The following is a 72,089-nucleotide window of genomic DNA, read 5'->3' on the forward strand; positions in this document are numbered from 1 at the left end:
CAATATTGGTTCCCAGAGAAAATGGCAATATGAGCAGCTCATGTCATCATTATTAGCAGAGTCTTTTTATTCTTTCCTTAAATTTTGCCATTAAATTGAGCTCTATAATCGGCCCATTTTCTTTTCTTTTCTTTTCTTTTTCTTTTTTTTTTTTTTTTTTAAGACAGAGTCTTGTTCTGTTGCCCAGGCTGGAGTGCAGTGAGACAATCTCAGCTCATGGCAAGCTCTGCCTCCTGGGTTCACGCCATTCTCCTGCCTCAGCCTCCTGAGTAGCTGGAACTACAGGCGTCCGCCACCATGCCTGGCTAATTTTTTGTATTTTTAGTAGAGACGGGGTTTCACCGTGTTAGCCAGGATGGTCTCGATCTCCTGACCCCGTGATCCTCCCCCCTCGGCCTCCCAAAGTGCTGGGATTACAGGCGTGAGCCACTCCACCACGCCTATAGGCCCATTTTCTGCTTTTAATGCTACCAATACATGAAATTCCAGAGCTGCTTCTGTAAAAAAAGTTTCATTTTCATTATTTTATTATTCATTACATTAATTCTATTCTTTTATTCTCTTTGTTTTTTTTAGAAGAACTTCAGCGAGAGAGGGGCTATCCCTGCTGCCTTGTGGCTGCAGAAGGAGAGAGAAGGAGCCTCTCCAAAAAAGGGTTTCATGAAAGCCCTGAGGCGAGATACTCACTTCAGAGGGTTCAGGACAAGGACACTCACTTTGTTCTGTGCGGTGTGGAGACACGGGTGAGCGTTCCTCAGTGGCACCAACTGGTTCCCTCTCGTCCTCAGCTGCCAGTGCCCTGGGGCATGTCATTTGGACAGAACACTTTTCCATGTCCTGCCATCCATTCCACGGAGGCCGGAGAAAAGGGTCTGGAGGCAGGAACATAAGGCTGATTCACCCTGACTTCGGAGAACCAAATCAAATGGAAACTCTTGGGCTATGACAGGAAATATCCTCTCCATTTACACAGGACATACACCGAGTACATGTCATTGTAATTGTACTTCCTCCTCTTCATTTACATAGGGTGCACACCAAGTAACCAATGGAAACCTCTAGAGGGGATTCCAACCCCAGAGACTTCAGTAACGGGCTCCCTGTGCTCAGGTGCTCCCACCCTGTGGAGTGTGCTTTCCTTTTCCGTCAATCTCTGCTTTGCTGCTTCATTCTTTCCTTGCTCCATTTTTACGTTGTGTCCAAGTCTTTGTTCAAGGCAGCAAGAACCTGGACACCTTCAACCAGTAACATTATCTTAATATCTTGTTTGAAAACTGAATTCTGTTTTTCATCTGTTCACCTAGTTTTCAGAAAATGACAGTGAAATACAACTTGGAACTTACCACAGCTTAATACGAGGGTCATTATGAGCTATACAACAGGTTTGATGTTTAAAAGTTTGCAACATTTTTGTTGCTCTTTCATTTACAAACTACAGTAAATATATTATTTTTTATGTTTAATTATGAAATATATGACACGTAAGAGTCTATAAAATTTGGGTGGGCACGGTGGCTCATGCCTGTAATGGCAGCACTTTCGGAGGCTGAGGCAGGTGGATCATTTGAGGTCAAGTGTTCAAGACCAGCCTGGCCAACACGGTGAAACCCGTCTCTACTAAAAAAATACAAAAAGTTGGCTGAGCATCATGGCAGACACCTGTGATCTCAGCTACTCGGGAGGCTGAGGTGGGAGAGTTGTTTGAACCCAGGAGAGAGGAGTTGCAGTGAGCTGAGATCATGCCATTACACTCTAGCCTGGGCTACATGAGCAAAACTCTGCCTCAAAAACCAACCAACAAACAAAACTGAATGCATAATACCAAAGATTAATAATTGCACTGATGTCATCATCCATTGGTATCAACTGTCTTGAAAGGCTACAATATGCCCTTCCTTGATCACCTGGGTCTCCCTTCTTCACTCAGACATAGGACTAATGTGTTAATGTTTGTCTTGCTTTTCATAAGGTTTATCATTTCTGTGTATATTATTAAGCAATGTCATATGTTATGGTTTGTGAACTGTATATGGAATAGCAGTGTATTTTTCAGTAATTTCCTTTGTTTACTCTAATTTTTCATTGTTGATGCTTCTAACTGCAGTTCATTTTCACAGCTGTATCATATTCCACAATATGACTATGCCAGCTTTTTTCCTTGATAGAGGTGTGTTTGGATGGCTTTCAGGTGTTTTCTATTTCTACAATCACAGCCTAAATATTCTTGCCCCGTACGTGTCTCTTGGAGAAGACAGTGCAAGGGCATTTCTGGGGCAGACATGCCTGAGAAGGCAAGTGTGAGGCCACAGAGGGGCGTGTTTACTTTTTTATGAAATACAGTCTCTTAGCAGGAGCAACAGCAGTGGATCCTTTGCCAGCAGTTGATCTTTTCCACCTTTTGGATTTTTGCGGCTCTGCTGAATTTGTTTCTTGAATTATTGGATGTATCCACAGTACTTTGTTTACTTAAGTTTTGTAACTTTTTGCACACGGACTTATCTTCCTTGGAATTTTATGTGGGGAGATGTTTTGAGGACAGGGTTGCATTGTTTCAGCAAAGATGTTCACTCACATGGGGTAGAGGTGAAGTGAGCAGCCGCCTGGTGCCACGTCGATTTGACCCATGCTCTCCAGGTCTTCCAGCATGAACTCCTGGAGGACTGTTTCTCGTCGGTTCTCAGGGTCAGGGTTTTCCCTCCACCCAGCAGCAATGCAGGGACAGCTGCTCTCCTCGCTGCTCCTGCTCTGAGGTGGGCTTTCATTTTAAGTCTAAGATGTCAGATTTCTGACCTGATTTTGGAGAGACATACAGTTTTGTTTCTGATGCCTCATCCTCTGTGCAACTGTCTAAAGGGAAAAAAAAATTCCACTTTAGTTCCTGCCAATTCTTTATTGACTGCTGTGGATTCTATCCCTCATTGCCAGCTCAGTAATGCACTTACAAAGATGCATTTTGGTAGGTTTTATCCAACATCTCAGTTGTTTTTGTTGGGAAAGCTATTTAGTGTCCCTTATGCTGAAAGTTTAAGTGCCTGGCCACACCACAGGAGAGAGAACTGCTCTTACCCCTTTTCATCGTCTTCGTGCTGGGTCTGGGCCTTCTTTTCCTCTGTGATTAAGCTGCCACAATGGGCCGGGTACTGTGGCTCATGCCTGTAATCTTAGCACTTTAGGAGGGCAATGTGGGTGAATCACTCGAGGCCAGAAGTTCAAGACTAACCTTGCCAGCATGGTGAAACTCCATCTCTACTAAAAGTACACAAAATTAGCCCGGGATGGTGGTGCATGTCTGTAATCTCAGCTATTCGGGAGGCTGAGGGAGGAGAATTGCTTGAACCAGGACCCGGCAAGTGGAGGTTGCAGTGAGCCAAGATCATGCAACTGCCCTCCAGCGTGGGCTACAGAGTGAGACTCTATCTAAAAAATATATATATATCTATATATACACACACACACACACACACGTATATGTATATTTGTATACATATGTATATGTATATTTATATATATATACGTATATGTATATATATACACACACACATATATTTGAAGTATTATCCAATGAGAGCACGTGTTCTGGAAGACCTCATCTAAATACAGAATCTGAATGGGGGCCCATGTCACACATGCCAATTTTTTATCTTTGCAGCTGGGCTCTTCTCCTCTTCTCTGCTGGACTCTGCTGTTTCTCACAAGGTGTTCAGAGAGTCTGCCCTGAATCCTACAACCAGGAGATGAGAAGCACAGAGTGACACCAGCAGGAGAACATCAAGATGTGGTGACAGTTGTCCTCCTCCTGCAGAGTCCAGAGCAGTGCACTCCTACTGCTGGTGACCTAGCTAAGCCTGGGGGCCAACATGCCCGATGATAGTCTGAGAGTGCTGCAGTCAGGGTCCACAAAATGGGCACCCAGCCTGTGCCCTTGCACTCTGCATGAGCGTGACCATTGTCACCTCAGAGCCCCAGTGTACAGATCAATGCATCCTACCAGAGCTGCATGTGAGGAAGGACCACGTGAGTCCTGGGAGAGAGCTGAGGCCGTGCAGGGGGAGGTGGCCAGGACCGAGACCTGATGCCTGTCTGCAGAATCGTCTGTGGATGTGAGTGGTACTGTGGGGTCAGTGCCCGGGTTCTGCTGCTCCCCCTCCTCAAAGATCAGGACCCAAGCAGGGGCTGGCGTGTGTGTGGCACCTGGAACTGCAGGGCCACCACCGATGTATGAAGCCGTCACGGGGACCTGAACACGGTGTCGCGTGCAGACCCCACCCATCCACTGGCCCCAATTCCTGGCCAGCTTCTGCCAAGGTGAGAGGGTGGAATTTGGAAGGTGGGTGCAAGCTGAAGCCTGTCCCCCGGTGGCTGACATACAGTGGTGACACTCTCTGTGTGGGGGAAAGAAAGAGAGATCAGACTGTTATTGTGTCTATAGAGAAAGACAAAGACATAAGAAAGTCCATTTTGATCTGTACTGAGAAAAATTCTTCTGCCTTGAGATGCTGTTAATCTGTAACCCTAGCCCCAACCCTGTGCTCACAGAAGCATGTGCTGTATTGACTCAAGGTTGAATGGATTTAGGGCTGTGCAGGACGTGCCTTAGTGAAAATGTGTTTGCACCTCCTGGGCTCCAGGCTGCCAGCTGTCTGCCCAGGGTCTGAATGTCCTACGGTGACCTGTTTCCTCACCTGGCCCAAAGGACAGATAGGGAAGGCTTGTTTTGAGGATTAGGCAGGGTAATCCCAGTCAGTCCTCATTAGCTTGCCTATCCTCCAGGTCTTTTTGATTTCTTTTTTCTCTTCTTTGTTAGGAAACTCTGGAGAACAGTCCGGCAGCCTGTCTTCAGCTGGGGAGGTGGAAAGACTGGACCATGCCCTTGACTTCAGGGCCCCTTCTAGGTGCCCCCTCCTCCTAGGGCTTTTAAAAACATATACTTAGCAACATACGCTATACCTGAGAGAGTTACAGAGAACCTCCTGCGTGTCCAAACCAGAACACTTTGTTCCCTGACCCCAGGCCCTCATCACACCCCAAAGCCCAAATACTTTCAGGTGGCCAACTTCAGACAAGAGTCTGAATTCAATGCTTGTTTTCTGGGGTCTACACAGGCCTGTATGATGGGGCTACCTCCATTCTACCCCTGTGCTTCCCCCAATCCATTAGGGACCTCAACTCCAGTGATCCCTAACTGGGAGCAAGGTTCCCCAGGCAACGAATGCAGCCCTCCCCAGGATGCTGGCCTGGCCATGTCCCAATGGACATCAGTCCTGGAGCAAGAGGTCCAAGACAGGGAGTTTCACCGCCCATTTCACCAGGTGTGGTGACCTTTCTGGGTTCCTAGTCTTCAAGATGGGATTTTTACATTGTGCCACAGTGGGGGAAACCGAGACACAGGGCCGGTGAGCGATAAAGAAAGAAAACCTCTGTGACTAGGAAATGTGTCCCTTGCCCAGCACAGCCACTCTAGGATAGCACCCTTTGGGATGTACCGCTGAGCTGTTCCTGGCACGTGGCATGGCACTGTGGTGGAGGTCAGCAGCTTGTGGAGTTGGGGGTGGGGGTGCTGGCAGGAACAGGTAATTTTGGACCCACCATGGGAAGGAAGGGGACATTGCCCCTTTCCCCACACCTTGGGCACAGCAGCAATTTCATTCTCTGATGTGTGTGGGCACCAATGCCTATGTGGATGTGGGCGCGTCCTCTCCTTTTGTTGATGAAGAACCTTCCTGCAGCCATTGGGGTGGGTATGGGCACCACACATGCCTGGGAGCAGGGTGGTGCCTGTGGAGGCTTGGCTACTCTTTGTCTCACTGCCACCTCCCCAGGGGAAGCAGACCCTGTGCCCTAGTGCCCCTCATACCCAGTCCCTCACTTTCTTCACTTGGCATCTCCCTGCCTGATTCTCCCAACTCAGCCCCTGCCAGGTTTCTCCAGGCCCTGTGGGCCCTGGGATGGGATCAAAGGAGGCAGCAACTGTGCTGTCTGCCTCTGCCTGAAGTCAGGGATCCCTGGCCGCTACTGACATCTGGTGGGCAGGGTAGGTGGGGAGGTCAGGGGTCAGCTTTTCCACTCCCCAGCCTGCACTGGCTAAGTCACCAGGTGTAACTGGTCTGGAGGCTGATCTGTGTCCTCCACAGTCGCTTGATGCATTATATTGAAGCCAATCCTTGTGTGAATGACTTCACCTGTTGTTACCGCCCAGATCAAACCAGAACCGGAAGACTGTTGCACTTGGGCCCAGAGCCTGGGGCTGAGGCTGCCATGGCCACCCTGTTGTCTTCCTTCTGGGGTCCCCAGGAAGCTCCCAGGACTGAATGATTCCCATAAAACACAGTGGCCAGGATGGGAGGGCTGGAGGTCAACACCCCCCCAACCCTGCCACCACAACCAAGAAAACCCCATGGAGGTTGGCCCCGAGATGTGGGTCCCTGTGGGATGCAGGTTCCCACAGATACTTCAGTAGATGAGCACGGGTCCTCCTGGCTGACAGGAGCCTGGTGGGCACTGGGTGTGTGGGACCTGTTTAGGTGGGTTGGACAGCACTGGGTCTAACCAGGGAGCCAGGGACTGGTGTGGCCAAAGAGGGCAGCAATATGTTGCCAGAACCAAAACTACAGTGCCGCCAGCCCAGCTGGTAGGGAGAAGGAGGCCTGGCTAGCAGGACCACCCACCCCTATCCTGGCCCCAAGCTCAGACTGCCTGCCTGTACTGGACATTGCCTGGTCCAGGAGGCCTGGGCATAAGGGTCAGGTGGTGTGTCCCTGGGTTCCAGGCCTTGGTGGTCCCTTGGGAGCTGAGCATCCTCTGGGCAGGAGGAGGGCCCACGGTCCACTGTTTGCATCGGCCCCTGGGGGTGTGCCCCCACCCCAGCTTCTCAGCGCACAGGGGGACGTAGCCAGGGCTCCTCCCCTGCTCTGTGGCTCCAGCTCTGAGCAGCTCACTGGGTGACTCTGACAGCTTCCTCCCCAAAGCTTGGGTCCTCATCTGTGGGAATGGGGTGTCCCAGGCCCCCTGCAGGCAGGAACCCACCCCCAGCGCCTCTGGTGGGCCCTCCTGGGCTTTCTTACCTACTGGCTTGTGAGACGCGGTTGGCCAAACTTGGTGTCCTATTTTTATTTTGGGCTTTTTCTTAGTGTGTGTTTTCTGGAACTACTGCTGTGTAGATCTTCTATTTGACTTTTAGGTAGAGAATCTTGCCCACCCAGAGGTCCCCCACCAGAGAGCCTCCACTTCGGTCCCCCGGGCTGGTCCTGCCTGTGCTCCGCTTGGTGTGAATGTTGAGTGTGATGGATCCACACGGCTGCTTGACCCTGCATCTCCTTCCTTCTTGTTGCTGAGGCCGGTTCTGTTCTCTTTCTCCACCTGAACTGCACTTGAAGCCAAGACGAAGGATGAGAAGTGGTTGCTACGAAGGACCCTCCTGCAGCGAATCCCCTGTGAGTAGGCTGCGCTGGCCCAGCCTGTCCGTACCTTCTCTAAGCTCATTCCAGAGGTCGGCAAGGGGCAGCCTGTCCCTGCCTGTTCTTGTGGCCCGTGAATCAAGAACAGATTTTACATTTCCAAATGGTTGAACAAATAAAAACCTAACACTTCATGACACTGAGAAATTTCCATGTCCATAAGTAAAGTTTGATGGGGGTGCAGTCATGCCCATCTCTTCACAGGCCACCTGCAGAAGGCAGCTGTCGTGCAGCCATGGCAGAGTTGCATCCTGGAGGCAAAGATCAGTTGGCAAAGCTGAAAATACTGACTCCTGGCTCTTTAGGGAAACAGTTTCCAGTCCCTGGTTTAAGGGCTGTGTGGCAGGACCCCAGGATCTTGGTCAGATTGTTCCTCTCTCAGGGCCTGCTGTGGCTTTTGCTAGTATGTCTGCAAAGTCTGCGTGCTATGGTGACTCTCATGGGGCGTTGAGCTCTGTCGTGCTAGATTTCAGGGTGTCTGCCTCATGGTCATCTGTCTCACCAACAGAGACCCTGTATCCAGATTCAAACTAGCAGGAGCAGTTGGTCTTTGGCAGCAAGGATACCTTAGAGCTGAGCTGCCACCCACCCTGAGGTGGTCCCATGACACCCACTGTCTGGGTCAAGTTTGGGGCAGGGCTGGTGTCCTGAATTGCCCTGCGATGTGGATCGTAAGAGCCAGTGGGGAGAGGGGGTTGATATTACTCCGCATATAGTGGGGAGTTCCTCACCCCTTGCGATGTGGATCGTAATAGCCAATTACTCCCCCCCTGCAATGTGTGTCCATTACTAGCAGTTTCTTTTGTTCAGGATATTAGGAAGAATTTCACAGGTTGTGTGTACACAGCCTGCGACAGGAGAACGAATACCATCCTCTACACCTCCGGATATTAGCAACCATATCACACAATGGGTGTACGCTTTTTGGGAGATTTGGGGTAATGTCCTCCTGTGTTTCCCTGAATATTCGGAGACATATCACAGGGCGCCTGTACACCCACTACTCTCTTGGCAGGAACATTGTACTTTACCTACTGGAAATTAGGAGCAATATCACAGACTGGGTGTCAAGCCACTGTCATACTGGAAGTAATATCATGCTCTCCCCCACAGGTTATGAGGAACAATATTACAGGGGGGTATGTACCTCCTCCGGTAGTGGGAGTAGTATCATCATCTCTTCCTTTAGATAACAGGAACAATATCACAAGGTGGGTGTACACCCCGTGAGTTTTTGGAAGCAATGTCATTCTGTCTTCTTCTAGGTTTTACGATTCACATCACAGGCGGGGTGTACACCCCTTGTTACATTGGATGGAATCTCATCCTCCTTCAACCTGTATCTTTAGAACAATATCCCATGGGGGCTGTCCATCCCTTCAATATTGGTAGTAATACCATCTTCTCCTCTCCTGGATATAAAAAACAATATCACAGGAGGGGTGTACACCCCTTGCAATGTTGGTAGTAATATCACCTCTCCCCTGTGCTTATTAAGGACAAAATCCCAGGGTGGCTGTACGGTTCCTACTTTTTTGAGAGTAATATCCATTCACCCCCTGGATATCAGGAACCATATCACGGAAGAAGTGTCCACCCCCTTCGATATTGTCAGCCATGTCATCTTCTTCAAGCTTGGATATTAGGAATGATACCCCGGGGTTGGGGGTGGTGTACACCCACTGCGATATCGAAAGTAAAATCAGCCTCTTTCCCGCTGGATATTAGGAACTCTATTACAGGTGTGTGTGCACCTTCTGGGATATTGGGAGTACTATCAGCCTCTACCCCGCTGCATATGAGGAACAACATACAGGGGGCAGGGTGGTTACACCCCCTGTGATATTGACAGCAATATTCTTCTCTTTCCCCTGTACATTAGGAACTACATCACAGGGGTCTGTACACCTTCAGTGATATTGGGATTCAGGTTATCCTCTCCCCAACTGAATGTCAAAAACGATATCACAGAAGGGTGTTCACCCCCTGCAATATGGCCAGTAACATCATCGTCTCTACCTTTGGATACTAAGAACAACATCACAGAGGGTGTGACACTGCCCCGCGGTATTGGGCATAATGTTATCCTCTCTTCCTCTGGATATTAGGAACGATATACCTGGTGGTGGGAGGTGGAGTACATTAAGAACAATATCACTGGGTGGGTGTACTCCCCCTGCAATATTGGGTGTAGTATCATCCTCTCGTCCCTAGCATATTAAGAACAGTATCACAGGAGGGGTGTACAGCCACAGTCTCTGTGCTATTGGGAGCAATAGCATCTTCTCCCCCTCTCTATATAAGGGACAATATCCCAGTGTGGGTGTACATCCCCTGAGATATTGGGCATAGTGCCATCGTCTCCCAAAGTGGATATTAGGCATAGTGTCCTGGGGGGTGTATGCCTTCTTCGATATTGGGAGCAATATCATCCCCTCCCCTCAGGATTACAGGCAAAATATCAAAGGGGTTTTGAGCGGTATGGGCAGTAATATCATCCTCTCCCCACCCAGATGTTAGGAACTATATCACAGGTGGCTGTACACTTCTTGCGATATTGGGAGTCATATCATCCTCTCCCATCGTGGATATTAAGAACAATATTACAAAGTAGGTGTACACCCCCTACGATGTTGAGAGAAATATTATGCTCTCCCCTTCGGGATATTAGGAACAATATCGCAGGAGGTGTGTGCAACCCCTGCCATATTGGCAGTCATATCATCCTCTCCCCCTGAATATAAGAAACAATATCACAGGAAGATGTACACCCCCTGTGATATTGGGAGGCATATCATTTTCTTTCCCTCTGGATATTCGGAACAATATCACAGTGGGTGTGCACACCCCCTGCGATATTGCCACTGGCATCATCGTCTCCCTCCCAGGATATAGGAAACAATATCACAAGGTGGTGTACACTCCCTACAATATTGGGAGTAATGTCTTCCTCTCCCCTGCTGGTTATCAGGAACAATGTCACAGAAGGAGTGAACACCCCCTGCTCTATAGGGGGTGATATCCTCTCCATCACTGAATATTACGAACAATATCACCCGGCAGTGTACACCTCCTGTAATATTGAGACTATTTCTCTCGCGGGATGTTAGGAATCATATCACAGGGGTGGTGTACAGCCACTGCGAAATGGGAAGAAATATCATCCTCTCCACCTTTGGATGTTAGGGAGAATATCACTGGGGAGGTCTACACCCACTGCGATATTGGGAGTCATATCATCCTTTCCCACCCAGAATATAAGAAACAAGACCACTGAGGGGATAGACACCCACTGTGATACTTTCAAAAATGTTATCCTATACCTCCTGGCTATTGGGAATAACATCATAGAGAGATGTACACTTTCTTCGATGTTGGGAGTAATATCTCCTTCCAGCCGGATATCAGGAACAAGCCTATTAATTATTAATATTAATAAATATAAAAATTAATAATAATTATGGATATTATTAATCATAATAAAGATAGTAAATATTAATACTCGTTACAAACTTTAATTAATAATATTAATAATTAATATCATTATTAATAAAATAATGATATCAGCAATTAATGTCGCTGAAATAATTACTAAGAGATGTTGCTAATAAAATAATGATTCTTATTAAGAATTAATAATATTGTTAAATGACATTAATATTAATAATTAATTTTAAGCGTGCATAATCATATATATAAAATAGTTATCCAAAATTAATAATGGTATCGTATTAATTAATAGTGTCATTGATAATTATTAAAATCGATCATTGATGTTTAATAATTAACCATATTATTACTGCCAATACTGCAAGGGGTGTACACCTACCTGTGATATCGTTCCTAATATCAAGGGACGGAGATTGTGATATTAGTTTTAATATCGCAGTAGGTGTACACTAACGCTGTGATAATAATCCAAATACCTATGGGGAAAGAGTATGACATGACACCCAACATGACAACGAACGGACAGGCACCTGGTGATATTCATCCTAATATTCACGGAAGAAGCGTATGATATTACTCGCAATAGCCCAAGGAGGGTACAACTCTTCTGTGATATGGTTCCTAGTATCCGGAGGGGGAGAGGAAGATAATAATTCCAGTATCACAGGCTGTGTTCACACAAACTGTGATACTGTTATTAATACCCTGGAAGGGAGAGGATGATATGACTCCCGATAGAGCAGGAGGCGTACACCCAGCCTGGGATAGTGTTCCTAATATTCATGGAGAGAAGAGGCTGACATTACTCCGAGTATGGCAGGGGGGTGAGCCACCCCCCGCGAGGTGGGGACCGATGATAGCCACCCCCTCTCCCCCCCTTGGCTATTGGGAGCCACCTCGCAGGGGGGTGAGCCACCCCCCGCGAGGTGGGGACCGATGATAGCCACCCCCTCTCCCCCCCTTGGCTATTGGGAGCCACCTCGCAGGGGGGTGAGCCACCCCCCGCGAGGTGGGGACCGATGATAGCCACCCCCTCTCCCCCCCTTGGCTATTGGGAGCCACCTCGCAGGGGGGTGAGCCACCCCCCGCGAGGTGGGGACCGATGATAGCCACCCCCTCTCCCCCCCTTGGCTATTGGGAGCCACCTCGCAGGGGGGTGAGCCACCCCCCGCGAGGTGGGGACCGATGATAGCCACCCCCTCTCCCCCCCTTGGCTATTGGGAGCCACCTCGCAGGGGGGTGAGCCACCCCCCGCGAGGTGGGGACCGATGATAGCCACCCCCTCTCCCCCCCTTGGCTATTGGGAGCCACCTCGCAGGGGGGTGAGCCACCCCCCGCGAGGTGGGGACCGATGATAGCCACCCCCTCTCCCCCCCTTGGCTATTGGGAGCCACCTCGCAGGGGGGTGAGCCACCCCCCGCGAGGTGGGGACCGATGATAGCCACCCCCTCTCCCCCCCTTGGCTATTGGGAGCCACCTCGCAGGGGGGTGAGCCACCCCCCGCGAGGTGGGGACCGATGATAGCCACCCCCTCTCCCCCCCTTGGCTATTGGGAGCCACCTCGCAGGGGGGTGAGCCACCCCCCGCGAGGTGGGGACCGATGATAGCCACCCCCTCTCCCCCCCTTGGCTATTGGGAGCCACCTCGCAGGGGGGTGAGCCACCCCCCGCGAGGTGGGGACCGATGATAGCCACCCCCTCTCCCCCCCTTGGCTATTGGGAGCCACCTCGCAGGGGGGTGAGCCACCCCCCGCGAGGTGGGGACCGATGATAGCCACCCCCTCTCCCCCCCTTGGCTATTGGGAGCCACCTCGCAGGGGGGTGAGCCACCCCCCGCGAGGTGGGGACCGATGATAGCCACCCCCTCTCCCCCCCTTGGCTATTGGGAGCCACCTCGCAGGGGGGTGAGCCACCCCCCGCGAGGTGGGGACCAATAGCCACCCCCTCTCCCCCCCTTGGCTATTGGGAGCCACCTCGCAGGGGGGTGAGCCACCCCCCGCGAGGTGGGGACCAATAGCCACCCCCTCTCCCCCCCTTGGCTATTGGGAGCCACCTCGCAGGGGGGTGAGCCACCCCCCGCGAGGTGGGGACCAATAGCCACCCCCTCTCCCCCCCTTGGCTATTGGGAGCCACCTCGCAGGGGGGTGAGCCACCCCCCGCGAGGTGGGGACCAATAGCCACCCCCTCTCCCCCCCTTGGCTATTGGGAGCCACCTCGCAGGGGGGTGAGCCACCCCCCGCGAGGTGGGGACCAATAGCCACCCCCTCTCCCCCCCTTGGCTATTGGGAGCCACCTCGCAGGGGGGTGAGCCACCCCCCGCGAGGTGGGGACCAATAGCCACCCCCTCTCCCCCCCTTGGCTATTGGGAGCCACCTCGCAGGGGGGTGAGCCACCCCCCGCGAGGTGGGGACCAATAGCCACCCCCTCTCCCCCCCTTGGCTATTGGGAGTCATTGTGGTCTCAGAGCCTGTTTTGCATAATGTGAGTAGTATCGTCTCCTCCTGTGGAAATAGTAAACTCTTTCGCAGATGGGTTTGCACCTTCATTGTATTGCTCAGGTAACAATGATATAATTAATTATTAAACATCTAGAGTCGATGGTAAAAATTATCAATAATACTATCAATTAATATTTTCCCATAATATTGATAATTAGTTTAAGTAGATTATGATGTATGGCAAAAATTAATTTTTAATAATTATGTCATTTATTAATATTAATTTTTAATATTAATGATTTCTTTTCTGCCAGCATCAGTTAGTATTGTTTTAAGTAACATTAATTGTTGATATCATTGTTTTATTATTAATAGTGTTATTATTATTAATACTAATCATTAACTTTTTTAAGCAGTGTTAATGTTTAGTATCTTTATTGTCATTGTTAATGTCGATTATTAATATTAATTATTATTATATATATTAATATTAATAATTAATAGACTCATTCCTGATATCCCGTGTGGAGAAAATGATATTCCTCCCAATATAGCAGAAAGTATACGTTCCTCTGTGATGTTATTCCTAATAACCAGGCGGTAGAGGACGACATAATGGAAACTACCGCAGTGTGTGTACATCCTTTCGGTCATCTTGTTCCTTCCATCCAAAGTGCGAGAGGATGATATTACTCCCAATATCGCAAGGGGCGTGGACCTCCACTGTGATATTTTCCCTCACATCCAGCCGGGAAGAGGAAGATATTATCCCCAAGATCACAGGGTTGTACATCCCCTTGTGATACTGTTCCTTATATCCTGGGATGGGGAAGATAATACTAGTGGCAACATCGCTGGGGTTTTACACACCCACTGTGCTATTGTTCCAAATAACACGATATGACGCCCAGTATCACAAGGTTGGTACATCCTCCTGTGATATTGTTTCTTATATTCAAGGAGAGAGAATGCTATTACTCCCATTATTTCAGGGGTTGTACACACGTCCTGTGATATTGTTCCTAATATCCCGAAGAGGAGAGCATATTACTCTCAATATCTCAGCGGGTGTACACCTCGTTTCTAATATTTGTCATAATATCCAAGATGGGAGAGGATGATAAGACTCCCAATATGCCAAGATGTGTACAGCCGCCTGTGATATAGTTCCTAACATCCAGGTGGGGATAGGATGATATTACTGCCCATATCGATATTTAGCCTACGATCCTGAGGGGAGTGAATGATATTACTCCAAATATCGAAGAAGGTGTACACCCCCCTGAGACACTACACCCAGTATCCACGTTAGTACTCCCAATATCCCAGAAGGTGCACACACACCTGTGATAGAGTTCCTAATATCCAGCGGGAAAGAGGCTGATTTTACTTTCGATATCGCAGTGGGTGTACACCGCCCCCAACCCTGGGGTATCGTTCCTAATATCCAGGCGGGAAGAAGATGACATGGATGACAATATCGAAGGGGGTGGACAACTCTTCTGTGATATGGTTCCTGATATCCAGGGGGTGAATGGATGTTATTACTCCCAATAACGTAGGAACCGTACAGCCACCCTGGGATTTTGTCCTTAATAACCACAGGGGAGAGGTGAGATTAATACCAACATTGCAAGGGGTGTACACCCTCCTGTGATATTGTTTCTTATATCCAGGAAAGGAGAAGATGGTATTCCTACCAATATTGAAGAGATATACAACCCCCATGGGATATTGTTGTAAAGATACAGGTTGAAAGAGGATGAGACTCCATCCAATATAACAAGGAGTGTACATCCCACCTGTGATGTGAATCGTAAAACCTAGAAGAGAGAATGACATTGCTTCCAAAAACTCACGGGGTGTACACCCACCCTGTGACATCGTTTCTGTCATCTAAAGGTAGAGATGGTGATACTACTCCCACCACCAGAGAAGGTACACACCCCCCTGTGATATTGTTTCTCATAACTTGGGGGAGAGCATGATATTACTTCCAGTATGACAGTGGCTTGACACCCAGTCTGTGATATTGGTTCTGCACATCAACTCTGTGCCCCTCATTTCCCATGCGTCCTCCCCACACTTTTGGAACCTCGGGGAAGGCTTTGTCTTTGGGTACAGATGAAGAGACGAAGGGTCTGAGAGGTGAAGCAAGTTTGTTACTGGAAAGTGGTTCTGATCGAGACCCCAAGAGAGGTTTCTTGGATCTCACAGAAGAAAGAATTCGGGGCGAGTCCATAAAGTGAAAGCAAGTTTATTAGGAAAGAAAAGGAATAAAAGCATGGCTACTCTGGCTGGGCGCAGCGGCTCACTCCTGCAATCCTATAACTTTGGGATGCCGAGGCAGGTGGATCACCTGACGTGGTAAGTTCGAGACCAGCCTGGTCCAACATGGCAAAACCGTGTCGCCACTAAAATACAAAAGATTAACTGGGCGTGGTGGCAGGTGTCTGTAATCCCAGCTACTAGGAAGGCTGAGGCAGGAGAATCGCTTGAACCCAGGAGGTGGAGGTTGTAGTGAGCCAAGATCACGCCACTGCATTCCAGTTCGGCCAACAGAGCAAGACTCCATCTCAAAAAAAAAAAAAAAAAAAAAAAAAAAAAAAAAAAAGAAAAGAAAAGAAAGAATGGCTGCTCCATAGGCAGAAAGGCACCAAAGGTCGCTGGTTGCCCATTTTCATGGTTATTTCTTGATCATACGCTAAACAAGGGTTGGACTATTCATGAGTGTTCTAGGAAAGGGATGGGCAATTCCCAGAAATGAGAGTTTCCGCCCTCCCTTCTTCTGAGACCATGTAGGGAAACCTCCAGATGTTGCCATGGCATCTGTAAACTGTCGCGGTGCTGGTGGGAGTGTCTTGTAGTAGCTAATTCGTTATAATTAGCACATAATGAGCCGTGAGGACAATCAGAGGTCACTCTCATGGCCATCTTGGGTTTGGTGGGCTTTGGCTGACTTTACTGCAACCCGCTTTATCAGTAAGGTCTTTAGGACCTGTATCTTGTACCGACCTCCTATCTCATCCTGTGACTAAGAATGCCCAGCCTCCTGGGAATGCGGCCCAGCAGGTCTCAGCCTCCCTTTACCCAGCCCCCATTCAAGATGGAGTCGCTCTGGTTCTCGTGCCTCTGACAAGTTGGCCTGGGTTGAGTGTTCCCTAGTGTGTGGTGGTTGGAGCTCTTCCTAGGAGTAAGAGGTATTGTCAGTAGGAAACAGGCCTCTGTTAGCCCGGGGGCTGGCACTCTGCCCCATTATATCGGCCTCATTTTAGTGGTGACAAAACTGGGGCTCAGAGACATCAACTCCCTCATCCCGAACCCCCAGACTGTCAGTGGTGGGCTGGGGTTTGAATGTGGGGCTTGAAGACCCATCATCTCCTCTGGTCCCCCAGACTCTGCTGCCCAAGAGGAACAGGATCCCAGGATCCAGGCCCCTCATGGCACCAGCCAGGGTGGGCGTAGATGGGGAGGCAGAGGTCCAAAGCCCCCCGGACTCTGAAGCAGGTCAGGGACCAAGAGCAACCCGGACCTACGGGCCCCACCCCGAGAAGAATGGCTGCAGGCCCGGCCCAGCGGACAGGAGGTCTGTGTCCTCAGTCAACGTGACGGCGCTTCCGGCTGCTCCAGCCAGGCCGTGCTGTCTTCACGTTTCCAATCATGCGGCCTCCTCTCCAATTCCCAAGCCCAACCCACAGAGACAGCGATCTGGGGTCCACGTGAGGTTTGTCAGCAGCTCTGACCCGCTGCTTCCCGCCAGCCGCGCGGCCAGTTCTGGAAAGCTCTCTGCTGCCCCCTGGTAGGGAGGCTTAGGGTAGGGCTCTGGCTGCAAGCATGGGGTCCCAGAACCTCCTGGCTCTGTCACCTCTCCTGAGTGGAAAACCAACCCAGGACTGAACCAGTGACACCTGTGGCGCTCCCTGAACCTCCTGGCTCTGTCACCTCTGCTGGGTGGAAAACCAACCCAGGATTGAACCAGCAGGTGGGTGCCTGATTCCTTATTATCAGAGCTCCGTCCACTGGCAAGTCTCTCTCTGGGCCTCAGCTTCCCCTTCCATTAAACGAGGGGCTTGGGGGATACCAAGGAGGGGTAACTGCTTAGTGAGGATGGGAGGTTTCTTCTGGGGAGATGAATACATTTTGAAACTAGATGGCGTGGGTGGTTGCACAGGACTGTGAATGTACAAATGCCATCACATTATTTGCGTTGAAATAGTTAATTGCATGCGATGTGAAAATCACCTCATTTAAAGTGTTTAAAAGAGGGGTCTGGGAGAGTGCAGTGTATGTGAGAATCACGTGGGACACCCACAGTCTCTGAACGTCAGTTTCCTTGCGTAAACTGGCAAAGAGACAGTGTGAACTGTATTCCCTGGGGCCAAGAGATTCCAAGAAGGAAAACCTGGGATTCCTGGGACTGGAATGACGGCCGGAGGCCGGAAGGGGAGGGGGTTGGTGGGGACAGCTTGGGGGCAGCCCAGATAAGGCTTTCAATACTGGGTAGCAGCGTCTACACAGGCGGAGATCCCTGCATATCCCTTCCCGCAGGGCTGACCAGTGGCCAGAGGTGGGACTGGCCAGGCTCGGCCCAACCAAGTCTGGGAGCAAAGGACACTGAGTGAGGGATCCCCGGGGCCACCCTCACTGGCCTTCGGCTCTCCTGACACCACGAGAGAGCTCCAGGAGCTGACCTTGGGTCCTAATGGGGGACACCTTCCTGGCTCCAGGCTGGCAGGGTAGTGTGGTGGTCAGTGTACTGGGCTCTGCGTGTCCGCCCCTACCTGCTGTGTGACGGTGGGCCAGACACCTAACCTCTCTGTGCCTCTATTTCTTCAATGGCGAACAGGGACACTAGCAGCCCCCACATCCGGGCACAGTGGCCTGAAGGTTAAAGGCAAAGGCGGCACGAGACCTACAGCAAGAACTCTGAGCAGGGAGAGCAGGGAGCTGCCCAGAGTTCAATCACCATCTCCCCTTTGGCCGCCAAGAAAACCGAGGCTCATGGTGACCTGGCCCAGGTCTGTTGGACTCACGGTCCTTCTCATCCCCAAGATCAGAGGGCTGCCACCAGGGAAGGAGCTGTCCCCTAGACACAGCCCAGGAAGCACACAGGGAAAAATGCCATGGGGACTTCGGTATGTTTTTGCAAAAAAAAAAACATTTATTGCTATTTGAACCCTGCTTTTATGCTTCCATTACCCAGAAAACGAGCTACGGGAGACACCAGGAGAGGCAGGAGATCATCCTCCTTGCACAAAACCCACTCCCTCGGATACTGTCCTCAGCGAGGGTGGCTGGAGGCCAACCAGGGGGCCCACCCGCAGAGTGGCAGAGGAGGTAGGTTGACCCTGTGGACGCTGAGCTCTGTGGCGAAGGTCCTGGCCTTCTGGTAGAAGAAGAGCCACTTCTCGCAGTCCAGGAGGAAGTGGTGGGAGATGGTGGCCGGCCGCGTGTAGATCTTCAGCTGTGCCTTCTTGTTGCCCAGGTCCACGGCGGCTGCCAGTGCCAGCTGGTAGTACCCGGCTGCATCAAACGGGTCCTGAAGGGGACAGGTCATGGTCAGCAAAAGGGGGACTCGGAGCCCGTCTTCCCAGAGGCCGTTCCTGTCTCCAGGTCATTCCACATGTCCATCCGATGCTGGCTCACCCCATGAGCCCCGAAGCCTGTGACACTGCTGTGGTCTCAGCTGCAGGAGGTGGGGACGACCCTGACACCCCTGGAAGCCTTCCTGACTGTCCCTACGCCCCACTCACCCCAAGCCTCCTGCCCCAGTGCCACCCTCTCTGCAGGCAGTGGCTGCTTTCCCCATGGGCTGAGGCCAGGGCAGATCCTGCCTGCTCTGAGAGTTCCATGCAGGACCCGTGGCTCCAAGCCACAGCAGGGCCACTGCGTTGAGTGACCCAGGCTCCCCTCTGGCCCCTGTCCATGCTGACCATTTCCAGGCCCTCCACGGGCCAGGCCAGGTACAAAACCATGTCACAGGTGTCCTCTCTGGCAATGTTCCCTGAAATATTGACGGAGTGTGACTCCCCAGACATCCACTCCCATTTTCAATGCGTCTTTGGCTCAAACTCACCATCCCTGGGTTGGGATGCCGCCTCCCAGACCTCCTCCTTGACCCTCCCATCCCCCACCCGGCTTCTCCCCAGGCACCTCCTCCACATGGCGGTCACCCAAGGGACCTCTCTTAGACCCATGCCTGGCCTGTCCCTCTTTACCATCTCAAGATGGCTCCCAGGGCCAATGACAAAGCCCAAGATGCAGCAGTCCATTCCCTCACTGCCCCAGCCCACACACGGAGCAGGGGCATGAGAAGGCCCCGAGTCACCGCCACCGCTCATCCAATGCCCCCCGGCCCAGCCGAACACTGGACTCTGTGCTGGGTGCATGGTTGAGCCTAACGTCCTTGCTTCCAGTCTGAGGGACCTGGGAGTGAACACTGACCACACAGGGTGGCCCGGGCTGTGGCAGAGGGAAGCCCAGGAGGCCCCAGACTCAGCCGGGTGTGGAAGGCAAAGGCTTCCTGAAGGGGTGGGGGCTTCCCAACTAAACAGGAAGGAGCCAGCCAATGCATATGTCTCTGCGTGTGCCTGTGCATGTGAATGTGCGTGTTTGTGTTCCTGTGCGTGCATGTCCCTGTGTGTGTGCCTGTGTGCATGCCTCTGTGTGCACGTCTGTGTGTGCGCGCCTGTGTGTGCGTGTGCCTGTGCCTGTGCGCATTTGCGTGTGCGTTTCCATGTGCCTGTAGTGAGTGACAGCCTGAGCCAGTAAACACCTAATCCACTCTATTCAGGGCTCACTCTCATGTGTAGACTAAAGGGGACCCCATTTTAGAGGCAATTGGCAAAGATGCCCATTTACTCCTGCTTCTCTGCCAGCCTTCCAGGTCCCATCCAGCCCGGCTTCTTCTCCCACTCCTCTGGGCCCTGGGTCCAGAGCCTCCTATACATGGAGGAGGGTGTAGCCTTGGAAAGACAGCTGCCCTTGGGGAATTCCAAGGGGGCCTCCCTGTGGGAAGCTGGCCTGTGCTGACAGCATAGTCACGATGAGGCCCAGAGGGCTGTGCATGGGAAGGAGGACTGTGCATGGGAAGGAGGACTGTGCACGGGAAGGAGGACTGTGCACGGGAAGGAGGACTGTGCACGGGAAGGAGGACTGTGCACGGGAAGGAGGACTGTGCACGGGAAGGAGGACTGTGCATGGGAAGCAGGGCTGTGCACGGGAAGGAGGGCTGTGCACGGGAAGGAGGGCTGTGCACGGGAAGGAGGGCTGTGCACGGGAAGGAGGACTGTGCATGGGAAGGAGGACAGTGCATGGGAAGCAGGGCTGTGCATGGGAAGGAGGGCTGTGCATGGGAAGGAGGGCTGTGCATGGGAAGGAGGACTGTGCATGGGAAGGAGGGCTGTGCATGGGAAGCAGGGCTGTGCACGGGAAGGAGGGCTGTGCATGGGAAGGAGGGCTGTGCATGGGAAGGACTGTGCATGGGAAGGAGGACTGTGCACGGGAAGGAGGACTGTGCATGGGAAGCAGGGCTGTGCACGGGAAGGAGGGCTGTGCATGGGAAGGAGGGGTGTGCATGGGAAGGAGGACTGTGCATGGGAAGGAGGGCTGTGCATGGGAAGGAGGACTGTGCATGGGAAGGAGGTGAAGGAGGCCTCTGCCCCTCGACCCCAACCATGGACTTTGGCCTCTCGGGTACTATTTGGCGCTTTCCTTTCTCCTGGACAGGCGGAGTGGGCGGCAGGCTTGACCAAGAGAGATAAAGGCCTCTTCTGGGAGGCCCGTATCCCTGGGTCCCAGGCGTGCCCCTGAGCGGTGAGCAGCGTCCCCCTGGGCCTGACATTTGGCACCTCCCTGTCTGGCTGGGACTTGGGAGGCCACAGAAACCAAGTCTGACCACCAGGTGTCGCCAGTACTGGGCGGGGGCCTCCCGGGCAGCCCCAGGCCTGCGGTGGGGTATCCGGGGCAGGGTCTTAGGGCTGCCCCAACTCCTCATGTTGTTCTAAGGCCCCCAAGATCTCGGCCCCTGGACTGGAGTGCCCTGGCCCCTCAGCCCGTAAGGAGCACTGACACGAGGCTGGTGTGATGCTAAGGAGGGACGGTGCCCGCTGGGCAGATGGGTGGAGACACCACAGGTCTCAGTCTGCCAATCCCAGCTCTCCACCCCTGCAGGGCTGGGGGCAGAGGGAGCACAGCACCTCCCCTCGAGACACACCCGACCTAACAAGGCCTCAGCCTGGCTGGCTGGGGCCCCGCCCCACTGCACCTGCCCTGAGCTGGGGTTTCCCTGTCTGTGAACCCAGTGGTAAGACACTGGTCCCACCCCACGCTTCCTGGGTGATGTGAAGATTCAAGGTGTCTTGGGACTCCAGGAAGGAGTTGCTCAGTGCAGGCTGGCACCCTGGGCAGGCTTCCTAGAGGAGGCGCCAAGATTTGGGTTGGATCTTGCAACGTGGATTCAATGTGAGGATGATGGCGTCCTCTGAAATGTCACTCTCCCGACCCTGTTTTCTTTGTTAAATGCACCTTGACACTTGACTGTCAAGACTCAGCTTTGGTGTCACCTCCTCCAGGAGGGCCCCCTGACTACAATCCCCCTTCTTTACCCAGAGGCCACCATTGCCCACTCATGTGTCAGCCTCCCTGGCTGAGACTGAGTTCTTGAGGGTGGGGCCTGGCCATCTGGGGAGCTGGGTTTTACCTGCTAACCTTGCCGGCTCCTCCAGCTGGGTGTAGAGCTCCAGGGAGGCCGCTGGGCCATTCCTAAGAAAGGCTGGAACCCAGGCCTCTGGGGTCCGGGTGGAGATCCCACTCCAAGGGGGCCAGGAACACCCCGAGCCCTGACCCTCCCCACCCACCTTCAGGTCGTAGATGATGATGTCACCGAGCACCAGGTACACCTTCACGTAGTAGAGGGTGTCCTCGTCGAACTCCAGCGGCGAGTTGCAGAGCTAAACGGCCTTGAGGTAGAAGTGCTCCCCCAGCTTGCCATGGCCCAGCCGGTGGTGCAGGGCGGCCAGCCGGTGGTAGGCCACGCGCTCGTTCAGCCGGTCCCCTGGGGTGCAGGCCAAAGGGGCAGGTGTGAGGATGTGGCTCCCTGGGGCAGGGAGGGAACATGCCCCTCAGGAGCAGGTATACAGACCCCAGACAGCACACCTGGCTTGTCTCCAGGCACCTGTGGTCACCTGGGCAGCTCTGGCCATTCCCTTCCAGGTTCCCAGACTCACTTTCCCATCTGCAAAGCAGAACTAATAAGGCCTGCTCCTGTCTACTGAGAGGCTTTGGCAAAGTCGGACTTGGATGGCCCAGTTCTGTGCCTACACATAGCCACCTGCCTTTGCTCACTGGTTTTAACCAGGGGAGCCCAAAAGCCATGCAGTGCAGGTGCTCCCGGGCTCCCCGGCTCCAGGCAACCCACAGATGTGACATCCGACTCCTCCTGGGTGTGTCATGATCAGAGCCCCCTACCTTGGGGAGTCAGCTGCACACCTACTGTGTACTGGGCTACGGGGCACAAGGCGCTGGGACATGTGGCCTGCCTAGGGTTCCCTGTCTCTGGAGGGGGACAGACGACCCTGGCACAGCACCAGGGGATGCACGGCCTTAAGGGGCAGACTGCTGGAAGGGGAACTGGGATTTTATCAGCCAGAGAGCCATGTGGTTGATGAGGGTGGGAAGGGCATAAGAGAAAGGGAATGTGCCACTCAGCCTGGCACATACAGGGACCAACGAGATGCCTGGCATGTCTGGAAGGCAGAGGGCACACTGGGTGGCCCTTGTGGTCAGCAGCGGGAACAGGCAGAGGAAGCAGAGCTCAGTCAGGCAGGGAGCTCTGCACTGCGTGAGAGACCCCGGGCTGTGCCCCACAGCCGGACGGGGAAGCCAGTTGGGCAGAGCTGCCTGCCTGGACAGGAGACCAGGAAAATCCAGTAGCTGTTTCAGCTCCTGGCCTGCAGACCTGGAGGCTGGGCTCTGGTAAAGTGTGGGTCCTGGCAGGGCGGAGGCTCAGGGGACTTACCCAGAGTGATGCTGAGTGCTAGGACCATGTGGGCAACCTCCAAGTCCTCCTGAGGCTCCTCCAGTGTGGCCAGCAGTGACACCAGCTTGTTGCACAGCTGTAGCTGCAGCTCCACCTTGCGGTTGCCTGTAGTCACTGCCAGGGGCAGGGCCCGGTCCTACCACACAGGCAGGTGGGGTCAGGTTTCCCGCAGCACCCACCTTGCCCAGCGCCCTCCTCAGAGCTCAAACACGTGCTTGGAGCTTCCCACACCCCAGCTACCCCTGCACCTCGACACAGCTCTGTGCTCTGGGATAACACACAGTTCAGACACCCAAGTTGGGGGCTGAAGAGTCACCTGAGGCCCATTCAGCTACACCCGACAGCCTCAGACCAGCCTCTCCCACCTGGGCACCGGGGGTCTGACTGGGGGGAGCCAGCACTCCTCTCTGCTCTAAAAACCCCACATTGATCTGTGCCCGGGGCTGAGCCACACCGTGAGCTCAGAGGAAGGGAGAAGCCATCCCACTTCGGTGTGCATGCAGACCTGGGCCTCCCACTGATACGCTGTGTGTCCTTTGACATGTCCCTGTGCCTCTCTGAGCCTCAGTTTCCTCATCTGGAAGATGGGGACAGGACTTCCCACTCATGGTTGCTTGAGGTTATCAGGTACAAGGGTAGAGCCATTGTCACGTCCAGGCCCCGAGCGTTTGTCCCAGGCAGGGGCATGGTCAATATCATTCCCGGTGAGACCACTTGGAAACTAATCATGTGCATGGGTGGCCCTGCCTCCATCTGGGAGGCCTCTACCCTGCCACACCTGTGCCTCAGCCCTCCAGGTGCCCCACTGAGGCCCACCCACATCAGCCCACAGGCCAGCTCACCCGGTAGAAGGACATGCCTTCCTCCCGCTCCCAGGCCCCATTGAAGAAGATGTCTCCAGCTGCCTCAAACAGCTCCAGCCCCAGGTTGGGGTCGCCTGTGTACAGGGCCACATTCTGTGCCTCCTGAAAGGAGACAGAAGTTCCCTCAAGACCCACACCTAGCGAGGTGGCTACGCGCACCTTTGCCAGGCTCCTTCCTCTCACACAGTACAGGTACACTTGAGCATTTTTCAGACCCTGTGCATTAGGGCTGCCCCCACCACTGGCATGAGGACAATGAACTGATGCTCCTGAGTGCCAGGAGGTGACTGAGCAGCTGCAGCCCAGAAGCCCGACACCTGTGAATCCTACCAACAGGGCTAGCCCTAGCCCACTCCCCCTTCACTCAAACCAGTCTCCGTGGCCCCCAGATTGCTGGGAGCCCAGCCCCTGGCTCTTTTCTGCGTTGCCACATCCCTGCCACATCAGCAGTGTTTGTGGGTGGGCCTGGTCCCCTCTTGGCCATGAGCTCTTCATCCCTCTCCTCAGCTCAAGGAAGTATATAGCAGGTGCTCAATAATGAAAGCTTCATCAGGCTCATGGGCTTCTCAATTTGTTCCAGATCACACTGTGTTTGGGAGAGCCTCTGAAAACAGCCACTATGATAGATTCATTTTATAAGGAGATGTGCCACATGTCGCTTGGAGCAAGTTCTTCTGTGTGTTAATTGAGTGGTCACATTATTTGAGCATGTGCTGTATACCAGCAGGTGCTGTGCACTGTGAGGGGCCGCGCCTCTGCCCTCAGGGAGAAGATGCTGGCCACCGGCGGAGGATGTGAGGGAACCAGTTGGAGGGAGGGAAAAGGCACACAACAGGTGCTCAGCAGTGGCTTAGGAATGAGTGGATGGATGGATGAATGGATGAGGAGATGTAGACACATGGATGGATGGAAGGGTGTGTGGATAGATGAATGCTTGGATGGATGGATGGATGGATGGATGGATGGATGGATGGATGGATGGGTGTGTGGATAGATGAATACTTGGATGGATGGATGGATGGATGGATGGATGGATGGATGGATGGATGGATGGGTGGGTGGGTGGAATGATGTGTGTATGTCTGTATGTATGTATGCGTGGGTAGATAATGTATGGATGGGTGGAGGGTAGATGATGTATGTACATGTGGATGGATAGATGGTGGATAGACGAATGTATGGATAAACAAATGGACAGATAGATGTATGGAGGGATGGATTAATAGGTAGATTGGTGGGTAGACGGATGAATGATGGATGGATGAATGGACGAACAGGTGAATGGATGGATGGGTGAAAGGATGGATGATGGATGGATGCATGATGGATGGATGGATGGATGAATGGATGGGTGAATGGATGGGTGGATGGATGATGGATGGGTGGATGAATGGATGGGTGGATGAATGGATGGATGATGGATGGATGGAAGGATGAAAAGGTGAATGGATGGATGATGGAAGTATGGATGGATGATGGATGGATGGATAAATGGATGGATGATGGATGATAGATGATGATTGATGGATGGAAGGATGAACAGGTGAATGGACGGATGATGGAAGGATCAATGAACGGATGGATGGATGAACAGATGAATGGATGGATAGACCGGTGAATGGGTGGATGATAAAAGGATGGATGAATGATGGATGGATGAATGGATAGATGGATGAATGATGGATGGATGGAAGGATGAACAGGAGGTGAGCGGATGGATGATGGAAGGAGGGATGGATGATGGATGAATGGATATATGGATGAATGGACAGATGGATGGATGGAAGGATGAACAGGAGGCAAGTGGATGGATGATGAAGTATGGATGATAGATGCATTCATAATGGATGAATGGATGGATGGATGGATGGATGGAAGGATGGATGGATGATGGAAGGATGCATAGATGATGGAAGGATGAATGGATGGATGGATGTACAGATGAAAAAGTGAATGGATGGATACACGGGTGAATGGATGGATGATAAAAGGATGGATGAACGATGGATGGAAGAATGGACACGAATGGATGATGGATGCATGGATGGATAAATGGATGGATGGATAAATGGATGGATGGATAAATGGAAAGATGGATTGATGGAAGGATGAACAGATGAATGCATGGATGATGGAAGAATAGATGGATGGATGGATGGATGAAAAGTGAATGGATGGATACATGGGTGAATGGATGGATGATAAAAAGATGAATGATGAATGAATAGATGGACAGGTGAATGGATGGATCATGGATGGATGGAAGATGGTTGGATGGATAGAAGGATGAACAGCTGAATGGATGGATAATGGAAAGATGGATGGAAACATGGATGAAAGGATGGATGGATGGAAGGATGGAAGGATGGATGGATGAATGGATGGACGAACAGGTGAATGGATGGATGAAGAAGTAAATAGATTAATGAATGATGGATGGATGGATGGATGGATGGATGGATGGATGGATGGATGGATAGAAGGATGAACAGTTGGATCGATGATGGAAAGATAGATGGAAGGATGGATGGATGGATGAATAGGTGAATGGATGGATAAAAAGATGGATGGATGATGGATGATGGATGGATGGATGATGGATGGGTAGAAAGACGAACAGATGAATGGATGGATGATGGAAGGATGGATGGATGGATGGATGGATGGATGGATGGACCCACAGGTGTAAGGGAAGATGATGGGAGAATGGATGGATGGATGGATGATGGATGGATGGAAGGATGAACAGGTGGATGGATGATGGATGGATGGATGGACAGATAGATGGATGATGGAGGGATGGATGGACGAAGGGATGGATGGATAGATGATGGATGGATGGACGGAAGGATGGATGATGGATGGATGGATGATGGATGGGTGAATGGAAGGACCCACAGGTGTATGGGAAGATGATGGAAGAATGGATGGATGGATGGTGGATGGATGGATGGAAGGATGAACAGGTAAATATATAGATGACGGAAGGATGAATGGATGGGTGGATGGACAGGTGAATGGATGGATAGACGGGTGAATAGATGGATGATAAAAGGATGGATGAATGATGGATGGATGAAAGGACAGATGGATGGATGATGGATGGATGGATGGAAGGATGAACAGGTAAATAGATGATGGAAGGATGAATGGATGGGTGGATGGACAGAGAGTGAACAGCACAGGGGTCGTCCTGCATCCCTTGCCACTCACCTGGATGTACAGGTCCACCAGCTCGCTCTGTCGCAGGATGTAATAGATCTTCCCTGCTTGCAGCCAGGCATGTGCCTCCTTCTCTTTCTTCTGGAGGTCAATGAAAATTCCCAGACTTCGTTTGGTGTAGTCCAGAGAGGATTTGTAGGCCCTGGAATCACTGGAATCAGACACAGGTGTCAGAACAAGGGCTCTCATCCTCCTGGAACCAGTCTGCCTCCTCTCGTGGGTCTGGTGACAGATGAATCTGGAATGTGGGGACTGGGAACGGCCCTCTTGTGTGTGCAGTGTTCTGCCCTTCCCAGGCTGCTGGGAGGGCCAGGGTGAACACACACGGCATGGAAAAGATGAAGGACATCCTTCTGAGGGAATCGAGCATCATGCTGCCCTGTGGCAGGAGGAATGTGCTAGTCCATCTCCCCTGCCTCCCAGACATGGCCTGTGTCTTCTCCAGATGCACCAAGAGCCGTTAGTGTTCAGAGGCTATCTAGGCCGATGGTTCTCAAGGTGTGCAGGCATCACAGTCACCCGGAGGCCTGTCCTTATAGCTTGCTGGCCCTGCCCCCAGAGCTTCTGGCTCCACAGGCCTGGGGCAGGCCCTAGAACTCCCACTTGCCACAGGCTCCTAGGTGACATGGATGCTGCTCTGCTGGTCCAGGGACTACACTTTGAGAAGCATGGCTCTAGCACACTGGCCCATTTTCCTTCTGTGAACCTGAGGCCAAGACTGGAGCCAGTCTCCCGGGTCCCCATGGAATCTGGCCCCTTCCCTGCTCTCTCAGTAAGTCCAACACTTGAGGGGCTGTGACTGCAGCAATGTCACCAGGCCCTGTGGGTGGGGTGGCCAGGGCCATGGTTACCCCACCAGGTCAGCATGCTCGGGGGAAGCCGAGTGGGCCACATATGGGACGTGAGACCTTGAAACCCTGCCCCGGGGAAGCAGGTGACACAATTGGCTCTGTCTTCTGTGGGAGAGAAGCCACAGGTGGCTGCTGTGGTCACATTTAAGAGGGCAGATGAAGGCCAGGATTCAAGACTCGGGGCAGGCAGAGGTCAGATGACAAAGGCCACCATAGTAGGAAGAACAGCCCAGAGTGCACGTACTGCCTCTGCTGGGGTTGAGATGACCTTTGACCCAACAAGGGAGACTCAAGCTGGGACTCACAAGCCAGCAGCAGCCCTGGGACGACCCCAGACCCACCAGCTCAAAGCATCTGATGCCAAGGAACCAAATGATCCAAAGGAAAGGGGCTGAGGAGGCCCTGGGCCAGCTTCCCTGTGCCCCCCTCCCTGCCACCCCAACCCCCTTGCACCCCTCCACACCCCCACCACTGTAAAGCCAGTCCTCACCACTAGGTGCCCAGGGACAGGTAGAGCTGACTGGTGGTCTCCAGGAGCTGCCCTCTCCAGCACCTGGTCGGCCACCTCGCGGGCAAGGGAGAGCTGGAACTCGTGGTAGATGACACACTGGGTCTCGCTGGGCATGGCGACGCTGTAGAAGTAGCACAGCCGCTGGACGGCCCGCAGCTGGCCTGGGCAGAAGACAAAATGGAAGACGTCAGCCTCCCAGCATCGAAGTGAGGCTGGCTGGGTTCAGAGGCCCCTGCTCTGTGCTTGTCTCTTTCACACCTCTGTGAACCTGGGCCCCGTAGGCTGGGAGCCTGGGCTCAGACAGGCCATGCACCTGTGCAAGGGCAGGCGCCGAGCACATCGTGACATGGGCACAGCTTGGTGCACATGCTCATGGTACAGGCCGGCCTTCTATACAACTCCCAGGGCCGAGGTCCTGGCCAGGCTCGGCCCCTGCACCAGGCCATCTATTTCTGCTTCACAAAGCCCCTCTGGCCAGGACCAGGGCCACCTTCAGCCTGAGATGATGAGACCAGGGACACAAGTGGCCCCTGTCGCAGATGGAACCCTGAGAGAGCAAAGCCAAGCATCACGTCTGCCACACACGGCATCATGCTGGGGGAATGGGGTTCAAAGCCGGCCCCTGGCATTTCCACACATGCTTCTCTCATGCAACCAGGCTCTAAACCCACAGGCTCACTGGCCTCTCCCAAAGCCAGGGCGCTGGGAACGGTGGAAAGCTTCTGATTTTCTAGTGTCAGAAACATTCCGAAGATTAACAAAGGAAACCAGGTACGCCGAATGGACATCTGTCACACACGCCCCCCAACAACAGCTGAATACACAGTCCTCTTGAGCGCCCATGGGACATTCCCCGTGACAGACCATGTGCCAGGCCACAAAATGAGCCTCAGTGAAGGGAGAAGGACTGAGACCAAAGCAGATGTGTTCTTCAGCTGTACTGGCACAAAACTGGAAATCGACAGTGAAGAAAGTGTGGGAAATTCAAAACTATGTGAAAACTACACACTCCTAAACAACCAGTGAGTCAAAGAAGAGACCATCAGGGAAACTGAAAATTAATTTGAAAAGAATACAAACAAATGCACAGCCCGGGCCAGCACGGTGGCTCACACCTCTCATCCCAGCACTGTGGGAGGCCGAGGCGGGAGGATCGCTTGAGTCCAGGAGTTTGAGATCAGTCTGGGAAACATGGTGAAACCCTGTCTCTATAAAAAAAAAATACAAAAATTAGCCGGGTGTGGCGGTGCACATCTGTAATTCCAGCTACTCAGGAGGCTGAGGCATGAGAATGACTTGAACCTGGGTAGAAGTTGCAGTGAGCCAAGATTGCACCACTGCACCCCAGCCTGGGCAATAGAGCAAAACTTTAAAAAAAAAAAAAAAAAAGCACAGTGTATCAAAAACACCAAGATGTAGCTAAGGCAGTGCTGAAAGGGAAATTTATAACTGTAAATGTCTACATTTAAAGAAAGAAGAAAAATCTTAAATCAAAAGCCTAACTTTCCACCTTGAGAAACTAGAAAATGAACTAAACCCAAAGTGAATAAAAGGAAGAACATAAGAAACGTGAGAGTGGAAATGGGAAGTAAAAATACAGAGAATGGAAAGACAAAAGAGATAATCAACAGAACCAAAAGTGGGTTTTTTGAAAATAATAACAAAATTGACAAATCTTTCACCAGACTGACCAAGAAAACAAAGATGGGGCACAAACGACTAAAATCAGAGACTGAGCACCATGGCTCACGCCTGTCATCCCAGCACTTTGTGAGGCCGAGGGGGAAGGATTGCTGAGGCCAGCATTCAAGACCCCCCTGGGAGAACATGATGAGACCCCATCTCTAATAAAAATAAATAATTACAAACCCAAGTTTCTAAAATCAGAAATGAAAGAGGAAACATGATTGCCGACCTGACAGAAATAAAAAGATTCCATGAAAACACTAGGAACAATTGTACACCAAGAAGCCAGACCATCTAGACACAACAGCCAAACTCCTAGAAGGACACAAACTACCGAAAGTGACTCAAAAATGACCCCAAGGAAACATGTGGGGTATCAGCCCCGCCCTCGGTCTCCCCGACCGTTCAGCTCAGGGTGGGGAGACAGGGAAGCATGATTCCCGTTCCCTGGCCTGCATTTCCAAGTCTGAATCCCCCAGCACCCAGGGGAGGGCCTCGTAGGAGGAGGTACCACAGGCTATTGTGCCAGGAGCCACCGGAGGCTGCAGTGGGGACTGGGGCGCTGGGTTCCTGGAGGGTCTCCTTCCAGTCACAGAATGTCCCTGGGGAAGAAGCCTGGGTCTGAACCCCCCAACCCTCCTTGGGCAGATGTGTGGGACCGGGGCCCCTTCACACGGTCCTTTCCAAAATATCACTCCTAGGGCCAGGAGTGGGTGCCAGGCCTGTGCTGGGAAATGAGCAGATTCAGATTTGGGCACAGCCCCTGCAGCTCTGGTCCAGGCCACAAGAGGCACCTCTGAGTGGTGTCACTATGCCATGACAAAGCGCTGCAAGGCAGAGGGGACTCAGCAGTATCCCTTGTCTCAGCCATTTCCCTGCACTCAACTTCCTCATCTATTCTCTGTGGACTAGATTTCGGACAGCCCTGCCCACCTACTGTCCGTTCACTGCTCGGTCTGCAGTGACTGTTCGATAGCACTCCGTGGCTCCCCAGTGCTCTTGGGGAAAAGGCCAAGCCACAGCCTGAGGCCCCAGGCCCTGCTTAGCTCTCCAGAAGAGCTTCTCACCATCCAGCACCCAACCCACCCACTCCCAACTCTGCACCTCCCTGCATAAGCCCTGTTCATTCACCCCTGCTCACACTCCCGCTCACTCACCCCCACTCACTCACCCCCGCTCACTCACCCCCACTCACACCCCACTCATCGCCACTCACACTCCCGCTCACACCCCCACTCACACCACACTCATCCCCACTCACACTCCCACTCACACTCCCGCTCACTCACCACCACTCACATCCCACCCATCCTCGCTGACTCACCCCCACTCTCTCACCCCTGGGCCTTCACACAGGCTACACCATCAGCCCCTCATCCACACCTATTACTTGACTAAATCCTCTCAACCCTCTGGGCCCAGACTAAAGAGGCTTCCCTAACCCGGGGCCAAGTGCTGCCCCGCCATCACGCCACTCACCCTTTTGTGGCTTCTCTGGCCTGAAGCTCACATTCCCACGCTCAGCACCTCCCTCCCGAGGACCCCACAAGCCCCTTTTGTGGGTGGGGCCTGGCACACTCAGCACTAGCTGCTTTTGCGTGAACTGTTCTGTGGCTTTGGGCAATCACCCGCCCCTGTGTCCTCTGTGAAGTGGGATGACCGGTGCACAGGGCTGCCGAGATACCAAGCAAACACAGGCACAAGAACTGGCGTTCAGGGCCTGGCTCATGGAGGGGCCCCAAGTCCCAGCTCAGCACAACATGCCTTGATCCCAGGGTTATGTCTAGGGATTCCCAGCACGCAGGACTTTCCGTGCTCAAGGCAGGATGGTCCCTGGGCAAACCAGGAAGAGCTGCCTGCCTCAGTAGGGCACAGAGGGCCTGGCCCTGCATGGGAACGGCCTGTCTCCAGGGCGTTTGCCAACATCTGCTGCTGGCCATGACTCAGCACTTCCGATGGTGGAAAAACCACCACTTGTTTCCGAATCACAAACCCCAGGTGTGCCCTGACCCAAGTGGCCCCAGAAGGCTCACAGGAGGAACTGGGGCACTCACTCTCCACGTGGTCCATCTCCACGGCCACCAGAAGGACCCACTCGTAGTAGCCCTTGCACTGCTGGGCCGGGCCCTGGCGGGTGAAGAGGTAGCCCAGGAGTATGTGGGTGAAGTCCCGGCCACACTCCCCACAGGGAAGCCTCGAGAACAGACGTACAGCCTCCAGGAGGTAGTGCTGGGCCAGCTGGTCCCAAAGTTGGCCAGCAACACTGCCTGGTTCCTCCGCTGGCCCAGGTCCCAAGCCACCGGTAGGGCGTGGTAGTAGCCCTTGGCTGCCTGCCTCGTCTGTCCCGTCCTCTTCAGAGCCACGGCCACCAATGTTGGCAATCACACCCTCCTGGTCCTCGCTGACCACCACTGCATCCTGGACAGACTGCAGGATGTTCAGGGCCACCAGGCTCTGCCTATGAAGCACATGCAGCCAGGCCAGGGCCACCAGGGGGTCCACGATGGCACGGACTCCGGCAACAGCACAGGCTTCCACCGCCTGCGTCATGAAGGTGATGGCTGGGCCATGGTAGCCATGGTGGCTGTACGGCTGGGCCAGGCTGGCCTGGAGAAGGCCGCGCAGCGCCTGGCCTGTGCCCGGGCTTAGGGAGGCCAGCGCTCGCCTGAGGTAGTGGGAAGTCTGGGTGGGGAGGCTCTGGGGCTGGAGGGCGTTCTGGAGCACCAGGTTCACGTTCCTCAGCGAACCAGCCAGCGAGTCCTGTGTCCTCAATGAGGCCACCTTGACACAGCTCAGCACCAGGTGGGGCAGGCACTCGCGGCTGTAGATGTCAGCCAGGAGTAGGCAGCAGTCTGAGAGCCACGCAGCGTCTGGGGCTCCCGAGTCCCTGTGCAAAAACAACAGCTGCTCTAGGAAGGGCAGGGCCTCCTCAGGCTGCTTGAGGTGCACGTGGTGCCTGGCCAGCAGGAAGCAGGCCCGGGCCTAGGCCTGCTGGCTCTGGCCACCCACCGCCCACTGCAGCACCAGCTGCAGGAGCTCCTCGTCCGCCGCGGTGCTGCAGATGTGGCCAGGCGTCCCCAGGAGCAGGGCCATGACTCTGGGAAACAACTGTGTACACTTCTCCCGGTTCTGCTTCCAGTAAATGCAGGCCAGGTTGGCGTACACAGCCACCACCAGGAATAGGTCCCCAAAGCTGCCCTCCAGGGCCCCCAGTGTTTCCTCCAAGTACACCCGGGCCTGGGACAGCTTGAGCCTCCTGCTGCACAGCCGCCCCAGGAGGAAGCAGAGCCTGGCCAGGGCCATGAGGAGGCCACCTTTCTTGGCCGCCCCTCGGGCCTGTGCCAGGCGCCCAGTCAGCTCCTCCTCGTCGCTAAAGCTGCTGAACATGCTGCTCAGCCATGGCAGCGCCAGGTTGTACAGGCCACAGAAGCTGGCCTTGAATCCAGAGCTGTTCAGGAACAGCAGCAGTGAGCTCATGGCCTCTGGATCCTCCCAGTTGTCCTCAGCTTCCAAGCAGAAGGAGGGCTCCTCGGGGTCCTGCAAGCTCACGTTGCTGGATGCTACACAGAGACCCCAGGACGCTGACTCCTGGGGGCAGCCTGGGCAGGTCTTGCATTGTTCCAGAACATTCTTCACCTTCGGCAGGGTCTCCTGTGGCTCCAGGCCCAGGCAAGGTGGAGGTATTTCTGCAAATCACAAAAACACCTAGACAGATTAGAGTCCAACAGTGAGTCCTTGGTCCACTTGGGGCAGGATCCCCGCATCCCCGTCCTCTGTGTCCCTGGCGCAGCTTGCCATGAGCCCTTGAGAATTATGCGCAATGCAAACCCAGGGTCTGGAGCACGTACGATCTCCGGGGACACAGAGAACACGCAGGCCCGTGGCCCGACTCTCCTACAAAATCACCCTCCTGTCCTGCTTTGTCGCCACCTCACAGCATGGTTTTAGGAGACTATGTCAGCTCAGTGATCCCTCAGAGTGCCTTTCCCTTTAGATAGAATCAAAGCCTTCTAACTGGACCCATGTATATGCAGCACTACAACTACAAATTTAACTTTTGTCAGCATATTGGGCCCCCCGGTGGGGTACAGGAATCCATGAAATCCTCAACAGCCAATCAGAGCTATTGATCAGCTCAAAAGCTGCTATGCAAAATTGGTAAAGCCACCGACGGCACAGGACAGGGGTGTTGTACCCATGTACCCAGCTCCGTGCAGGGAAACGGACCATCCCTGCAGGAAGGATGGGAAAGCTTCCAGGCCCCTGTGGCCACCTTCACCTTGGATGGTCTGAAAACCTGAAGCCCACGGTTCCTAACAAAGGCCAGCCTGCTCAAGCAACCCACTGGTGCCTGCTGGCTTTGGTGAATTCCTAGCCAAAGCCCCCTCCCAGAGGTGAGCAAACGAGCGCATTTCCTGTTGGAAAACCTGGGATGAAAGGAGGCATTACTGGGAAGGAAAAAACCTAGATTTAAACAGACCCTCTGTTTCAAGCTCACATGCAAAAAATATTTTCAATACAAACTGCCTCCTTATTCATCTGTAAAGCCTTGGCATTAAAAAAATAAATAAATATGATTTAGAGGCAAATGTGACTTGACTACACTAGATGAGCTAAGAAATCTCCCCCACCCGGCAGAGGCCCACAGCCCCTCCCAGCCACTACCCTGGCCTCCGGGGCAGCTGGAGAGCCACGTGCCTTTGCTCCAGAGACTTTGGCAGAGGGTGGAACCACCCCCTCCCCGAGGCAAACCTACAACAGCCTTCCCTTCCCCACTGGCTTCCCGGGCCTCCTCTGGGACCTTGTGCCTGCATCCCAAATGTACTGGGATGGATCCCATTCCCAGGGAACTTCCAAGGGCCCTTGGTGCATTCACATCACCAGGCTGTCCACATGCGGGCCCTGTGTGAGGGGAAGCGACAGAGCCGCAGAGGGGAGACGGGAGAGCCTCCCTGAATCAGCCCCTCAGGAAGGAGCAGACCCTTCAGGGACCTCAGTTGAGGCCCCTGCAACCTAAGGCTCTGAATTCTGCTACCCGCTGAGGGCTGTGTGGCCTCCCATCTCTGAGGCAGAGCACAGGGCAAGCTGCAGCTTCTCCAGGTCATGAAAAAGGAACCCACAGCTACATGTGGGCCCCAGCAGTGGAAAGGATGCCCCACCTCGGTCGGGGACCAGGCGGGGGTCAGCATGTTCATGGGAAGAAGTGTGGGACCCCACAGCCTCCAGTGCCAGAGTAGACGGGAGGTTCAGGCCCACCTCAGGCGACGTCCCCCAAGCCCCCAGCCCGCACCACAGAGGGGTGACTGTCGCATCCAATGCCCACTGTACTCAGCTCTGTCCCCTCCCCCGGCATTACCCCAAGGCCCAACTCATAACCAGAGGAAGCCTGAACCACTGGCAAAACCCACCTTGTTCCTGCGGCTGCTCGGTCTCAGCTTCCTCTACTGAGTCTGCCAAGGGAGAAAAGAGAAGCAATGAACACCCCCAGCCAGCACCTCTGCTCCCATGTCAGGTTGAGCTGGTGTCGGTGTTGCAGGGTGAGAGCATTGCAGGGTGCAAGGGTTGAAAGTCACATCATCCTCTTCCCTCCTGGATCATGGGAACAACATCACTGGGGGGTGGACACTTTCTGCGATATTGGGAGTAACATCGTCTTCTGTGCCTTGGAATATTAAGGACAATATCATGGGGGGCCGTGTACATCTTCTGCAATATTGGGAATAATATTATCCCCTCTCTCCCTGCATACTAGGAAAGATATCAGACTGGGTGTTCACCTCCTGCGATATGGGGATTAATACCATCTTCTCCCCTTCCAGATATCAGGAAGAGTATCACACGGCGGTGTACGGTGTCTGCGATACTGGGAGTAATATCAACCTCTCAGCCTTGGAATATTAAGAAGAATATCACAGGGTGGATGTACACCCCCTACCATATTGGGAGTAATATCAGCCTCTCCTCTCCATGGATAATAGGAACAATATCCCAGGCTGGATGTACGCCTCCTGCTCTATGGGGAGTCATATCCCTTCCAGGGTACTCATAACAATATCACAGGGTGGGTGAACACAGCCTGCGATACTGGAACTATTATCATCCTCTCCCCATCCAGATACTAGGAACCATATCACAGAAGAGCTGTACCCTCCCTGGGATATTGGGAGTAATATCATATGCTTCTTCTGTGAATATTAGGAGCAATATCACTGGGTGGCTGTCCATTCATTGCTATGTTGGGGGTCATGTCATACTCTACCCCCTGGATATTAGGATCAGTGTCACAGTGTGAGTGTACACCTACTGCGATATTAAAACTAAGATCATGTTCTCTGTCCCTGGATATTAGGAGCAACATCACAGGTAGGTGTACACCCCCTGCAGTATTAGGAGCAATAATATGATTAATTAGTAAACATCAATGATCGATTTTAATAATTATCAGGCTGGTCTCGAACTCTTGACCTCAGGTGATCTGCCTGCCTCAGCCTCCCAAAGTGCTGGAATTACAGGCGTGAGCCACCGAGTCCGGCCAACACTTCTTGACATCTCTTTTTGGACCTCAAATTTAGCATGCCAAAAACACACTTTTGATTCCCCCTGCTATAACCCACTCCTCCCGGAGTCTTCCCGATCCCAATAACAGCATCTCTAGTCTTCCAGTTACTCAGGCCAAAATCCTTGACATCATCCTTAAAACTTCTTTTTCTCTCTCTTGTCATCCAACCCATTTAAACTATCCTTTCAAAATATGTGCCAGACCAAACCACTTCTCACCTTCCTCATCATTTCCAACCAGGTGCAGCCCTCATCATAGCACTTTGAGTTACTGCAAAAGCCTCCCAATCGCCAGGCACAGTGGCTCATGCCTGTAATCCCAAGCACTTTGGTAGGCCAAGGCAGGTGGATCATCAGAGGTCAGGAGTTCAAGACCAGCCTGACCAACATGGTGAAACCCCTCTACTAAAAATACAAAAAATTAGCCGAGCATGGTGATGGGTGCCTGTACTCCCAGCTATTCGGGAGGCTGAAGCAGGAGAATCACTTGAACTCAGAAGACAGAGGTTACAGTGAGCTGAGATTGTGCCACTGCACTCTAGCTTGGGTGACAAGAGCGAAACTCCATCTCAGGAGGCTAAAAAAAAAAAAAAAGCCTCCCAACCCACCTCTCTCCTTCCGCCTTTCACCCTGCCCTGAATTCTACTTTCCACTCTCAAACATTCCAGAATAAAAAAAATTATATCCACAGAGAGAGAAAGTACAAATGGGGTGAAATGTTTGGGGAATCTGAGGGAAGAGTATATGGGAATTCTCTGTACTATTTTTGCAACTTTGCATAAGTCTGGATTATTTCGAATTTAAGAGTTAAACAAAGAAAAAAAATAACACACACTATCTCCCTTTGTGAATCCATCCTGTCTTTCCCCTGGCAACTTAAGGACGCTCTCAACTAACACATCTATTTTTTCATGAACACTAAAAGAACCCTTGCCTAGTTTTGACTTTCTGTGCTTGGCAGTAGAAGTGTGTGTGTGTGTGTGTGTGTGTGTGTATTTCATATATGTGTGTGTGTATATATGTGTGTGGTGTGTATGTATAGAGAGGGAGAAATATATATGTGTGTACATATATAAATATATATTGTATATTTAAAATGGTAATGTGTATATATATAAATATATGTGTGTATGTAGATATATATAATACATACCCCACAGCCTGTCCTTAACCAGTTCTAAACTTAGTTGGAAAACACATACCTAAGCAGAGAATTTCAAAACAATATGATGAATATTTTGATAGAGGGATGTGTTGCTATGGAACACGCTGCTAAGACACAAAATCTCCTAGATGGGGCAATGAATGAACAATGCTTTGCACCTATAGGCAACCCCTCTGATATTCCCTCAAACGTTTATAGTTATATGCATTTGCTTCCCCCAGGATCCCCGTTTCATAAGGGTTAGTCCTAGAGTCTAGCAAGTTCCTACTACAGCTGGCACACATATGCCATTCAAGAAACAGGGGCGGAGTGAATGGCGAGTTAAGAACCATTTGTCAGCCAGTGCTCAGTAATACGACATGCACTGGTATGCAAATTATATTTCTGTTGAAAGCAACAACAGAATCACAAATTATCTTTCCAGAGAAAGCAAGCCTCAAAAGCTTCTTTACCCCACTAAAGCACATTATAAGTAGCTCCCCTTATACAAAAGAAAACCTCATTCGTTATCAATGGCATGTAAACCTAATAAGCCTCCGCGTCTGATGACATCTCTTCCATCCCCAGGAGTAGATAAAGGAGGTTCCGGAAATCCTGGTAGTTGTGAAGGTGGCTCCCAGCTCTGACAGTCTTGAACCCTGCGGACGCGGAGGTCACACAGCAGAAGAACAACCGAGGGAAGCATCATCAGGCTTCGAATATGTTTGAACCAGAGATGGCAAATAAGCTGCAGCCAACTGAAAACACCAGAGATTCATGGTGGCCACCTGAGGGGTTGTGCTCTTAAAAAACAAAAATTAAAAATAAAAATTAGAAAATTAAAAAAGGAAGGGGTCAAGAATCCATCAGGTCTGACTGAGACGTGTATCAGTGACTAACACCCCGTATGGCAAAAGTACTCCGGTGCGCTTTGGGTACTCACAGCTTCAGCAGTATTCAAAGGCGTGTGCTTCCCTAAGACTAAGCCACGGGAATACCCCCAGCAACACTGCCAGGAGAAACGTCTCCCATGGATTTGGCTAGAAATACAGTTGTCTTTAACAAATTAACACTGAATAAATCCTGACTTATTAGAGCCTGTGAGAATGACATTCTCAATGATAACAGTTATCACTACAATCTCCAAACATCTGCGATCCTGCAGGGAGGAGCTGTGACAGTGCAGGCCACATATCCAGAATGCTTCCCAGACTGCCTGTTAAAGAATAAAAGAAATGAAACCCCCCCAAGAATGTCTTCCCTCACATTTAGCCAGTTGTTCCTTTGTGTGCATCTCTGTGCTAAAATGGCCATTCTTCCCCACAGCCTGAAGTCATATGCTAAAATAAATGAGACTCACATGAAGCCAGAAACGTGCAGATGTGAGGAAACCACCACAAATGAAATGGGCTGGAGAGTGTGGCCAGGAGGATGGTAGTTCCCAGGAAGCAATTATTTCATCTCTGTCCATGAAGCGGGCAGCTGTCACTGTCCCCCAGGCCCACGCCAGCCACTCGAAGTAGGTTCTAACCAAACTACCTCCAACAATCACGTAAATACACCACACAATTGACTTCTGAAAGGACACCTTGCAACCAACAAGAAACTGTTAGCACAACTTTGACAAACTGTGCAACTAAAAACCTTGGAAAGGGATAAACACTGCCACATTTTGACTCAAATACTGTTACGTGGTAGCACTGCAATAATTCACTGAAACAGAAGAATGAATGAGGAATATGTTTATATAGGAATCAGAGGAAGCATGACTAATCATTTAAAGAAATAGGTCAAGAAACTGCTAGGTTCAAATGCTACCGTGAGACACTGTCAGGGCCTTAGGCAAATTCACTTCTCTTGGTCCTGTTTCTAGGTTCATCAAAACCCAGCTTTGGACTAGGGAATCTGTTGCTTTCCAATGCCTTCCTTCTGTGATTCCGGCCCAGACTTTAGGACTGCTCTCCCACTTGGTAGATGAAAGCACTTTCTATGTAGAACAGCAAGAGTACATTTCTGTGTTGAATGCGGTTTGGGACCTACTCTATGAGGCAGAATATCATCATGGAACTTTAAGCACGATGACAAGGCGCACTCTAGATAAGGATAACACATAAGATGTGGCCATACACCTGTGCGTGCCTGGCAGGGAGATGGGGAAGTCTCATTTAATGAAGCCGGGGTGCCTGTTGCACCTGAACATCCTCAGTCCACGTCAAGTTCACAACGTCCTTCTGGCATCAAACCACAGGTGTCACATACTTTTCCATCCTTTCCACCCAAGATTAAAATGTGCAGAGCACCGTGATAAAGACACCTCCATTCCCAGCATGTGGGCTCTCATTCCGTAGAATTACATACTTTCGGTGCAAAATGGTGACCAGGTTGCAGCGGCAAGCAAGACTGGGCTCCGAGGGGACAGCAGACCCTGCAGGAGCCACCACTCCTGTCGCCACAGTCTGATGCAGCTGCAGAGAAGCTGTGGCTGAGGCCATTCACTTTGTGAGAGAACCGCACAGGAGGGAAAAGGTAGGGAAGGTCGGGAAGACGGCAATGTCATGCTTCTGAGCCCAAGCCAAGCCATCGCATCCCCTGTGACTTGCACTTATATGCCCAGATGGCCTGAAGTAACTGAAGAATCACAAAAGAAGTGCAAATGCCCTGTCCCACCTTAACTGATGACATTCTACCACAAAAGAAGTGAAAATGGCTGGTCCTTGCTTTAAGCGATGATATTATCTGGTGAAATTCCTTTTCCTGGCTCAAAAAGCTCTCACACTGAGCACCTTGTGAACCCAACTCCGGCCCACCAGAGAACAACCCCCCTTTGACTGTAATTTTCCGTTACCTACCCAAACCCTATAAAACACCCCCACCCTTATCTCCCTTCGCTGACTCTCTTTTCGGACTCAGCCCGCCTGCACCCAGGTGATTAAAAAGCTTTATTGCTCACACAAAGCCTGTTTGGTGGTCTCTTCACACGGACGCGCATGACAGGCAGGTGCAGAGCCAGGGAAGGGCCTGTGACGAGAACAGAAAGGAATGCGTCTCCCTGTACACACACTCGGATTTTATGACAATGTGCGCAGGGGGCTGAACTGGATGCCTGAGAACATTCCTCCAAGTCCTTTTGCTGATTTTCTAAATATTCGTGTAAAATCTGAACTCAGACAAAATTTTTTTAAATCGCTTCAATCAACGTCTTTGTCTAGTGCTACATGATCATTGAGAAAACCAACTTCTGTTCTATGGCTCACATCCTCCTATAAAGTCCCAGGGATTTTACAAGGGAACGCACCTCTCATTCGCATCAAGAACACCCACAACTACCATTAAATAAATGCTTAATTTGCTTACATAATTTTTTAAACACCCAGATTTGAAATACAATAGAGAAGACAACTTTTGGATAGCTCTGCTTTCCAACTGCGAACTGCGGGTGGAGAAAATAACCTGCCATGATTTCTAACCAGTCAACAACCTGCCTTCCCTGGCTGCAGTAGGAGCAATCTTTCTGAGCTCAGGATTAAAAATAACCCAGCTGGTTAGCGGAGAGATAATCATCAGTTCTCAGCGGGCTTCACGGGTCCCAAATCCGCATGTGATACGTGGAAGTAAAAAGCTATCAATGATCAGGCATCTGAACGCTTATCCCACCTCGCCATCTGATTCTCCTGCCTTGCAAATTTAAAATTAATAAGCCTGCTATTGGAGAACAGAGTTGGTGCTGCATCTGTCTTCCTAAAATTATGGATAATTACCAGCCCACAATGGCTTCTAATCAGATTTGAGTAGTCCCTTAGACAGGAAGCTAAAGTGCCTCAGCCCTAAACTGAGAAGAAAACAGAAACTGGAATGTTCTAGGTTTGATTTTTTCCCCCTTGTTCTAAAGTGGCTGTTCCCGAATCTCCTTCTACTGTCTTGTTTATAAAATGTATGAGAAACAGGAAAATTCAAAGACATGATAGAAATGGCCACTTTTTCTAGGTACAAACTTGTGAACATTATTTTCAGCTGCTGGGCCCAAAAGACCAAACCGAGCATGCGCAGTTACCTGAGCATAGCGCCACGAGAGCGAGCTATTCGAGGAAGAAACAGGGTCACTAGAAGCCTGAGCCTTTACTCCCAGCTCTGCAACTCATTCACCCGATGACCTTGGTGAAGGCTCTTAGCTTCTGTGAGCCACAAGAGAATCACGGGAAAACAGAAGATATGAAAACTGCTCTGCCTTTTTCACAGAACTGCTGAGGGAATAAAATCAGATAACGGATTTTAAAATTCTCTGTGAATTACAAAGCAAAATGCAAACGTATGAAATCATTCTTACCATTAATAACAGCACTGTCAAATTAAGAGCAGAGTTAAGACCACAGCATTTTCCACCCCCTGACTCCCGAGAGAAATAGTGAGTCCAGCCGATGTATTTAGGCGACCCCAGTATCTAGGCTTTGAGAGCCTCAAACCGCTCATGAACTCTGACAGTATCACTCCAGCCCAGTGCTCATTAAGTTCTCCAAGACAGCCAACTGACATAAAATACTACAGCTTTTGCAGCTGGGCTGGAAGCCCTCCAAGCTCACAGCACAGCTCAACAATGAAGAAGAGGTTTTCTGCCACTAGACTCAAAAGCTGGCTTTCATAGATTCCCATAGAAAGAACATTCAAGGCCAGGCATGGCGGCTCATGCCTGTAATCCCAGCAATTTGGGAAGCCGAGGCAGGAAGATCACCTGAGGTCAGAAGTTCAAGAACAGCCTGGCCAATATGGCAAAGCCCCATCTGTACTAAAAATACAAAAATTAGCCGGGCATGCTGGCGGGCACGTGTAATTCCACCTACTCAGGAGGCTGAGGCAGGAAAATCCCTTGAACTCAGGAGGTCGAGGTTGCAGTGAGCTGAGATCACGCCACTGCACTCCAGCCTGGGTGACAAGAGCGAAAGTCCATCTCAAAGAAAAAAAAAAAAGAAAGAGCATTCTTTTTTGCTGATGTTAAATTTCCTGTGCTTAACACAGAGAAATCATACAACACTGAAATCCCGAAAAACATATCATAAAAAGCATTTAGTGACTAAAGACATTCAATATAACCTGTAACATTGAGTTCCCCTCCTCTTTCCAGCCAGCTCCACTAACGCTGTGACCCTTAACACAATGCTTTCACTAACACACAGGAAAATTGATAGGACCGCTTACCCCTCTCAGCTGACAGCTAAACCACTGTTTCTCCCTGGGCTCACTAAAGATGACCTTTACCCAAAACCAGGCTGCAACGACCCTGTAGATGTTGACTAACAATTTCAAAATTCCCATATTCTTTGTCCACTCCTAAGGAAGATGAACTGAAGCCAGGTGTCTCCAAGTCAGAACTAACAGAGGCCTTAAACATCAGATGGCCCATTCCCTTCTTTGACAACCGGGGGATCTAAAGCTGAGCTTATGGAAGAAAACAGCCTGTTTAGTAACAAAGCGAAAACCAAACCCTAGTCACCCAACCTCTGGTCCAGAACTCCTGTGACATTCCAGCACCCATACAGGATGAGTCTCCCTAACCAGAAACTCTGAAATCTACAACTTTTGAGTGCCGACGTGACGCTCAACGAAATGTTCATTGGAACAGCTCAGACTCTGGATTTTTGAATTCAGGAGGCTCAACCAGCAAGTATAATACAAATATTCAAAAATCCAAAAATGTAAAGAAATCTGAGACACTTCTGGTTCCAAGCAGTTTGGACGAGGGATATTCAACGTGCATTTTTTTTTTTTCTCTAATGAAGGAAATTAAAAACGAGGCCCAAGCAAAGTCATTCAATCCATACTAAAGTCATTCAATAGTTTAATTAGTACCCATTTAAAGTTAAGTTCTACCCGCAGATATTTAAAAGGATGAATACATACACGCCTATAATTCCAGAACTTTGGAAGGCCGAGGTGGGAGGATCACCTGATGTCAGGAGTCCAAGACCAGCCCGGCCAGCATGGTGAAACTCCATTCCTACTATAAATGCAAAAATTAGCCAGGCGTGGTGGCGCACACCTGTTATCCCAGCTACTCGGGAGGCTGAGGCACGAGAATCGCTTGAACCTGGGGGAAGCACGTTGCAGTGAGCCGAGATCACATCACTGTACTCCAGCCTGGACCACAGAGCAAGACTCTGTCTCAAAAAAAAAAAAAAAAAGGAAAAAGAAAAAAGAAAATTTAAATTGTGTTTTCACATGGAGCCCATGTTCCCAGAACACAAACCCTGCTCTGTGCTCCAAGAGCACACAGGGTGCCCCTTTATCTTAATGTTCACCATATTCCATGACAGCCATTGGCACGTGTCTGTCCATCGCACTAGACTTCCTGTGCATGAGGCAGGGATCATATATTATTACCTTTCTGTCCCCAGTGTCTGGCCTAGAAGACACTCAGTAAATGATTCCTGAATTAAGTCAGTTACTAAAATATGTTAAACTTGTATTAACAAAATTGATTTAATAAGTTTGCCAATGCAGCGTTCATACCACACAGCTTAAATCTCAACCTGTGGATTTATCTTGTGTTCTGCTAGATTATCACCTATTAACATTCAGGAGGCCCCTGGTATGTGCTAGGCATTACTAATTGCTGGAGACCTAGCAGTGACAAAACAACATTCCTTGTTCAAAGACAAGTTCTAGTATAAAGAGGAATAGAAGGAACAGGCTAGATTGATGAGAGAGCTAAGAAAAGGACAGGCTGCCATGGGAAGCACCTGGTCTTGTCTGGATGGTACACAGTTAACAAAGTCTGAGTGCTTCATATAGCATAAGATCATCTCCTCCAAAGAAGTGAATGAAGCTTTGATTCCCCAGTACCAGAAGTCACCATAAAGGTGTGCACGGCCACATGCTTAGTGTAGGAAGTGAAACCAAACGAACAAACAAAGCTCCAACTTCCAGAGGCAATGGTCCAATTATGAAATCCTCTGGCTACGTTCAATTGAAATTCAAGGTATTCAAGAGGTCAATATTTAAGGGATAAATTAACCCAACCACTTAAAACTAAAGTAGTCAAGGGGTAAAGGTATAGTACCTTTTACAAATTTATTAGCTCTTAATATTTACATTTAAATATGACGACGATGGTGTAATAACTTTACTAACTAGTTATTATGTGTTAGGCACGAAACTAAGCACTTTACACACACATTTGCACGATTCTGTGAGATGATAATGACCCCTTGTCATCCCATTTCATAGATGAAAGTCAGGTTTATATAAGCTTAAAAACTTACCCGAAATGACACAACTACTTAGCAAAACCCAGGCAGCCTGACTCCATAGGCCTTGTTTAAAGAAGTAATATTTATAAACTGTCCAGCACAGCGGTGGTACAAACAAGAGTTCAATAAATGCCTAAAGGGTACTTCATACCCAAAATCGTTTCCTGCCAATCAAACTAGACTTACTCTTCTTCTGCATAACCAACTGTCAAATTATTGTTCCATGAAGAAAAGGTGGAATGGGAAGAGATCAGAATAGAGTGAATAACTGCTAAATATACTTCATGACAGGATGTGGCATTTAGGCTGTTTCCACATTTGTTTGGGTAACAATTTTTTTTTTCACAGTTCTAAAGCACAAGAGCCATTCTAAGCTGGTGAAAGCATAAGGCATGTCTATGATCCAGGCCTCCAATTCACTGTGGATCAGTGCATCTCAACCTTTACGATATATCAGAACCACCTGGGGGTTTTTAACAGCACTTGAGCTGCCCAGGCTCCATTCCTGCAGATTCTATTTCAACTGGTCGGGAGTAAGCAAGCATGCTTTTTTCACAGCCATCCAGATGCAGCTACGTTTGCAAACCACTGTCCAAGATGCTCTCACACTTCCACTCAGTTCAAGACACACTCACTGAGATTCTAAGCACTATGAATCGGGCTAAGTTAACAAGTCAGGCTCCACTCCCTAATAATATTGCCAAAGAAACCAACATCAGAGATTTATTCCAGTCCAAACCAAACAAATTGCCGGGTGAAAAAATGCCCTGGCATCGTTTGCCATACAGAACAGCTTCCTGTATCTTCCCAGTCAGTAGCCTAGAGACTGACTCTGAGCCATGAGAATTCAGAGTCAGAGAAAAATGCCAGTCTGAGGCATCTGCCATACTTGTATCATACCCCCAAAAGCGCCCAGCTACATTTCACATCCACTGTCCTAACAGGGGTTGAAACAGGGAAGAGCAGTGCAATACAGAAAACAGAGCCTGCTGGGCATCAAAAGGTTGGAGAATTCCGGTCCTAGCCCTGCTATCAATCGGTCTGGTCACTTCTCTCTGGTCCTGGTGTGGCCAACAGTTACGCGAGAGTGTGAGGCATAAAAACACAGATGTCAGGCAAGCTCCAGCATCCAAAATACATCGAAATTAAAAAGCATTAAGGTGATATCAAGGAATGTATGCCATCAACCAGAAAAGTAACTGAAGTATTCCTTTTCCCATTCTTAAGAAATCCAAAGTGGAAGCAGAAAATTGAGCAATCAGCCTACCAAGTTGACTGGGGCAACAGAATACACTCACGGATTCTGTTCACAACAGCGGGGGTGACAGACCAAAAGGAGAACGGCAGAGCGTCCCTCTCTCCTCTGTCCACCCATACCACCAGCACGTGAGTGCGTCCACATGCAGCTCCCAGTCTCCTGTTCCACTGACACCAGCGTCCATTCACCGCAAGCCTACTAAGTGCCACATGTGCTAGGATGCTTCTTCATCTCATCACCATAGACGTCCCTGCTGGAGGTGAGTATGTGACAGACGAAAATCACGGAGGCCTAGAGGTTGAGACCCGCATTCCCACTGCGGTGAAGGCGTGCTTGAGAGGGACCCCACGGCTGGGCCCTCCATGCCGCTCTCCTCAGTAATCACTCCCAGACCAGAGCAGCGAGGGGGAATTTTCTTCCTCTCACTATTTTCAGCCCCTTGGTTGACCCACCGTTCCCCAGAAAGCTATCGAGTTCTGGCAGCTCTGAGGCCACAAAGCCATAAAGGCACGGGACACACAGCCCATCTGTCTCTAATGGGTCTTTTACTTGTCATGCTGGTCATGTCAAAGAGCAGATGGGTTAAGAAAGACTTGGCAAGTTACCACGAAATGACCCCTCCACTCCTTCCTGGGGGAAGGCTGACTAGTGAGCAGTCAGGCCGGCTTTCTTCCCCCACTCCCTGCATTCCTGTCACCAAGGAGCCAGAGACAATCCCACCAAATAGAGGCAGGAGACAGCCACCTCCTTCCTACAGCTGGAGGGGGGAAGGGTCCTCTCAGGCCTTTCTAACTGCATGAAAAGCAAACTGTGAGCTGTACTGACCCGGGCCTCACCCATGTTGCAGGCATGTACAACACAGGAGCCCAGTGCTATCATCAGGCAGAACTACGAATGTGCTTTCCATCGTTTTCATACAGTGATTCCAGAACCGTTATCCACACAGCTCCACTTCTCACACATACGACGTGCTTCACGGATTACACAGCATGTTCACCATGCCCCTCATCTTCTCCTCCCAGTATCCTTGTGTGATCCCTTGAGTATGTTTTCTCATCTCCATTTCTTAAGAAATGGAGTTTCTGAGGTTATGAAATCAAAACTTTCCCAAGAACATCCAGCTAGTGTTAGAACCAGGATATGAGGGCTTCTGATTCTAGAACCGGTATTTGTGCCACTATTCCACATGGGCCCCTCCAGGGATTTCTGGCTGATCTGAAAATGCAGACAGCAAATCCGTCTCTCTACAGTCCTGGGGTTCCCTATAGACAAGAAGTCAAACTTCTAACAGAAAGCTTATACTTATTTGGAAGGCTACCTGGGATATTTCTTTTAAGTTAGTTTGTTCATGTTTTGGAAAGATTGTTCCAATGACAATGCGGGGCATGAAGTGTAGAAAGGATTCCATGATGAGGCAGAGAAACAATTCGGTGGCTCTTACAATGGTTCAAATGAGGCATGAGGTGCAACCAGAAAGGACAGAGGGAAAATGCATTGGAAAGAAATGCAAAATGAAGTCCACTCAGACCCAGGATGGAAAAAAGGGGAGTAAACATGATGGTGGTTTCTAGTTTGAAAGACTGATGAACAAGGATGTCATTAACTACTGCAGAGTGGTATCTGGGGCCTGGGTGCACCAGTTTGTTTAACCATTCACCTGCTGAGCAGTCTCCAGGTTGTTTCCAGTTTCTAGCCTTTATAAATAATGCTGCTATGAACAGATACATATAGGCTTTTGTGTGAACATAAGTCTTCATTTCTCTGGGATAACTGCCCATGAATGTGAGTGCTGCATCCTATGGCAATTGCACATTGAGTTTTTTAAGAAACTGTCAAGCTGTTTTCCAGAATGTCTGTACCGTCTTCCATTCCCACCAGCCAAGTGTGAGTGATCCCGTTTCCCTGCGTCCTCACCAGCATTGGTCTTGTTACTACTTTTTATTTTAGACATTCTGATAGGTGTATAGTGACGTGGCTTTAGTGTGCATTTTTCTGATTGCTCATGATGTTGAACAGCTTTTCATGTGCTTATATGTTATCTGAAATGTCTCTTCAGGTCTTTTATTCATTTTCAAACTAGATGATTCGGTTTCACTGCTGAATTTTGATAGTTCTTTATATATTATGGATATGAGGCCTTTATCAGACATGCGGTTCGCGAATAGTTTCTCCCAGTCTCTAGCTCCTCTTTTCATCTTTATTTTGCATTTTACATTTTAGTCCATGATCCATTTTGAGTTAATTTTTGTACTAGGTATGAGGTTTAGAGCAGAGTTCAGGTTTTTTTCCTATGAATAATCAGGTAGCCAGTAACTTTTTTTAAGAGACAAGGTCTCACTCTGTCACCCAGGCTGGAATGCAATGACAAGATCAGAACTCACTGCAGCCTTGACTCCTGGGCTCAAGTTATCCTCCCGCCTCAGCCTCCTGGAGTAGCTGGCACCACAGACAGGTGCCACCATGACCAGTTAATTTTTTTAGTTTTTGTAGAGACAGGGTCTTGTGCCATGTTACCCAGACTGGTCTGGAACTCCTAGGCTCAAGTCATCATCCCACTTATATGGGGCCAGGCAGTGGCACGTGCCTGTAATCACAGCACTTTGGGAGGATGAAGCAGGAGAATCACTTGAATCCAGGAATCCCAGACCAGCCTGAGAAACAGAGGGAGGCCCTGTCTCTGCAAAAAATTTTAAACATTAGCTGGGCATGGTGTCGTACACCTGTGGTCCCAGCTACTTGGGAGGCTGAGGTGGGAGGATCTCTCGAGCCTATGAGGCTGAGGCTGCAGTGAGCCATGATCACACCACTACACTCCAGCCTGGGAGAAAGTGAGACCCTGTCTCAAAAAAAAAAAAAAAAAAAAGAAAAAGAAAAGCTAGAGCATCACCCATATTAAAGACAGGTATTGCCTTTTTGATAATTTAATTACAGTTATATAATGGACAAGTAAAATATCCAGTTTGAAAGTTTGAAAAATACATAACTTTAAGTATTCTTACCTTAAAATTCTGATTCCTACCTAAGATATCGCATACAGTTTACATAAGTATCACAATGCCGGGACAACAACTAAAAATGTGTACGAGGGAGAAAACTGAGCATGTATGCCTATTAATTAAGGTATATTTCCCCCTTATTACATAAAAAGGTCATCACGGCAAATCCCTGTGACTGTATCTAAAGCAAGTCTACAGTTTTACTTCTCTGTATTATAAAATGCAAGGCTAAAATTCAAATACTAAACATTTCCTAAAGCCAAGCGTAGTTTACTTAAAATAAATGCCTAGGGTCTATATAAAAAATATGAAAAAGCTAGCTACTTCATAGCCATTCCAATCTAAGTTCAGTTTTTTCTTTTTTAATTGACACATAATTGTGTACTGTACATATGTATGTAGTACACATGGTGATGTTATAATACATGTATTGTAGGTGATCAGCATAATTAGCATATCCACCATCTCAAACATTTATCATTTCTTTGTGTTGGTAACGTTCAATACCCTTCCTCCAGTTATCTGGAACTATATATATAAATATATATATATTTTTTGAGACAAAGTCTTCCTCTGTTGCCCAGGCTAGAGCGCAGTGGTGTGATCTCAGCTCACTGCAACATCTGCTTCCCAGGTTCAAGCTATTCTCCTGCCTCGGCCTCCCTGGTAGCTGGGATTACACAGGCACTCACCACTATGCCCGGCTAATTTTTGTATTTTAGTAGAGACGGGGTTTCACCACGTTGGCCAGGCTAGTCTCAAAATCCTGACCTCAGGTGATCCACCCACCGCAGCCTCCCAAAGTGCTAGGATTACAGGCATGAGACACCACTCCCAGTCTGAAACTATATATTCCTGTTAACTATAGTCATCCTATGTTATAGAACACTAGAACTTATTCCTATCCAGCTATAATTTTGTATCCTTTAACAAATTTCTCCCTATCTCCCTCTTCCCACACCCTTCTCACCCTCTAGGATCCTCTGTCTACTTTCAACTTCCATGAGATCCACTCTTTTTTGCCTTCCACATAAGAGAACATGTGCTGTGTAACTATCTGTCTCTGGCTTATTTCATAATATCTTCCAGTTCCATCCACATTGCTGAGAATAACAGGACTTCATCCTGTGTTATGGCTGAATAGTATGCTACTGTGTATAAAGACCACATTTTCTCTATCCATCATCTGCTGTTGGACACCGAGGCTGATTCCATATCTTGGCTATGGTGAACAGTGCTGGAGGAAACGGAGGTGTGGATGCCCCTCTGACAATGATTTCCTTTTCTTTGGGTATCTACACTGTAGTGGGACTGCTGGATCACACTATAATTTCATTTGCAGTTTTCTGAGGAACCTCCATACTGTTTGCCATAGTGGGTGCCTTAGCTTACTCTTACTCTTTCTCTTTTTTCTCTTCGAGACAGAGTCTCACTGTTGCCCAGGCTGGAGTATAGTGGTGTAATCTCGGCTTGCTCACTGTAGCATCCGCCTCCTGGGTTCCAGTGGTTCTCATGCCTCAGCCTCCTGGGTAGCTGGGATTATGCGCACCCACCACTGCACCTGGCAAATTTTTGTATTTTTTAGTAGAGATGGGGTTTCACCACGTTGGCCAGGCTGGTCTTGAACTCCTGGACTCAAGTGACCCACCCACCTCAGCCGCCCAACAGTGCTGGGATTACAGGTGTGATCCACCGCTCCCAGCTAATTTTTTGTGTTTTTAGTAGAGATGGGGTTTCACTATGTTGGTCAGACTGGTTTCAAACTCCTGACCTCAGGTGATCTGCCCGCCTTGGCCTCCCAAAGTGCTGGGATGTCAGCGTGCGCCCCACGCCCAGCCAGCTGCTCTAGTGTACACCCCCCTACAGTGTGTAAGAGCTTCCTTGTCTCCATATCCTCGCCAGCACTTGTTATTTTTTGTCTTTTTGATAATACTCATCCTGACAGGTGAGATGATACCTCACTGTGGTTTTGATTTGCATTTCTCTGATTAAAAGTGATTCTAAGCATTTTTCTCACATATTTTTTGGCCATTTATATGTCTTCTTTAAAGAAATGTCTGTTCTGTTGGGTGTGGTGACACAAACCTGTAAGCCCAGCACTCAGAACGCTAAGGCAGGAGGACAGCTTGAGCCTAGACCAGCCTAGGCAGCATAGCGAAACCCTAGCTCAAAAAAAAAAAAAAAAAAAAAAGAAGAAGAAGAAGAAGAGGAAGAAGAAAGAAATATCTTTGTCTGTTCAGCTTTTTGACCTCCAAAAATTAAGAGCCCATTTTGGAATCTGACGACCTGCCTGATTCAGAGACAAACTGTTTGGTTCTACTCTGCAACTTCCTATTTGACTTTGGGAAGTTCCCTTAGCCACTTTGAGCTCAACTTCCTCAACATTAACCAGGAATAAGTGCCATCTGCCTCTGCTGGTTAACGCTGAGGACTGAAAGGAGAACCTCCACAACGCCACTTGACAATGCCACCTGGCGGAAGCCCCTCAATGCGGGGCTGGTAGGATCATCTGAAGCTAAGTACAACTTTCCTTTCCACTTTCTCAGGCTCATGCTGCATATGATTAGCAAGGACTAGCCAATAAAGGAAACCAAAATACTTGCTTAATTTTTAGTAAGAAATTTTTAAAGAGTGGGGGTGGTAGAAAAATAGGAGGGAGACGAGGGGAAGAAAAAGCAGCCGGTCACAAGTTCTAGTCCAGGGCTCATCCCCGGCCTCCTCACTCAGGCAATCACCAGTCCCCACCTCCTGGGGAGGGGTACTTTCTCGGTGGGCTTCACCCACGTGGAAGGCACTGCCACAGGTGTTCAGAAACCAGGAGCACCTTGAAATGGGCAATGTGCTTTGGGTAGGAGACCTACAATTTCCGCAAAGAAACCACGGCACAAAAGTGACCCACATAGGAGCTACCAACGACTGTAAATACTTGGTGGCAAAAACTGATGCGATACTTTCTGTACAGGAGACACACACCCAAATAAAACTTGCAAAAATAGCAGAGAAAAAAATACAGCAGACATCCAGTGCCATTCTGTTACAGAAATATTTATATCCCAAAGCCAAGGACCTCTCTGGAACACTGCCTTTATTTCCATGTTTCATGGAAGATGTTTGAGTGCACTCACATGTGTCTCAACAAACTTCCAGTCCCTGCTCTAAACCCTGTGGATCCTCAGCAAAACCCAAAAACAAGTATCAGTTTTCCTTCCAAATGGGAAATTTCCTGACCTAGCAAAACCAGCATCAAATCCACTTATTATGAGATAGCTGATTACAGGCGAAGCCCCCTAGTCCCAGGATGACTCCCCTCCTGCAGGAGCGGGAAGGATGGCCATAGCACTGGCCTTCCAGACCACATCTCCAGGCAGTTTGAAACCATGGCTGCTCAGGTGAGCCATGATAAAAATTGAAACCAAGTATCTCTGAAAAGTGTACATGTGAAGAGCCACACCTCCAACCAGACTCAGCAGAAATGGACGTTGCAAGGTTTGTTCAGAGACCTCCTCTCCATGCCCTCTCTTCCTGAGACCTCCCTCCTTGCACTAGGGGCCCAGGGCCAAGGGACCGCTCGCTTACATCTAGCCCAGTGCATTTTCAGGAACAGCTCCCAGACTCTACCAGACCCTGAAATGTATTCACTGAATGCACTATTTCTTCAAATGATCATAAATCATCTGACTATAACAACAATTGTTTTAAAAGTGTTCTCTCTCTCTGTTGGGAATCGTGCCATGAGTTTGAGCAAGCAGCTTTGCTTCTCTTTACTGCAATTCTATCATTTGCAACATCTTAACAATTACTGTGTTCACCCATAGCATTGTTGTAAAAAGCCTTAAGATCCACTTCATGTAGTCTGCCTGGAGCACAGAACCTGTCACACGGCAAACGTCCACTGAAGGTGAGTTATCTGTAGCTATTAGTACCTAGCACTCCAGCGAACGAAAGGAGTCGATCAGGTCTCATCGTATCACCATGAAAGGATGTCCATGTAGACTGCGCAGTGGGAGTAGGGGGACTCAGTGTTTATCAGGTACTATTTTGTTTTTTACAACGTGTACATATATATTTGTAGGTACACTGGAAAAGATCTGGAAGGAAATACACCCAGTGTTAATAGTGACTACCCCAAAGACACATTCATCCAAACACACAACAGAAAAACACTATCTTTCTGCCTTCCATATCATTTGAACTATTTTCAATAAACATCTATGGCTTTTGTAAAGTTTTTGAAAGGAATTTATTGCATTTTTTTTCTGGAGAAACAAGCAGAAGCATGAAAAAGTTGGAAACAGAAGGTAAAATGGAATGGGACTCAATGGAATTGAGTCCAAGCCAGGCTCAGCAGGCACACGAACCACGCACCTCTCACTACAACTCAACACCAGCTCTCTCTTCTCTTGATCCAATGGCCCAAGACTCAGAGATAAAATGTTTATTGTGATCACATCCATCACACCACGGAGCTTGGAACCACCCTTCCAAACTCCTCTGGTTCTGTGTACCTGCCCGGGGCTGTTAGTTTTCCTCCTGTGTCTTTGCTGGCCTGTAATCCCCTATTGGTGGAAATGCACCCTGACACTCAGCCATCATCCCCACAACACTCAGCACCGCATAGAGACCAGGGCAGTGATGTCCACTCGGACTGTGATTCCACTTATAAAGCAAAGGACCAGGGACCAGATGCGACTTCTCTTTGGTAACTCATCAGCTGTTGCTTGAACCAGAACAAACTCAGGTCTTCTGATGCCCAGAAAAGAACTAGTGCCTCTCCCACTAGAAAAGTGATGAAAATGTTTTGCTTGCTGTGAAAAGATGCCCTACTGGAGAAGATGGGTGCAAGTTCTCATGGAGGCACTCAGCCCAGATCACCAGGAAACAGGGCTGCCAGATGAGACACTCGGCCCAGATCACCAGGAAACAGGGCTGCCGGATGAGACTCTCGGCCCAGGTCATCAGGAAACAGGGCTGCCAGATGAGACACTCGGCCCAGATCACCAGGAAACAGGGCTGCTGGATGAGACACTCGGCCCAGGTCACCAGGAAACGGGGCTGCCAGATGAGACACTCGGCCCAGGTCACTAGGAAACAGGGCTGCCGGATGAGACACTAAGCCCGTCCACCGGAAAGGAAATCTGGCTGGGCAGTGGAGGGAAATTCACACAGCCCAAGGACAGCAACAGCATGAACAAAACAAGAAATACCTGACTGGAAAGCCATAGCCTGGCTAGCAAATTCGAAACAGAGCCACAATCCTAGCAGCACCCATCAATGCAACACAGAGCTTCAGTCAGTGTGCGCACACTTTAAGTAGAAATGTAAAATACCCATGTTTTTGGAACAAGCGGGCTATTTGTGTGTGTGTGTGTGTGTGTGGTGTCAAAGAAAACAGCTGAGAAGAAACTGTTGGCAAGGAAATAGAAACAGGCGCCCTTACACATTGACAGTGAGATAATGGTATGGCCCTAACGGAAGGGAATCCGGCAACACCCATCAAGATTTAAAATGCGCAGAATCCTGGATCCCACAATTCCATTTCTAGCAATGCATCCTATGAACATATTCACGCAAATATGCAAGAATTATGTACAACTCAGCACTGATTAATCCAAACGGTTGGGAACAACCTAAATACTTACCAGTGGGGAACTGGTGGAGAACCGTGTTTATCTTATGCCAACATCTGTGTTTTTAAAAACAAGACACAGGCTGGGCACAGTGGCTCATGCGTGTAATCCCAGCACTTTGAGAGGCTGAGACAGGTGGTTCACGAGGCCAAGATATCCAAACCATCCTGGCCAACATGGTGAAACCTCGTCTATATTGAAAATACAAAAATTATCTGGGCGTGGTGGCGCACACCTGTAGTCCCAGCTACTCAGGAGGTTGAGGCAGGAGAATCGCTTGAACCCGGGAGGCGGAGGTTGCAGTGAGCCGAGACCACGCCAGCCTGGTGACAGAGCAAGACTCTGCCTTGGAAAAACAAACAAACAAACAAAAACTGGCAACAGTGGTCACAGGGCAGTGATGGGAGTAGGACTGCCTTTCACTCTCCAGTACGTTTTGAATGTCGCTCATATTACATATTCAAAATATATGACTACAGCAAATATTTTCAAAGTAACTATGAAAAACTGGGAAAATAATATCTAACACACAGAACTGCTGTATAATTAAAGGATGAAAAACAGGCACTATCAGAGTTCAAAGGAAGAAAGATTAATTCTAGCTTGGATGTCAGAGTGGGGATCATGTAAAGGAAGTGAGTATTTCAAGTCTTGAAGGATGGAGAAGATTTAAAGAGGCAGAAGTGTGGAGATGATGTCCCAGATGGAGATAAGAACATAGGCAAAGACGATATCCCAGATGGAGATAAGAACATAGGCGAAGACCATGGCCCAGATGGAGATAAGAACATAGGCGAAGACGATGAAGAGATGAGAAGGTACAAATTCTAAGTGCAGCTCTCAGGCTGGGCTTCAGAACAGGGCTTAGGAAACAAGCTGGAGCGCAAGGCTCATGGCGGGAATGGAACCACTGAAACCCAAACTTGCATATCACGCCCTGATCATGAGCCTTGAATGCCAAGCCAGGGAACCCATCCTTGATCTTAACAATGAAAAATCACTGGGCCGGGTGTGGCAGCTCAAGCCTGTAATCCAGTGCTTTGAGAGGCGGAGCGAGAGGACTGCTTCAGGCCAGGAGTTTGAAACCACTCTGGACAACACGGCAAGACTCTGTCCTTACAAAAAATTTAAAAATTAGCTAGGCAGGATAACACACCTGTAGTCCCAGCTACTCAGGAGGCTGAGGCGGGAGGATCACTTGAGCCCAGGAATTTAGCGTTACAGTGAGCTGTCATGGCACGCCTGCATTCCAGCCTGAGCAACAGAGCAGGGGCATGTCTCAAAAATCAAATAAAATGAAATAAAATCACTACAAGTTTGTATAGACATAAAGTATAAAATCATACCATATATGATTTAATCCAGATATATAATATAAATTAGAAGGGGAAAAGAGAAATTAGGAAGCTATCATAAGAAAACAAGGCTCAACTAAGACATGAGCAAAGGCCCTGGGCTCACAGCGTTATCTTTATATAAAGGAATGAACTACCACATTTATTTTCATGGCATCACCAACTCAGATACAGGCTACAGTATTCTGGAACCATCTCTGTATCAGTCAAATCAGATGGCCATAATACCGTAGGCAAATACCATCAAAAACACCATAGGCTGTGTGGTTTAAACATTAGTTTATTTCTCACAGCTCTGGAGGCTGGAAGTCCAAGATCAAAGTGTCGGCCAACTCAGTTCCAGGACAGGGACCTCTTCCTGGCTTGCAGACAGCCACCTTTCTTCTTGTTTCCTCACACCAGGGCAGTGCGAGCTCTCTGCTTTCTCTTTTTATTTTTGAGAAAGTGTCTCACTCTGTCACCAGGCTGGAGTGCAGTGGCACAATCTCAGCTCACTGCAACGTCCGACTCCCTGGTTCGAGCAACTCTCCTGCCTCAGCCTCCCGAGTAGCTGGGATTACAGGCACATGCCACCACACCCAACTAATTTTTGTATTTTTATTAGAAACAGGATTTCAGGATGGTCTCAATCTCCTGACCTCGTGATCTGCCCACCTCAGACTCCCAAAGTGCTGGGATTACAGGCGTGAGCCACCACACCCGGCCTAGTTTCTCTTCTTCTAAGGGCACTAATCCTGTCAGACCAGGGCTCATGCTCATGACCTCATCTAACCCTAATCACCTCCCAAAGGTCCTACTCCCTAATACCATCACACAGGCAGTTAGAGCTCCAGTACAAGAATCTGAGGGAGACATAAACATTCAGTTTATAACAATGTCTTTTCAATCCTGTTGAAAAAAACAACCAAATGAGTAGGCGACAAAGTACCTTATATGTAAACAAGTCAGGACTTTTCATATTTCTGCTAACACATTTAGGTCAATTTAAAATGTCTGATAACAAGAGTCAGAAGCAGAGATAAATGAAAGCTAGTTACTCTGCATTTTAGGCCCACATTGAGCTGTCTTCCAATGACATTGTGGCACAAAGAACACTGCTTTCTATTCCTGGTTTTGCCACCAAAAAAGCTGGAACATTTCCCTGTATTTCCCTTTATCTCTAAAATCACTTGGTTGACTTAGCAGACCTCCAAGGTCCCTTCCATTCACAAATTCCACTAATAACTTCCTACCAACAGACGCTACACAAATAAACCACACTGACGAAGGGGAAAGGTAACACTAGCAAACAATGAGATACACACAAGGTAAGACGTATCGAGAACTGGATCAACCACAAACTGGTGGACGATGAGCCGGCGGTGCATAAAAACACATTCCCTAACGATAGACGCCGAGGTAGTATTGTTGAAGATTTCCTCTTTTAAATCTTCAAGATAAATGGCCCCATTGTTTATATTCATTCTGATTCAATGTGAATGTGAAAACTTCCTCCAGGGGACACAGACATCTAAAATCTTCCCAATGTATCCAATTTGTCACTTGATATTTTTACTGACAAGAAAAATGAGGGACTGAATATACAAACAGACCATGTCTGATCATATGTAGAAAGACAGAACTCAGATCACAACCTGTAGCTGCCCACCCAGGAACCCAATCCCCTATCTACAGTCAACAGCCAGGAGGCCAGCCAGGCTAGCACATCAGACAGGAAGCCAGACTGCTCTCTCTCCACAACCCAGAGACTAAACCACAACTCTGTCCCAGGTGACCAGGACTTAACTTAAAACTGACAGACACCCTAATTTTGGCCCAGTGTTTCCAGTTAGGATCATTCAGAGAAAGCCAAATATGCCCCTACCCAATCACATAGGACACCCCACTTCTGTACAGCCGCCTCCAGCCCCCACAACAGCCTCCACTGGGGGCCGTTCTTTCCATCCTGAAGCTTCCCCACTCCTCATCCGCCACTCACTTGCATGTCAGTCTCTGCCACACGCAAGTGACGGTGCCGACTCTCTTGCCACAGCAGCTCTGAGAAAGTCGCCTCTGCCTGTCTCATGTGGGCGGCTTTCCTTCATTTTCCCCAAAGAATAAGTCTTAAATGAGGGGCTTCTCTATATGGTCAAGCTATACAATTCAGAAGCCCAGCATGGCAGATTCCAAGCCTGGAAAGACCATACACCCCTCAGGTCCTCTTTCCAAAAACACAGCTTCCTGGAGTTCTTCAGTCACTCCCACCAACCAGGGAAAGAACCAAGTGTTATGGAAAGATCGAGGGCCTTGAAGTCAAACTTCTGAGTTCATCCAGTACTTCATCTTTCAACTTAAGAAATTACATGGCCTTGGCCAGGCGTGGTGGCTCGCATCTGTAATCCCAGCACTTGGGGAGGCTGAGTCGGGTGGATCACCCAAAGTTGGGAGTTCAAGGCCAGCATAACCAACATGGAAAAACCCCATCCCTACTAAAAATACAAAATCAGCCTGGCGTGGTGGCACATGTCTGTCATCCCAGCTACTCGGGAGGCTGAGGCAGGAGAATCACTTGAACCTGGGAAGCAGAGGTTGTGGTGAGCCAAGATCGCACCATTGCACTCCAGCCTGGGCAAGAAGAGCAAAACTATCTCAAAAGCAAAACGAAACAAAACAAATGATGTGACCTTGAACAATTTTCTTAACTTCTCTAAGCCTCTATCTTCATCTTCGATAACATAATTTTACCTCCAAGATTGCATTAAATGGAATCCCACATGTAAACCAGCTGACAAATATCAGGGGCCCAACAGCTGTGCGCTGCTACTGCCGCCCCACTTTACCCCAAGGGAGAAGCGCAAGATGTCCAGAAAAAGCCTGCTGATCCCTACACCTCAGCATCCTGTGTTCACACAAGGCGCAGTGACATCCAGACTTACCGGGGTCACCCAAATACAAGACATGGTTTGATTTTTCAACTTAGGTACACATGGCTTCTAACGTTCACCATATATGATCCATAATTTAGAAGAGATTTTCCTACACTACCCTGTGGTTCTATTTTAGGAGACTTAGATGTGCCATAATAGCTCGCTCTCTTAAGCCCTCTTCAGTGTCAAAAACAAAACTTTAATCTGTAACACAGTTATCAGCAGTGAAAGTGGAAAATGTACCTACGAGTCAAAATGATCCTCTGCCCCGCCCCACCCTACAAAAAGCTGTTCAGGAGGATTTGGGCTGCTTATGAGAATGCTGTCTGTATTCCCAGGGACAGACAAACGCCTACCCTGGTTAGAGGCTGCGCTGCTCAGCCTCCAGGGTAGAAAGCTCCCCACGCCCTCTACCCAAGGAGAAGAGAAGCAAATGGGGTGGCCAGGCTCCAGGATGTGGACTGTTTAGTGTGGTTTCTGCAGTCCAGGTCACCGCCATGGGTGAAGCTCTTCCTTCCTTCTTTTCCACCCAAGTGGCCAAGGTCCTACGGCTGCTGTAGGGCCTCTTCCCTGTGAGTCAGCCCAGGCATTCCCCTTCCCCTTCCTTCTGTTTTTTTTTGAGACGAAGTCTCCCTCTGTCACCCAAGCTGGAGTGCAGTGGCATAATCTTAGCTCACTGCCACCTCTGCATCCCGGGTTCAAACAATTCTCTTGCCTCGGCCTCCCAAGTACCTGGGATTACAGGCACCCGCCAAAACGCCCAGCTAATTTTCATATTTTCAGTAGAGACATAGTTTCAACTTGTTGGCCAGGCTGCTGTCGAACTCCCGACCTCAGGTGATCCACCTGTCTCGGCCTCCCAAAGTGCTGGGATTACAGGCATGAGCCACTGCGTCTGGCCGAGTCAGCCCAGCCATCCTGACTTTTTGTTCTGGTAAAATTACTCTCTTCTACATCTACCTTCCAAGTAGCTAAATCAGAGATCTGGCCCTTGGGGCAGGCTTGAAGAATCCCCGTTTTTGGTCCTCAAGAGGTCCTACCAGGGTCTGGGACAATCCCAAGACTTGTGTTCTTAAAGAGGAAAGAAACCTCACATACACGGCTCTCGCAGAGCTCAGGCAGAGCTCAGGCAAGGCTTGGGAGGCGGCCCTAAGGTTTGGGTGTGCCATCTATGATAACAGCTAAGAGATCTGAAGCCAGCTGTCTGGGTTCAAACCTCAATTCCAACAGCACCGGCTGTGTGATGTTAGACGACGTCCCCAGCCTCTCTGTGGTTCAGTTTCCTCACTGTAAAACGGCCACAATAAGAGAGCTGCTCTAAAAATTAAGTCAGTTGGTGCATATAAGGTATTCAGAATAATGCTTGGTACATGGGGGACTTCAATAGACACGTACTGAACAAAGTAACTTAGTAATTACTAAATATACTCATGCAGGCCAGGCGCGGTGGCTCATGCCTGTTATTCCAAAACTTTGGGAGGCTGAGGCGAGAGGGTCACTTGAGCCCAGGAGTTTGAGACTAGCATGGGCAACAGAGAAATATTCCATCTCTAAAACTGTGTGTAACATACATGTCTATATACACTCAAATGTTCACAGTGTATTTATAGTATACAAAATAGCTGGAAAACAGACTTAACTATTCACAATGGTTACTTCTAGAGAAGGGGGAATGCAAATTTCAGCTTTTTACCCCACACATATATTCTTGTATCATCTGAAATATTTAAGCAAATTGTATGTATAAATTTGCTCTGAAACACATAGCAGAACAATGTAGTTTTCACCCAAAAATCTTCAAATCATGATGGAATTGTCCTGTGAAAGTAAAGTTAGAGAGGTGAAAAGTCTCTCTCCAGCCTAAAAGCTCTTTCATATGACCTATATTACACAAACCAATGCAGACACCCCAATCCTTTCCCCACTGTCATAAGAATTTTTCAGTGAACTGCATTCCCCTTTACAAACTAGATGATAGTTAGAGTTACCAGGCAAGAACGTGGATCCAGTTCTGCTTTTTCAAAGGCCAATGTTTCTCACATAATAGCAATGCATTCTTCAACCGGTCAACTGCCCCCAACACCTGAGCTCTCTGTTGTACACAACTCAAGAAGGCCTGGGAGAAAACAGGTGCAAATTTCACTTAGTAACAACACATCCCGCCTGATTCCTCTGCTGGGCTAGTTCTCAAGTCATCGTTTTCTAAGCTTTCATTCGGCTCTACCACACGTACCTAGGCTGGGTAAAACACTTGACCAGGTTTTTTTTTCCCCGAGAAAAAAAACACTGGGTAAAACACTTGACCAGGTTTTTTTTTCACTCGGTCGCCCACGCTGGAGTGCAGTGACGTCATCTCGGCTCAGAAGCCAGCACCCGGGTCCATGCAGCCCCCTCCGCGGCAGACGCGGGGAGCCGGGGAGCAGTGGGGACCGGCCCCTACCGGCAGGGCGACCGGGACCCCCGCGCGGGCCCACGTGGTATCGTAGCAGGGGCGAAGCCCCTGGTGCCACCCGAGGCCGAGACAAAGCCCAGGCGCAAGGACCCCGGATCCCGATCTCGGACCCTGCGGAGCCCAGCTCGGAGCCGCCACGCCCGGGGCAGAGACCCCCGCCCGGTCCAGAGACCTCGTTACCCGTTTTCACCTCAGACCGCCGCCTCCGAGTGCTCGCTCCTCGCCGCGGCGCCTGGGCCGACTGGAGCCCAGCTGAGCAGCCGACAGAGCCGTGGCAGCCTCAACAATGGAGTGCCGGGGCGGGGCCGCTGCCGCGGGTTCAGCCCGTGTTCCACGCTCAGGATCCGGCTCGGATCAAGGAGCTGCAGCTGGCGCGAGGCTGCGGCCGGAACACACACTACGCTGGGGAACAGGGCCCCGCCTGCCGCCCGCCGCACCGCCTCCAGCGGAGCCTGGCGCCCAGGGCCCGCCCCCCGGCCAATGGGGAGCGAGCCGCACGGAGAGGGCGGGGCCTAGGGGAACAAATGGAGGCTGGGCGGGGCGGCGCTGCGATTGGGCGTACAGGGTTCCGCGGGAGGACTGGACCCAAGAGCTGGCCGGATCCTGGCCTCCTAGAAGACCCAGCTCAACGTCCACCTGCAGGCTGCTCTACAGGATGCGCTCATCTCAAGCCCAGAACTCAGGCTTTTAGGGCAGAGAGCGAGAGACAGGCTTGCTTTACAAAAAGGGAAACTGAGGTCTAAGGAATAGGATTGCCTGCTGCCCGAAGTCACGTAGTCCCATTCACTCGTTCACTTTGTGATTCAGCAAACATTTGGAAGCACGTATGGTGGGCTTTAGGAGTGAAGTAGGGCCGGGCGCGGTGGCTCGCGCCTGTAATCCCAGTACTTTGTGGGGCCGAGGCAGGTGGATCACTTGAGGCCAGGAGTTCGAAACCAGCCTGGCCAACAAGATGAAACCCCTTCTCTGCTAAAAATACAAAAACTTAGTCGATCGTGGTGGCGCATACTTGTGGTCCCAGCTACTGGGACCTGTGTAAAACAGGACCTGCACCCTGAAGGCACTCACTCAGGGAGGCTGCTGGGATGGGTGGATGCACAGTTAAGGTCTTCATGGTGGCTGGGGCTGACCCTATCCCCATCACTCTTCCCACACACACCTGAACACTCATCACTCCCACGCTCGCACCCACCACTGAAAGCCTGGCCCCTAATCTGATTTGCCTAACAAGCTCCCCAGATGAACAACACATGCTTCCCTACCTCTCCCCTGCTAGGGCCCCACTGTGTTCTGGGATGTACTCAGGGATCAGGAGAACCTCAGGGAGTGAAAGGACATTCCAGGGTGCAGGCCTCTGCATCCCCCTCCATGCCCTCACCCCTGCCTGACACACCCTCACCCCTGTACCTGGCCAGCTCCTACCAACCCTTAAATTCTCACCAAGTTCTGTGGTGGCAGCCACACCCTAAAGTGGCTGACCCCCCAGTAACCTATGCCCTTGTATAGTCTTCCTGACCTTGGGTACGAGCAAAACCGGTGACTGGCTTCTAACCCATAGAGCCTGGCAAAAGCAATCGGATGTCACTGTCACAGTGCGTCACCTTCTCACACTTGAGAGAAATGTTCCGCCTGCAGGCGCTGCCGGAGGGAGATAATGTGCTGAGAAAAGACCTTTGGAGGGGCCCCGTAGGCAAGGAAGAAAAAGCTGGGCCCTTGCCAACTGGGTCCCAGGAAATGGATTCTGCCCTGGTGGAGCCTCAGATGAGGATGCAGCCCAGCTGCTTAGCGTGAGATCCCAAGCACAGGACCCACTAAAATGTGCTCAACTCCTAGTTTGCCAAAATTGGCTTAAAAGTGTGTGTTGTTTTAAGCTTCTAAGTTTTTAGTTATTGCCTGTGAAAGTGTCAAAATATGAGACAATGACTTAGGTCCCTTCCCCATCACACATCTTCTTTCTGGCATTCATCACAATTATAGTTATTGATTGAAAATCTCCCTCTTGACTGGGTGCAGTGGCTCAGGAGTTCCAGACCAGCCTGGCCAACATGGTGAAACCCCATCTCTACTAAAAATACAAAAATTAGCTAGACGTGGTGGTGCAATCCTGTAATCCCAGCTACTCTGAAGGCTGAGGCAGGAGAATTGCTTGAATCCAGAAGGCAGAGGTTGCAGCGAGTCGAGATGACACCATTGCACTCCAGCCTGAGTGACAAGAACAAAACTCTCTGGAAAAAAAAAAAAAAAAAATAGTCTCTTGCCACTAGCATGAAGGTCCCATGAGAAGAAAAATGGAAACTCTTGCTCATAACAGTGCCCCAAATGCCCAGCACGGTGTAGTTCTAGGGCAGTGGGTCGATGGTGGACGCTGCTGGTTGGAGGACCCAGCTGGCCCTCCCAGCTGCCTTCTCCCTGGTCAGGTTCCATTATAGAGAACAGAATAGTTTCTTGCCTTTCTGGAGTCCCTCTTAGTGGGGATTGGCCAAGTGACATTGTCCTGCCCCAGGACACATAAGTGGAAGTTGGCTGAAAGGTTTCTAGCCATGGTGTGCTGGGGCGATTTGAACCAGGACATGAGAGCTGACCATCCATTGTTCGAGAATTCTGCAAGTTGGTTGTTCAACACATTCAATACTTCAAAATATCAAATAATATAAACTCACAAATTAAAAAATGCATTAGACCAGATGCAGTGGCCCACGTCTAACACATTGGAAGCCTGAGGCAGGAAGATCACTTGAGCTCAGGAGTTCAAGACCAGCTTAGGCAAAAAAGGAAGACCCTGTCTCCACAAAAAATTTTTAAATTAGCTATGCATGGTGGTGTGTGCATGCAATCCTAGCCACTCTGGAGGCTGAGGTGGGAGGATCGCTTGAGCCATCTGTTCAAGGCTCCAATGAGCTATGATAGTGCCACTGCACTCCAGCCTGGGTGACAGAGCCAGACCCTATCTCAGAAATAAACATATTTCATATATCAATAAATTTATAATAAATGTATATTTATATATACATTTATGTATTACAATTATATATTTAGACGTAAATATATATTTCTTGTTTTATTTATTCATTAATTTTGAGACAGAGTTTAACCCTTGTCACCCAGGCTGGAGTGCAATGACGCAATCTGGGCTCACTACAACCTCCACCTTCCGGGTTCAAGTGATTTTCCTGCCTCAGTCTCCTGAGTAGCTGGGATTACAGGCACACACCACCATGCCTGGCTAATTTTTATATCTTTAGTAGAGATGGGGTTTCTCCATGTTGGTCAGGCTAGTCTCGAACTCCTGACCTCAAGTGATCTGCCCACCTCGGCCTCCCAAATTGCTGGGATTACAGGTGTAAGCCACTGTGCCCAGCCTATATGATATATTTATATATTATAATTATGTATATTAATTTTATATAATTATATATAAATAAATATAAAAACTTTCCTTGCCTTCTCTTGTTTCTACCTACAGTCAGTCCCATAACTTCAAATACTATCTACATGTAATAATTTTAAATGTATATTTATATATATATATATTTTTTTTTTTTTATTTTTTTTTTGAGACAGAGTCTCGCCCTGTAGCCAGGCTGGAGTGCAATGACGCGGTCTCAGATCACTGCAACCTCTAACTCCCGGGTTCAAGCGATTCTCCTGCCTCAGCTTCCCAAGTAGCTGGGCTTATAGGCTTCCACCACCACGTCCAACTAATTTTTGTATTTTTAGTAGAGACAGGGTTTTGCCATATTGGCTAGGTGGGTTTCGAACTCCTGACTTTAATTTATCTCCCACCTCGGCCTCATAAAGTGCTGGGAATACAGGCACGAACCACCTTGGCCAAAATATTTTTCTGTTTCCAAGCACTTTACATGAGAGGAAAGCGGAGAATAAATCATCTGACACTCTACTGTAAAAAAAAATCTTTGTGCCTCTCTTCTTTTCATCTTTCCTAAGTGTACATATTACCAAAATGTCTTTAGGTTGAGGTCCCCCTGTGAAAACTTTACAGGGTGCTGTGTTCTCAGCCACCCTCCTGGCTTTTCCTAGTCCTGGTATTTTAGAACTGTCTGGGGATGACCCAGGATACCTACAGTGGCCATGTCTATTGGAGGGTCTAGTGACTATCAGCCCCGGGGTCATCTCATCGCCAAGGACAGCCTGAGGTAGGGGGTAGAGTCTCTCAGGGGAGTAGCTGGATGCTCTTGGCTTTAGAGGAATCTCTTGGTATAATTTCATCTAAAATGGTGACCCCTTAGGGTTATTAAAATTTTAGGACATTAAAATTAATGGACAATACAACGTAATGTCATTAAAGTTAGGTCATTAAAACTGTTCCTCCAGCCGGAGCTTTATTCCTCGGAGACACATTGATGGTCTGCCAATGGGATGCTGATATTGAGAGGAAAAGGCAGAAATGATTTCTGCTCTCTAGATTGTCTCAGACTTGTGAAGAGAGAAAAACTGTCCCAAAGGACAAGGAAAACCCACAACAGAGAGGATGTGCAACAACCTGAACATGAAAATGCACTGAAGGCACACAGGAGGCAAAGAGCAGTGCCAGTGCCTCCTAGGTGGTCACTGAGCACTTTACTGAACAGGATGGGTGTCCCGAGGGATAGAATGGCCTGCCGTGACACTTACAAAGGTCTGTGTTGGAGTCAGCACTGCCTCTCCCTGAATTTGTTACCTTGAAAAGGCTTGTCCGCTGATTTGAGTTTCAGTTTTTCATTGACTGTAAGATACATTTTACCTGTACAGCTTGAAAGATAAACATACTATTTCCAAAGAGGCAAGGTAAAATGATGTATTTTATTTGCTAAAAATTCGTATTTATTTCTTCCCCGGAGCGAGTGTAGTAAGTTTTAAGGTCTGTTCTTTTCAAGGGTAATTTCAAATGGAATTGTAGGACTTAGCTTTGTCAATGCTACCGGTGAAATAAAAGTGTGATAGATAAATTGATGATTTACAAAGATTCACCAAAATGTCAGTTTCCCTCTTGTAGCATGGTGAATAATTAATGACAGTGGACACATCTTATCCTCTTCTCTGGATATCTGAGGGTTTTGTTTTGTTGTTGTTGTTTTTTTTTTTTTTGGAGACATTGTCTTGCTCTGTAGCCCAACTGGAGTGCAACGGCGCCCTCTCTGCTTACTGCAACCTCCACCTCCCAGGTTCAAGTGATTCTCCTGTGTCAGCCTCCCGATTAACTGGGATTATAGGCACCCACTACCACACCCAGCTAATTTTTGTATTTTTAGTAAACACGGGGTATTAGGCCTGGCACAGTGGCTCAGGCCTGTAATCCCAGCCCTTTGGGAGGCCAAGGTGGGCGGATCATGAGGTCAGGAGTTCCACAGCAGCCTAACCAACATGATGAAACCCTGTCTCTATTAAAAATACAAAAAAATTAGCTGAACCTGGTGGCAGGCACCTGTAATCCCAGCTACTCGGGAGGCTAAGGCAAGAGAATTGCTTGAACCCGGGAGGTGGAGGTTGCAGTGAGCCAAGATGTTGCCACTGCACCCCAGCCCAAGCGACAATGTGAGACTCCATCTCAAAAAACAAAAAAACAAACAAACAACAAAACGACAGGGTTTTGATATGTTGGTCAGGCTGCTCTCAAACTCCTGACCACAGGTGATCGCCCTCCTCAACCTCCCAAGCTGCTGGGATGACAGGTGTGAGCCACCATGCCCTGCCCACTCAATTTTCTTTTTATTCCCTAAATTTTAATATGTTTGAGTTTGTCTGTTCCTTTATTACTGTTTTCTTACATATAAGAAATTCTGCCTAATCCTTCGTAAAAAAAAAAAAATCTTCCTGTGACTTCTGAAAGTGTTCTGGTTTTATCTTTCACATTTGTATATATAATAAGTTGATTATGGTTCATGGAACAGAGAAGAATGCAATGCATTTTCCCAAGTAGATGCCAGCCTGGCTTGTCTCATATTTTAAAGTGCATGTGATTTCTTTTTCTATTCTACAGTGCCTACTCTATCATTCATCAACTTTCCATATAAATGCTGGGTCATTAACACTTTTTTTTCCCTTTGATCTGCTTGCTCATCTCTCTGCTAATACTGTGCTGTCCTGAATATTTTCGTTTGAAAATCTTAGAAGTATGTTAGACAAGCCATCACTCTTTTTTTAGATGACTAAAAATCATTAGACATTTGTCATTTTTACTACGTAGGAAAAAGTAGTTTTTCTTGCCTAAAAACAACCTGAGTTGGGAATTTTTGTGATTTCATAGGAATAGCATCTGGAAGTGGTGACATAAATGTCATTTTAAAAAACATGTGTCGCATTTCCTCTTATTCCTTTCTACCTTGATATTGTGCAATAGAGATTTTTAAAATTGTGGCATTAGTATTACCAAATATCAATTACTAGTTTTATTTACTACTCAGTTAAATCTAATGAACCTACTCTGTCTTGGTGTAATCACATGGCATGGGCTCAACTCCTCAGTTAACAAGTGACAGCACTTGTAAAACATTGTCTACCAGGGAAACTCATTGAACACTTACTGTTCAGACTGTGTTTTGGTGTCTGGTTCCCTAAGCACCACTGCAGTGACACAAAATAATAGACCTTCAGCAGAAAAAGTTTTGGCAAATATAAGCCATTTAGATGCAGTGAGTCTTTCTTATTACTTGGGTTGGTGGAATCCCTTTCAAAATGTAAGTTACTAATACAAACAAAGATGGAACTTTGTGAGCAGGTGTTTTTAAGAATAAGTAGTATTAACTCTCTTATGCACATCAGGTAGGACTTTATTATGACAGATACTAGAAATGTACAAAGTGAAGTTAAATGGAAACTCCTAGCAGCATATCTTACGCCCTGGATTCTCTAATAAGATGGGAGTTTCTACTTTGCTGTTGCCTTTCTGAATAGTTCAATTCTAGCATTCGTACTGCTGTGTGGGAGGGAGTATGTGTGAACAGAGTAAGAGTTGTGACGATCAAGTCACAGAATAAATGCTTGAAATTTTAGAATCATGTAAACAGCGTATGGATTGAGTATAGATTCCCAGTGCTGTCAGTCCCACCCATCCTTCTATCCACATGTGTGGGATGTTCTAGGACCCTTGGCTTTTGAGGATGTGGCTGTGAACTTTACCCAGGAGGAATGGGCTTTGCTAGATTCTTCTGAGAAGTTTCTCTGCAGAGAAGTGATGCAGGAACCTGGCTTCTGTAGGTGAGAATGACAACACATTTCACTTAATTACAGAACTATTTCCCTATCATCAGTGCTATTTGTGATTTGGAATGTGGCAAGGGAATGATTTGGTGAAGAAATCAGGCATGGGCACTCTATACAATGAACATGAAATCTAGTAATGTTTCTATAGTTTGTAATAATTTGTGACAATTTTGTGGGTCTGTATTTTAGGAAACAAATGGAAAGGCCAGAATATTGAAGATCACTTTGAAAAATCTGGGAAAGAGATAAGATAATTTGCACTGAGAAGAGGAAATAAAGTCCTCTGAAGGAATCTTAGCTTGTCATGAACTTAAAAACAAGCGATCAAAACAAATAAGAGTCACTTGAAATTTATTTCTTTTTAGAAAAATTTCACCCAAAATGTAATGTACTTCAGTGTAGCAGTCAGTGTTTGGAAAACAGTTTACTTGAAAATAGTACTACAAAATTGTGTACATGAATGTTACTAATTTGGTCATAGCCATGCAGGTGGTAGCTGTGTTTTCAGTAGTAACCCATTTACTTTCAAATAATTCAGTCATGGAAAAAAAAAAAAAAAGCATTTTCCTTGGTATTGGTAGCAGTGTAAGTCAAAGACCTATTAATAAGTAGAAAGTTATTAAACCAACCAATAATAATGTGCTTGTCTTTTTTTTTTTTTTTTTTACGGAAATCATATGATACAGAGACTGTGTGAAAGCAAAGAAGGTAGTCAGTATGGACAGTTGTCAGCCAAATTCCAAAGCTTGATCTGAATGAGAGCATTTCTCCTGGATTAAAACAATGTGAATGAAGTATTTGTGGAAAAGTCTTTGTACGTCATTCTCTCCTTAATAGGCACATCCTAGCTCACTCAGGATACAAACCATATGGAGAGAAGCAATATAAATGTGAACAGTGTGGGAAACGCTTCGTTTCTGTTCCAGGTGTTAGAAGACACATGATAATGCACAGTGGAAATCCAGTTATAAATGTACGATATGTGGGAAAGCTTTTTATGTTCTCAATTCAATTGAAAGACATCAGAGAATTCACACAGGAGAAAAACCCTATAAATGTAAACAATGTGGTAAAGCGTTCACTGTTTCCGGTTCTTGTCTAATACATGAACAAACTCACACTAGAGAGAAACCCTACGAATGTAAGGAATGTAGAAAAACATTCAGATTTTCTTGTTCCTTTAAGACGCATGAAAGGACTCACACAGGAGAAAGACCCTATAAATGTACCAAATGTGATAAAGCCTTCAGCTGTTCCACTTCCCTTGGTTACTATGGAGTCATTCATACTGGAGAGAGACCCTATGAATGTAAACAATGTGGCAAAGCCTTTAGTCATTTGAGTTCCCTTTGTAACCATAGAAGTACTCATACTGGAGAGAAACCCTATGAATGTAAACAATGTGACCAAGCCTTCAGTCGCCTCAGTTCCCTTCACCTCCATGAAAGAATTCATACTGAAGAAAAACTCTATGAATGTCAGAGATGCGGTAAAGCCTACATTCGTTCCAGTCACCTTACTCGCCATGAAAGAAGTCATGATATAGAGGCTGGGTGTAGTGACTCAGCCTATAATCCCAGCACTTTGGGAGGCCAAGGAGTGTGTATTGCTTGAGCCCAAGAGTTTATAACCAGCCTGGATTAAAACAATGTGAATCAACCTGGGCATCATGGTGAAACCCTGTCTCTACAAAAAATAAAATAATGCCAGGCGCGGTGGCTCACGCCAGCTACTCGGGAGGCTGAGGCAGGAGAAGGGCGTGAACCCATGAGACGGAGCTTTCAGTGAGCCGAGATCGCACCACTGCACGCCAGCCTGGGCGACAGAGCGAGACTCCGTCTCAAAACAAATAAATAAATAAAAATAATTAGCTGGGCATGGTGGCACATTTCAGTGGCCTTAGTTCTTTTTCAAGGACATAAAAAGCATGGGGGGTTGGGGGAAAGCCCTGTGCATGCCGATCACGAGGTCAGGAGATAGAGACCATCCTGGCCAACATGGTGAAACCTCGTCTCTACTAAAAATACAAAAATTAGCTGGGTGTAGTAGCATATGGTTGTAATCCCAGCTACTCAGGAGGCTGAGGCAGTAGAATCACTTGAACCCAGGAGGCGGAGGTTTCAGTGACCCGAGATTGTGCCACTGCACTCCAGCCTGGTGACAGAGTGAGACTCCATTTCTAAATAAATAAATCAATAAACAAATAAATAAATAAAGCCCCTTGAATGTAAGAAATGTGGTAAAACATTTACTCTTTCCCATTCTCTCATAAACATGAAAAGGCTCACACTGCAGAGAAACCTTAAGAATGTAGGAAATGTGGTCAAACCTTCAGATTTTCCTGTTTTTGAAGATTTGGGAGGACTCAGAGTGGAGAAAAGCCTTTTGAATTTAAATTTGTGGTAAGGCCTTCAGTTGTGTTAGTTTCATTTGAAGACATCAGCTCAGTCTTGAGAAAAACCCTATGAATGTCCAGAATGTGGGAATGTTTCATTTCTCTCATCCCCACTCAAGGACATATGAAAATGCACACTGTAGCTGGCTGGACCTTGTAAATACAAGAAGGTACACAGGATTAAGACTCTAATAGTTTAGAAACTGCAAGAATATTTTCAGTTTTCACATTTACTTGAAAAGTCATGTGAAAACTCCCACGGGAAAGAAGCTCTATAAGTGAAGCTTTTCTAATTTGGAAAGCCTGATGCAAATTAATTATCATGAAGTGTTTGAAAAAAGTGTATGAAATGTTACACAAGTTACAAGTATACTGTTTTTATCAGTGACTCATTCTTAAAGAGTCTTGAGTATGCATTTCACGTTGTTTTGCAGGGAAACCTTG

General features: G+C 48.9%; 1 protein-coding gene and 2 pseudogenes across 1 annotated transcript; all 3 read right to left on the minus strand.

Moving 5' to 3' along the window:
* Positions 1–18,479: 18,479 nt before the first annotated feature.
* LOC141408588 (SH3 domain and tetratricopeptide repeat-containing protein 1 pseudogene) lies at positions 18,480–19,529 on the minus strand (annotated as a pseudogene).
* Positions 18,480–27,654, minus strand: LOC135967599 (SH3 domain and tetratricopeptide repeat-containing protein 1-like). Its single transcript, XM_065531099.2, has 5 exons — positions 27,457–27,654; positions 24,223–24,345; positions 23,360–23,516; positions 22,200–22,396; positions 18,480–18,880 (listed from the first exon to the last, which is right to left on the minus strand). Exons 1-4 carry the CDS (start codon positions 27,652–27,654, stop codon positions 22,293–22,295), a joined length of 582 nt encoding a protein of 193 aa, XP_065387171.2. The 3' UTR covers positions 18,480–18,880; positions 22,200–22,292.
* A 1,154-nt stretch (positions 27,655–28,808) lies between these two features.
* On the minus strand, positions 28,809–44,542 carry LOC141408708 (SH3 domain and tetratricopeptide repeat-containing protein 1-like; annotated as a pseudogene).
* Positions 44,543–72,089: the final 27,547 nt, after the last annotated feature.

Source organism: Macaca fascicularis, chromosome 15 (genome assembly GCF_037993035.2).
Source record: "Macaca fascicularis isolate 582-1 chromosome 15, T2T-MFA8v1.1".
NCBI lineage: Eukaryota > Metazoa > Chordata > Mammalia > Primates > Cercopithecidae > Macaca > Macaca fascicularis.

Bases quoted from the DNA above. Each gene is read 5' to 3' on its own strand.
- LOC135967599 (XM_065531099.2), bottom strand. From the start codon at position 27,654: ATGAGAGCCCTTGTTCTGACACCTGTGTCTGATTCCAGTGATTCCAGG. The intron at 23,517-24,222 runs GTGAGCTGGCCT...CCTGTGTGGTAG, and splicing joins AAGGCATGTCCTTCTACCGG to GACCGGGCCCTGCCCCTGGC. The intron at 22,397-23,359 runs GTAAGTCCCCTG...CCTGCACCCCAG, and splicing joins AGCACTCAGCATCACTCTGG to GGGACCGGCTGAACGAGCGC.